Source organism: Helianthus annuus, chromosome 15 (assembly GCF_002127325.2).
Source record: "Helianthus annuus cultivar XRQ/B chromosome 15, HanXRQr2.0-SUNRISE, whole genome shotgun sequence".
NCBI classification, from domain to species: Eukaryota; Viridiplantae; Streptophyta; class Magnoliopsida; order Asterales; family Asteraceae; genus Helianthus; species Helianthus annuus.
The window spans coordinates 9,052,809-9,124,897 of NC_035447.2; the positions used below are offsets into that span (position 1 = coordinate 9,052,809).

At 35.6% G+C, this 72,089-nt stretch overlaps 5 protein-coding genes and 2 long non-coding RNA genes across 10 annotated transcripts; 4 read left to right on the forward strand and 3 right to left on the reverse strand.

The window, feature by feature from the left end:
• Nucleotides 1-4,953: 4,953 nt before the first annotated feature.
• On the reverse strand, nt 4,954-5,789 carry LOC110913228 (protein LATE FLOWERING-like). The gene is made up of 2 exons (XM_022158073.2): nt 5,676-5,789; nt 4,954-5,589 (listed from the first exon to the last, which is right to left on the reverse strand). The coding sequence occupies exons 1-2, from the start codon at nt 5,713-5,715 to the stop codon at nt 5,093-5,095; spliced, it is 537 nt and encodes a 178-aa protein (XP_022013765.2). The 5' UTR covers nt 5,716-5,789; the 3' UTR covers nt 4,954-5,092.
• A 23,817-nt stretch (nt 5,790-29,606) lies between these two features.
• LOC110914747 (protein SULFUR DEFICIENCY-INDUCED 1) lies at nt 29,607-32,116 on the forward strand. Its single transcript, XM_022159494.2, has 3 exons — nt 29,607-29,743; nt 30,443-30,655; nt 31,459-32,116. The coding sequence occupies exons 1-3, from the start codon at nt 29,648-29,650 to the stop codon at nt 32,023-32,025; spliced, it is 876 nt and encodes a 291-aa protein (XP_022015186.1). The 5' UTR covers nt 29,607-29,647; the 3' UTR covers nt 32,026-32,116.
• A 5,019-nt stretch (nt 32,117-37,135) lies between these two features.
• On the forward strand, nt 37,136-38,133 carry LOC110914746. The gene is made up of 3 exons (XR_002578553.2): nt 37,136-37,378; nt 37,552-37,745; nt 37,839-38,133. It is a non-coding gene; the product is annotated as an uncharacterized LOC110914746 (long non-coding RNA).
• A 2,586-nt stretch (nt 38,134-40,719) lies between these two features.
• LOC110910461 (vesicle-associated membrane protein 721) lies at nt 40,720-44,076 on the reverse strand. Of its 3 annotated transcripts, none has more exons than XM_035984148.1 (6): nt 43,942-44,076; nt 43,464-43,738; nt 42,034-42,175; nt 41,819-41,939; nt 41,107-41,169; nt 40,720-41,021 (listed from the first exon to the last, which is right to left on the reverse strand). In XM_035984148.1, exons 2-6 carry the CDS (start codon nt 43,651-43,653, stop codon nt 40,872-40,874), a joined length of 666 nt encoding a protein of 221 aa, XP_035840041.1. In that variant the 5' UTR covers nt 43,654-43,738; nt 43,942-44,076; the 3' UTR covers nt 40,720-40,871. The 3 variants fall into 3 exon arrangements, with proteins under 3 accessions (XP_035840041.1, XP_022010800.1, XP_022010802.1); XM_022155108.2 differs by having other exon boundaries at nt 43,464-43,708; nt 43,927-44,029; XM_022155110.2 differs by lacking the exon at nt 43,942-44,076 and having other exon boundaries at nt 43,464-43,800.
• Nucleotides 44,077-48,081: 4,005 nt separating this feature from the next.
• Nucleotides 48,082-49,454, forward strand: LOC110914745. The gene is made up of 2 exons (XR_002578551.2): nt 48,082-48,418; nt 49,125-49,454. It is a non-coding gene; the product is annotated as an uncharacterized LOC110914745 (long non-coding RNA).
• Nucleotides 49,455-52,190: 2,736 nt separating this feature from the next.
• Nucleotides 52,191-54,497, forward strand: LOC110910459 (probable serine/threonine-protein kinase PBL25). Its single transcript, XM_022155104.2, has 5 exons — nt 52,191-52,930; nt 53,025-53,236; nt 53,322-53,511; nt 53,641-54,032; nt 54,119-54,497. Exons 1-5 carry the CDS (start codon nt 52,336-52,338, stop codon nt 54,320-54,322), a joined length of 1,593 nt encoding a protein of 530 aa, XP_022010796.1. The 5' UTR covers nt 52,191-52,335; the 3' UTR covers nt 54,323-54,497.
• Nucleotides 54,489-58,340, reverse strand: LOC110910460 (desumoylating isopeptidase 1). Of its 2 annotated transcripts, none has more exons than XM_022155105.2 (5): nt 58,227-58,340; nt 56,944-57,043; nt 56,705-56,802; nt 55,795-56,111; nt 54,489-55,022 (listed from the first exon to the last, which is right to left on the reverse strand). In XM_022155105.2, the coding sequence occupies exons 2-5, from the start codon at nt 56,950-56,952 to the stop codon at nt 54,631-54,633; spliced, it is 816 nt and encodes a 271-aa protein (XP_022010797.1). In that variant the 5' UTR covers nt 56,953-57,043; nt 58,227-58,340; the 3' UTR covers nt 54,489-54,630. The 2 variants fall into 2 exon arrangements, with proteins under 2 accessions (XP_022010797.1, XP_022010798.1); XM_022155106.2 differs by lacking the exon at nt 58,227-58,340 and adding an exon at nt 58,087-58,106 and having other exon boundaries at nt 54,506-55,022.
• Between the last annotated feature and the right edge of the window lie 13,749 nt (nt 58,341-72,089).

Consider the following 72,089-nt stretch of genomic DNA (forward strand, 5'->3'; position numbering starts at 1 on the left):
TGGATATGAGCAATGACTTATTGTATTATTTTTTGTATAACTTGGAAACAAAAGATAATGATAATGATAAGAGTGACAGAATGTGAATTATAGAAGTAAGAACAATAATGAGTGGGAATAGGATAGCGTGGGGGCGTAAGAAGAGAAGCCACGTGTCCATGTGCATTTGTTGTTTAAAAAGGGTGAGATATTCCTTAGACACGAGCTTGCCAGCCACCCAATTAACTCACCTTCTATTAATATTGCTTGCCTGTGTTTTTCTACACCAAATTAATAATAATAATAATAATAATAATAATAATAATAATAATAATAATAATAATAATAATAATAATAATAATAATAATAAGACCACCCGTAGTGGGGCGTGATTTTTAAAAAAAATTGCAAAATAACGCCTCAAAACGCCCGGAACCTTACATGGGGCGTTTTAGAGCGTTTTTTTTTTTGAAAAAAATTTGATTAAGCGTTATGTTTAAAACGCCTTGCCCCAATCCTCTTCTCCAATCATCTTCCATCTCATTTATATGTTATCCAATAAGAATTTTTTGAGGTTTTTTTTTTATTTAATTATTTTACATCTCATTTAACATAATACCCCACATCCCCACTACACCCATTTTGTAAAAACGCCCAATAATGCCCCTTGCTGACTGGGTTGCCACATGGCGCAAAACGCCCCATAACGGTGGTATATGTTTCGGTTTCGAAAATGGTAAACCAAACCGGTCGAATGGTACAAAGCGGCTGGCTAAAAGTATAAAACGGTTCAGTTTAAGGTTTAAATGACCTCAACATGGGCGACTCAATTGGTGACCCTAGACGAAGTAAAAATCCATGTTTGTTTTTGGTGCTCGGATTTTCAAACATATAGGCCCATAGACATTGATAACAAGTTCAACCTCAACAAGGTTGTATAAGTGTGAAGTAAGTCACCTTTGCAATATCAACATTATTATTAGGGGTTACCTAAACCCAAACCAAGACAAATTTGCATGCACATCATGAGAGGTAAAATATCTAATGGTTTTAAACATGGCTAAAACTCACCTTTTCTAACTAAAACAATTATATGAGGCTCAATTTGGACTTCTAAATGAATAAATGTTGGTATATACCGACACGAATTGGATTCACTGTCATTAGAGAACAGATTACATCCAAATTCCTAATGGCACATATCTAATCTCTAAAGTTAGCATTTCAAATCTTAAATATACAACGGGATTAGATATGTATACACACACCACGGCTAAAGGGAAAGAGAACGAACTTGTTTGGCAAGAAGTCAACATCCAATATTTCCAGAAGAGAGAAAGGGATCATCGAGGTCGAATCAACGGAGAATTGGAAACTTGTATTGGAGTTTTTGGTGCAATTGCATCTGCTTTTGCAAATTGTTATATAGTATCACTTTTGTTGTGTTTATTTTTTTTTGAACGGCAAATGTTACTCTACCCCTGTTCAATCTTTAAATTACATAAATTTAACCATAATCTACCCCTTGAAGAATTTTGATATTTTTTTTTTATGTTTTAAAAGTTAACTATTTAAACACATACAAATTAAAGTTATACAAATGTTTAAAAAATACACTACTTTAAATTTTTTATTTTCTTTTGAGCTTATAAAACTTATATACTCGTAATAGGAAGGTTTTGTTCGTCACTTGTAGACACCATGCGAGTCTGGTTGCTATCTGATTCGACCATAAATAAGCTTTTGAATAGAAAGAAGTCATATAGGCCCGATACTTTAATGGACTGGTCAAGTGGGCTGAATCTACATTTACCAATAGTCCAATTCTCATTATTTTTGCTCAGGTTTTTTCGAACTTAATGAATAAAACATGTTAATAGGATTAGGATCAAATACAAATACGAAGAATCCTAATTGTAAGGCCATGTGTAGTCATAAAGCCCTTCTGTGGGCGTTATGCGACACGTGTCGTGCCACGTCACACAGGGGCTTTATGGGGCGTTATGTCACTAGAGCCCGTAGACATAAAGCCCCTACCTCATCATAACCAAAGTGTAAAATGCAGGGACCAAAGTGTAAAATGCAGGGACCAAAGTGTTTTAATGTAGGGATCAAAGTGTAAAATGCAGGGACCAAAGTGGAAAATGCAGAAGTCATCACCACCATCTCGCGCCGCTATGCACATCGCGCCTCCCCCATTTTTCCGACTGATGGCGCCCTCCGTGGCGGTGTGCCCGGCGCTATGGTTGGGCATACCGCCCCACTACACATAACCTAAGAAGAGTAAAAATGCTCCTAAAAAAACTCACTACACAAAAAAAAAAAAAAAAAAAAAAAAAAAAAAAACTTAAACATTCACCACCACCAAAAACTTAAACCCCCACCCCCCCCCCCCAAAAAAAAGAATATTTTTTTTTGCCGAGGGGGTGGGGGGTTTTAGGTTTTTGGGTGGTGGTGGTGGTGGTGGGGGTGGGTGTTTAATTTATTATTTTTTTAGGGGGGGGGGTTAGGTTTTTGGTGGGTGGGGGTGGGGAGGTTAGGTTTTTTTGGTGAGGTATAGTTTTTTTTTTCTTTGTCCGCAGGGGATGGGGGGTTAGGTTTTTTGGGGTTTTTTTTTGTGAGGTATAGTTTTTTTTTTTTTTTTGCGGGTGCGGGGGGGGGGGGGGGGGGGAGGGGTTAGGTTTTTGGGTGGTGGTGGGGGTGGGTGTTTAGGTTTTGAGTGGTGATGTAGTGAGTTTAATTTTAGGTTATTGGATACTTGTCACTCTATAAATCTTTCTTACACTTTTTACAATTATGAGTCTTTGTAGAATAACTTGACCCCATGTTAATAACACTCTTTTTCATACAAAGATGCTCTTTACACGAATAATAAAATTCTTAGAACCTTTTGCTATATGGTAATTTTTTTTTTAATTGTTAAAGGTTTACATATTTATTTCACTAAAAAACTTGTCAAGTTATATCAAAACAGAAGGTAGAGGTGCAACAAATTACACCGCCACCCCTTTATGAATTACAAACCCTAACATTTCAAAGACAAACCCCTGGCCCTTGGGGATGAACATTTGTTGTGGATGACCCGTTGGACCCTAGTCAAGAAGTCGATAGCTTCTGGTGCAAGGGAGCCAAAGGTATCAAAAGCAAAAGTGACAAAGACATGTTGGTTCTCTGCGCAAGCTTTAGCGTGTTTATCCACTTTCTTTGATTCTGCATTTCTAGATGCTTGCCCAGCTACAAACCCGTTTTTCCTTAAACCAACCAAAAGGGAAACCCCCGTGAGGTCTACACAAGCATGTTTCCCCCCAGCCCAACCAAAGACGAGCAGATCTGCTGGTCGCAAAGCAGATCTCCCTTCCATAAGGTTCGTGAGGAAATTTACAGGAGCATCTTTCTTAGCAGAAATCTTATCTCTTCTCAGGATGTCCTATAAAACATCCCAATTACAATAAAGTGGTAGGTAAACATCCACAAATTCTTGCCGCAACCCGATTTGAAGTAGGAAAACTAATCCTAGTAAAAACAAAGCTATTGTGTTATGGTTAGTTGTTCGTTTGATAATTATACTCCATAACAACATAAAATATGTGTGTATCTATACATATAATAAAGTAAATCATATGGGGGACACATGTCGCTCTATGAGGTGATCTCAACAATTTTTTCCCGCCTAAATAAATAGATATAGATAATATTTGTTAATAAGATTTAAATAAAAAATATATTATTTTATCCATAAATTTTATCTTTTTATCTTTTACCCTAAACAAATAGATATAGATAATATTTGTTAATAAAATTCAAATAAAGAATATGTTATAAACAAATATATATAGATAGCAGTAAAAAGTGAGTAAAAAAGAATCAAAATAGTTGCATCTTTATTTAGGGAATATTGGATTTCAATAATAACAACTATTCGTAGTTGGCTGCAAACAGTCCCAACTTAAAAAATAACCACTGGCAGTCCCAATTATTAACATATTGGCCTCCAATGGACCCTGACTAACAGAACCCTAACGCCGTTAGTCTCCGGTCGCAGGAAAAGTGTTTTTGGCCAAAAAACTCCTTTTTGGCCTAAAAACTCATTTTTTTGTCCCAAACCTGTTTGTAACCTTATTACTTATTTTAGGAACCTTTTTCTACTAAAAGCACCAATTATGAGGTCGACGTAAATTCTTTCATCGCCGGAAAACTTCTTTTTGTCTTGAAAACTCAAGTTTTTTGCTGGAAAACTCAACATTTTCGTCCCAAACCTTCTTGTAACCTTAGATCAGATCTTTAGGAACCTTTTTCTTGCTAAAAACGTTTTTCTGGCGATCGGAGACTAACAACATTAGGGTTCTGTTAGTCAGGGTCCATTGGAAGCCAATATGTTAATAGTTGGGACACCCAGTGTTATTTTTTGAAATTGAAACTGTTAGCGGCTAACGGTGAATAGTTGGGATTATTAAAATCCAATATTTCTTTCTTTAATTGAAGTTTTTCCAAGTTTTGTTGTTGTGAATTTTGATGACTTCATTTTTTATTTTATAATTTTAGGAGGTTTATCCCATGAAATTCAATGTTATCAGAGGTTTGTCCGATGAAATTCATTGTTATTAATGACAACTTATGAATTTATCATGTATGTTCAATCAAAACTATCAAGAGTAGATTAAAAATAATAAGCATTTACAAATAATAAACTATATCGTTTTCATTAATCAACCCGTGTAACACACGGGGCCAAAACCTAGTATACATATATTCTAAAATGTGTTCGTTGTACAAACATTGTAACTTGATTTAATCAAGCAAATTAGGGGAGCTTAATTGTCACTTCTCTTTTCTTTTCTTTTTTAACAACAATATTTACTCTTAAATATCACCTAAACACCACACGCTTGTAGAACCTAAAATCACACCATACTAGTCAAGGTACACTTGTAAGGATTTGAAATCACACGATAAATTTGTAAGTCCAACATTTAAGTCCCCTACCCATAATTCCATATATATTAATTAAATATATCCTCAAAATCTTACAAGTCTTAGATGTCACACATGTTTGCCCTTTAATCTTCTACAACATAAACCAAACAATCTCTTGTATGAAACTTTTGATCTCTACTCATAAATGGAGTGAAAGATCAAGCTTTTGTGAATCTTTATCCCCATCAAAGTTGCTCTTATGGTTCTTAACATATTGTAATGAACCTTCATACATAAACAAACTATGTTGTTGACCATATCCTTGATTATAAAGATTCTGATTCATGTTGTTGACACTGTAGAAATACTGTTGACTTGTAAATGGACAAGAGTTGACTGCATGAGCATTGATGTAGAAAGATGGATCAAGAATCCCATTTGAAGGTGCAAACAACAATGAAGGTTGTGATAGTAATGAAGCTTTAGATGCTGCCCTTTTAGCCTTTCTTGCTGCGGTTCTTTCTTTTTTGTGAGCATTTTGATGACCACCCAAAGCTTGTGAGCTATGAAACTTTTTTGAACAAAATAAACAGGAAAATGACTTCTTCATGGGTGTAGCTTTTTTTATTATTGTTGTGTCTTGTGCATTGTTTGTAGTATCAGAGACACTATCACCATCATCCATTTGTGTGTTTCCTGCTAAATCAAAAAAAAAAAGAAGGATGAGTTAGTTGCGTTAAACATGAACAAATGAAGAAGAAGAAGAAAGATGAAAGCTATACCAAAGGTGAAAGTTTCTGAACAAGAAGGATGAGAGTTCATGAAGAAGGTAGTTGTGGATGATATAATTATACATGTATACACACACACATGTATATTGTATTATATATAGAGGGAGAGAGAGAGAGAGAGAGAGAGAATGACTGAATAAGGGCCCGGGGAGAGAGAGAGATGTGAATGGGTGAAAGGGGTTGGAAAATGGAAAGTCTATGCTTTCTTTTGGCGTTGCAACTTCTGACAGATTATAGGGTTTCATGGACACTTGAGCTTCTTATTTTTTGCAAGCTGTTTTTTATTATACTTTTGTATCACTTATCTTTTTTTTTTCTTCAACATAAAAGAGAGCCATATTCATAAAAGGGTTATTATTTCTTTTAAGACCATCAGGAGATAGAAGCAGGGTCGACTCTTAACATAACTCAAATAAAACAAGGACTTTAGGGTCCAAAATTTTAAAAGCCTTCAATTTTACGAGACTATCATTGTTCTTTTTCATAACTAATATTCTTTGATGTTGTAGTATATGTTCCTAGAAAGAGAAAGAAGAAAATAATTAACAGGAGAGATGGATTAATTTTGGGAGCTCGATTGTTTTTTAGAAGGTTTTCTTGAAGAGAAAAGAGTCCCTGGAAGGTCGTCTGTTAACCTTCCAACGTGCAGGAGAGATGGGCGTCCTTTGTGTCATACGACAAATTGGTCTAACTTCTGGTCAAGTACATTCGGGTTTTATGAAAATGATTATTTCTAGGTCATTTCCGCTTCTTTATAAATTAAAATTATAAGATGTAACTTAAATCCATAGTTTTGTCTAGAAATTATTAAAGTTATAAGATCCTGACTACGCACAAAATCTAAACTAAATAACTTCTAATGATAAAACCATTCTCATTTGATCTTATATAAATTTACTTATCACACCCTGAAATAAATATAAAAAGCTTCTTCGTTTTAATGACAGAAAACAAATCCATTAGAGTTTCATCTATATACATTAAAACATTTACTAAATACAAGAGAAAAAGAAGGAATCACCCCTTTATAACTGAAGTGGACTTTTTTTAGTTTACGCTTTATAATCGGGTTATTCTTGAAGTACTCCATTTGGTCTAGTGTGTGTTTCGAGAATGCTCAAGGTGAATTCTGTTAGCCGTTAAAAAATATTAATTTGTTAATCTCATATATGCACGAAACCCTAGTATGAAAGAACAAGAATCTTTGTTTGATATGAGCCAGTGACGGAGGGTTGACTTGGGTTAAGTGTAAAAACATCAAATCAAAATTTAGAAGCTAGAAGGAAAAAGATTTGGATATCGAGAATAGCAAGATTTACCTTTTGTGGTGAAACCGATCTTTAGACTTTTAGAGGACATGTACTTTGTCCCATCACCGTCACATTTAATTGCATAACTTTTGTGAAGGGTGATGGTATTTACATATCCCCGAAAATTTTTGTACATCCCTCAATAAGGGGGAGCGGGGCACCCTCGGTGACCCCGTGCGGGAACCCATTTTGCCGATTGGGGCAGTACCGCTATCAAGGCGGTGAGAGATTTCGGGGAACAAAATCGGTAGGGAGCCACCGATGAAAGGAAGGAGAGAGGGAAATGATGGACCAATGAAAATTTTTCTTTTTTTTTAATAAAAAAACAATTCCCCTAAGAGGGATGCACCCCGTACGTTTTTGGACAAGAGGGAAGTTATAGAGGGGAAATGACATGGCAACGTATGATTGGGTTAAAAAAAGTTTTCCCTCACCTAATTAGGGGGGTGCTCCCTTCACCCTAAAAATCATATAGGCCAATACGCTTCCCATAGGGTTTGAAGCATTAAATGCGACACCAATAGGAAGCGTATTGGGCAATACGGTTCCTATTGGTACAATATTCTCTAACGCGAACGCAGTTCAAAACTATAAAGGTCTGAAAAGTGACCCAATAGGAAGCGTATTGCCTAATACGATTCCCATAAGTTTAATAGGAAGCGTATAGGGCAATACACTTCATATTAGTTTTATTTAAAAATTATAAGTTGCATCAAATTTTTAACGTATTATTGTTATCTTATAATGTTTTTTATAAAAACACTTATTAAACAAAACAATATATATATATATATATATATATATATATATATATATATATAGGAAATGTATGGGGCAATATGGTTTTCTTGGACCCAAAGTATAGGAAGCGTATGGGGCAATATGGTTCCCCTAGACCCAAAGTATAGGAAGCGTACGGGGCAATATGGTTCCCCTAGAGCCAATGTATAGGAAGCGTATGGGGCAATATGGTTCCCTAGTCCCCTAATCTGAATCCTTTTTTATAAAAATGTGTCAAAAAAACGTTTATACATTATTGTAATACCCAAAACATATTTATGATAACCATCTGGGGTGGCGGACACTGTTCGACAGGTTATCGGGCATGATAGCCCGTGCGATAGTTTATTTCGAATAGGAGCCGCACCATCTTATTGGCCGTTGATGGTGGAGTTTCTCTCCACATTCCGCTATAAACCTCGACCGGATGACCGGCCGAACTCGGATTTTGATGATCCGAACTTGCCGGCCCCATCACCCGAGATCACATTCTGTCTGTTCGGCGAGGTATTTGAGATGTCGCTTCATCAGTTTGTCGTCGTCACCGGTTTTCACACAGACGAGGAGTTGGTTCAGGACGTGTATACCACGGCTATCGATCGTATGCCCGAGGATGAGTTGATTGCCTGGTGGCCCACCATCGGTGAAGGTCCATACACCAAGGCGGAGGAGGTCCGATCCTCGGAGATTCGCGACCCGTTAGTTCGTTACTTGCATTGTTGCTTTAGCACGGGCATCGCGGCCCGTGGCAAGAGTTGCGAGCACGTAACGAAGGCCGATCTTTTCTATCTCTATTGTTTATTTATTGGTCGTCCGTGCGCCCTCCATCTCTGCCTGATGGATTATTTTGTCACACGTTGGAAAAAGTAGCGTCATGGTAGTATATATGGAGGATCGTTTATCGGCCGGATAGTCCAGAGTGTTAGTCGGTACTTTGGTTAGGTCGAGGATAGGTATCCACCGCCGGCTCCCTGCAAATATTTGGACATGAGGTCGATGACAGGGATGAAATTGGCGGCAAACATTCCTAATGTTGGTTATAGGTTTGCCGGGACGAACCGTCAGGTTTGGGCATGGCAGTCGTTGGTACATCACCCGTGTTTGGAGGCCGAGGAGGTTCAGATGCCTCAGATGGCTGAGCAGGATGGCGGGCATGATGATGTTGAGGTCCCGCCTCAGCATGAACAGGGGGATCATCAGCATCCACAGAGAGCTTATTGTAACATCTGTCAAAATGAGCTCCCAAAATCCGACCCATTTTAATTTTTTTTTATTTTATTACTATAATAATCTTTTCAATCGAAATGGTCGCATACCCATAAAAATACACCTATCATATACCCATATATATGATTTTAAACAACTTATATTAAAACTTTAGTCTTACAATTTTAATTGTCTAAAACTCTTATTATTATTCATTCTTTTTTTTTAATATGCAATCTTTGTACTTAAAAAAAAAAACTAAAATAATTTTTGTTTATTTCTACACAAATATGTATGGAGCTAAATTAATTACTTCGTATATCAAAATTTATTTTTAAAATGTTACTTCTACAGTTTTGTGTAATACATTGTCTAGATTTTAAAATATTTGATTTTGTTTAATACCTATTAGAAGGCATTTTTTTATATATATATAACAAAAGACTATTAAATTTATAAGGATCATGCTAATCACACACGCCAAAATAATTTTCACACCCCTAAGCGCTCCGCTTTGGCCATAGCGCGGCGCTTAGGGCGACAAAAGGTGATACGAGGTTTCGAATGACTGACTGAGTGACAGACTGACAGACATAAAGGGTGACTAGGTTTCAGTCACCCCGTGAACCCTAAGCGCCGCGCTTTGGCCATAGCGCGGCGCTTCGATCCCAAATTCTGGCTTTAAATCACTAGCCAGACAACAGATTCATCACTCGAATAGTTTTCGGGCCTTGTTTTCTGTCGATCTTCTTTGCTCTATTAGTTAATTTTTTTGAAAAAACGATGTCGTGGTTCAGTAACTATCTTTTCGGTGATTATTCTGACGAGTCGGTTGTTCCTGATTCTTACGAGGGGACCGCTATTTCTGACTCGTTTGAGAAACCGGTGTCGTCCAACTTGAGGGAGACAGAGGTTGTATCTGGCATTCGTTATCGTGATAACACGGTGCAGCTGGATTTGAATACCCCTGTGGAGGACCCTTACGCACAACAAGGTTATTCGAATTTCGGTTACGGTGGCGACTATAGCTTTGTACAGCAGGAGTGTTATCCAAACGACAGTTACGGTTGTCATCAAAGTTATTCAAATTTCGGTTACGGTGGCGAGCAAAGCTTTGTACAGCAGGAGTGTTATCCAACCCAGAGTTACGGTTGTGAACAAAGCTTTGAACATCAAGTCTATTCGAATGTCGGTGACGATGGTGAGCCGGAGGATGCGTCTGTTGACGAGGAAGGTTGTTACCCGGTTACATTTTCGTTTGATACAACGCAGACCTTTTCGTCACGTAAAGAGATGGTGCGTTGGGTACAAGACACGGCAAAAGACAATGGTTACCTCATTGTGACAAAGAGGTCGAATAAAAGAGGAGAGAATTACAAGATTTGGTTTCAATGTACTTTTGGCGGGGAGCATAAGAGTGTAGCTACACAGAGGAAAACGGGTAGCAAGAAAATAGGCTGCCCGTTCGAGATGATCGGGTTTTCGGAATCATCCGGAAGTGTTTGGAGGATCGAGGTGACGAAGGCGAAGCATAACCACACTCCCATTGAAAACTTCGAGGGTCACGCGTATGCGAGAAGGCTTTCTTCGGAGGACAAAAAACTGGTTAAGGAGTTGGCAGAGCAAGATATTCGCAACCAAAGTATTTGGCGAACGCTGACAAAAAACAATCCGGCTAGAAAGCTTATTCCGAAAGATATACACAACGCTGTTCAGAAGATCAACGCCGAAAAAAATGTAGGTAACTCTCCGATGCAAAAACTTGAAAACATTCTTATCGAAAAAAATTACACTTATTACATGCGCACGAATGAGATATCGAACGAAGTTGAAGACGTCTTCTTTGTTCACGAAAAATCATTCATTATGTGGTGTGCCTTCCCGCATGTGCTAATGATTGACGCCACATACAAAACGAACATGTACAACCTGCCATTTGTTCAGGTCGTAGGCATGACGTCGACAAACAAATCGTTTACGGCTGCTTGTGCTGTAATTTCCGCCGAGAAGTCAGAGAACTACCTATGGGTGTTGCAGAGGATCAAGTCTATGCTGGCAGGATGTATGGAACCGCGCGTGATTTTAACAGACAGGGATTTTGCGCTAATGAACGCGTGTGAACAAGTTTTTCCAAAAGCGCATAAGTATCTTTGTCGGTTCCATATTCAACAAAATATTAATAAGAACAGCAAGAGGAAATTCTCTGACAAGGAGTGGAAAGAATTCGTACGTACATTTTGGACATTGTGCGAGTCTACGACCGAGGAAATATACATGTATAACTTGGAAAACTTTGAAGCACAGCTGAAAGAAGCTGACCGTGAACGTGAGTATTTCTTACATAATTATGTTCAAATTTTATATAATAACAAAAACTGACTATTTACGTTTTTTAATTTTAGAGGTTTATGATTATATGAAGAAATCCTGGTTGGATCCGTACCGTGAAAAGTTTGTATCTTGCTGGATTAACCAAACTATCAACTTTCGCCAGACTACGACCAACAGGGTTGAGAGCATGCATGCAACATTAAAAAGTCACTTTCCAAGTCATCGCAACACACTGGATAAACTTGTACTGTATGTTGATCATGTTGTTGCTAAACAATACACCGAGATTAGAAATACCTTTGAAACAAGCCTCAGAAAAGTGATGACGCACCACAAGAATCAGCCCATGCTTGCATATATTCTCAGAAAGGTTTCAATATATGCGATTGAGCTTTTGAGTATGGAACTAAAGCGTAAGGAAGACGGGTTGAGAGCCTACGGTGCAAGCTGTGGTTGCCAACTTTTTACCAGCTGTGGTTTGCCATGTGCCTGTCGTTTGGAAAAGTTGGAAAATAAAGGTAATTATTATTTTTGAACTTTCCCGTTATGATTTTGCCACCTAATTTGTTTTCATCCACAGGTCAGGAAATCCGGATCACACACATAGACGTGTTTTGGAAGAAGCTTGACTTCAAGCCTGCAAGGAATAAAATAGAGGATATTGATGTTGATGCGGAATTTGAAAAATTGAAAAAACAGATCGATCCAACACCCCCTCAAGTGAAAAGGAGCTTCTTTGAAAAGTTTCAGCAAATCCTCAATCCAGGGAACAGTAACAAAAAACCTCCTGCTGTTTTGAAGAAAACCCGTGGTCGACCAACATTGAAAATGCAGGAAGAAAGAAAGGCTGAAGCTGCTAGACAAAGCTCCTACATTCCGTCAGAAGAAACTTGGGTCGATGCCTCAGACGATCTTCCCCGTCACAGCTCGTACATATCAGCCGAAGATTCTTGCAGAGGAAAGAATACCAAACCGCTCAACCTACACCCTGATTTCCCGAATATCAAGCTCGGTCCTAAGACGGATATAGCGATCCGCAACTACGCATCTCAGATTCCCAACGTGATCCATCCATACATCGTTAAAATAAAGGATGTGAAACCAGATGGTCATTGTGGATTTAGAGCGGTGGCTGTTGGGTTAGGAGTGAAACAAAATTCATATTTGAAGATCCGGGAACAGCTTTTAAAGGAGTTACGTATGCACGAATCGCTTTGGAGGCAGGTTTTCGATCCGGAAAATGTAGGACATTATGATGAGCTGGTTAAACGGATCGATTTCAAGGGGGTGGGACGAGCAGGTATCGAAAATTACATGACGATGCCTGAGACGGGGTTTCTTATTGCCCAACGATACGGTGTGATTGTTCACACCTTCGACATTCGTGGGAGTGATACAATTTTCCCTATACTGGGCGGCCCAAACGAAGCTGATGAACCTCACCTGGTAGTTGCGGTTGTGTTCGTCGACAAGGGTCATTTCATACATGTAGAGCTTGAAGGCTCTTATCCAATGCCTCCCCCAAACCTACTATGGACAGCGAACAGAACAGAGCGCGCAGCAGCCTGGCATACATTATACAGTGATCAGATCAACACGTACGAAATGCTTACGTATCGTGCCCCCGACCTTAATGCAACCCCATATGTTCACGATGTATCTTAAATGTGTTTAATAATAATCACGTTTGTGTTCATGTATCCTAAATGTGTTTAATAATAACCACGTTTGTGTTTGTTCAATATACGCGTTACATCACGTTAAAAACCGAATGTCACCGACACGACCCAATCGGATTCAATACGCACTTGTACGACCCGAAATGACAACATACATCATAATACTGCAATTAATGAAAAATTAAGTCATGTTCATGTATGGTAGACGGCTGTTACACATAAAACTTCTCACAGGAGTACTTGTGATTTCAAACCTAAATGACACGAGATAACGGAATAAGACATCACACGTAACCGATTTGATCCGAAACTTGCCGTATAGTCCATATATATTAAAAAATGATGTATAAAAGAAAAAACGGCAAATTTAGACCTTTTATTGACCCGTTTGTTAATTAAATACAATTTTAAAAATTAAAAAAAACACCAAAACGCCCCGCTATGGCCAAAACGGAGCGTTTTGGGCCCAAAGCGCCGCGCTTTGGCCATAGCGGGGCGCTTTGGTCCCTCGTTATACCCTGAAGCGGGGCATCTCCCCCCTCACTTCACCCAAACAACATCACACACACAAACAGTGCGATTTCACACACTCGAGCCATTTTCGTTGATTTTCCGAGCTTTTCAGCGGCTAAAAGGTTAGATCTAAAGCCCTTAGTCTTCGTGTATCATTTAGTGTATATTTTAGAGCATGTTTGTGTTGATTTGAGGTTAGATTGCTGCTGTGTTCGCTGCTGTTCTTCAAAATGAAGAACCAAAGCGCCGCGCCGAGGCCATAGCGGGGCGCTTTGGTTCAAGTTTATTTTTTTTTTCTTTATTTAATTATGTATTTAATTATTATTATTTAATTATTATTTGTTTAATATTATTATTAGTTTATTATTATTAATAATTATTTGTTTATTTATAATTAATTGTTTAATAATTATTATTAGTTTATTAATATTAATAATTATTTGTTTATTTATTATGTTTATTAATATTTGTTTAATAATTATTATTTGTTTAATAATTATTATTAGTTTATTATTATTATTTAATTATTATTTGTTTATTTATTATTATTTGTTTAATAATTATTATTTGTTTATTTATTATTATTTGTTTATTTATTATTATTTGTTTAATAATTATTATTTGTTTATTTATTATGTTTATTAATATTTGTTTAATAATTATTATTTGTTTAATAATTATTATTAGTTTATTTATTATTATTTAATTATTATTTGTTTAATATTATTATTAGTTTATTATTATTATTAGTTTATTATTATTAATAATTATTTGTTTATTTATAATTATTAATAATTATTAATATTATTATTAGTTTATTTATTATTATTTAGTTATTATTTGTTTAATAATTATTATTAGTTTAATAATTATTAATATTATTATTAGTTTATTTATTATTATTTAGTTATTATTTGTTTAATAATTATTAATATTTGTTTAATTGATCAACGTGCAGGGATGGATTTATCCGATGAGGAGATTGAGCATATTGATGAGGGATTGGAGGGGGGCGAGGAGGAGCCGGAGTGTCCGTATCTTCAGTTTCCGGTGGGGTCACGAGCGAGGGGGAGATGCGCTAGGTTGCGCACTATACCGATTGGGGAGCACGTTGGGATAGACTGGGAGCTGCTAGCTACTGTGGGGGAGATCGAGCGGGCGCGAGACATAGTTGGGCTAGATACTCCTTGGTCGCGCCTATTTCAGATGGCGATGGAGGACTCGTACCCGGAGCTTACGTACGAGTTTTGCTCTACGTTTACATACGCGCCGCATCCGGCCGATTACGTGGAGGACCCTTTATTTCCGGTACCCGAGGTTACATTCCGGCTGGCCGGTCAGCAGTTTGAGATGAGCGTGCGGGAGTTTGCTGTCCACACAGGTTTGTACACTGAGCCTGAGCTTGATACTGATTTATATACGCAGGCTGTTACGATGTTGGACAGGCAGACTCTTATTAGTTTCTGGAGGGCCATTTCCCGGGTTCCCTTTGGGAAATCCTGGCAAAAGGCCACCACCATCAGAGATCCCTTGTTCCGATACCTGCACCAGGTGATTGCGTCTACTATCGTGCCGCGAGGTTCCAGCAAGGAGAAGGTCAACCTTAGTGACCTTTTCTTTCTTTACTGCCTACTACGCGGCCATCCCTGCGATCTAGCAGCCAGCCTGGCAGATTACTTTGCTACTGCATACCATCGGCAGCTCCGCGGGTTTCTTCACACTGGCTCGTTTATCACCGCCATTGCACGATCGCTAGGGATCGTGCCCGAGCTAGATCCGCTGCTGTCCGATCCGGTCCCGTCATCTAGGTTGGGCCGCGCGTCAGTATCCGCTATGCAGATCACCCGTACCTATGATGTCGGGCTCCGGTTCAGGGGTGCTGACGGGCTGATTTGGCAGCCAGAGGTGTTGCCGGAGGTCATCCCGGTTGTTATCGAGCTGAGGCCTGGGGTGTTAGCCCCTCCTGAGGTTCAGCGGGAGGCTCGACGGGCTCAGCGACAGGCTCTGGGCATCGATGAGCCTGAGGATCAGCCTGAGGGTCAGCCTCAGCCTCAGGCTCAGGCTCAGGCTCAGGCTCAGGCTCAGGCTCAGGCTCAGGATGATCCGGCGCAGGAGGAGCCTGTCGAGGAGGTTCACGTACCACCAGTTCAGCCAGCTCCTGAGCCGCCACAGTACCCGCAGCACGTTTACGCTGACCTACCTCCGGTAGCGCGTGAGGTGGCTCGGGATTTCGACCGGCGCCTCAGACGTCAGGGCGCACGCATTGACTGGATCGTCCAGACGCTCGTTGAGCTACGAGAGCTCGCTGCGTTGCCTCCACTTCCCCTCCCACCGTCCCCACCGCACGAGGATTAGTACATTAGTTTGTTTGTTTAGTGTTTTGTTATGTATTATTATTGACTCAGTTGTACCTTTTTGTTGTGTATTGTATGTACAAACTGATATATATATATATATATTGCAGTTAATCTTTTATTTAAATCACGTTGGTTCTGGATTGTTTACGTTTAATGCTTTCTGTATATTTTATTTAACGTGTTCGCTTTATTTAACGCTCGTTCAACTTATTATATACACCTTCTGTAAAAATAACGACGTAACGACGTAATTATAAAACAACGTTAATTTAATAAAATAACGACATTTTAATTCAAAAAAGGCAACATTCAATCATTCAAAAACAAATTCCCATTCATAACGACAAATATCACATAAAAATTTTTTACTTCAAAAATATCTACCATACTAATTCAACCAAAAATCACTACAAAACTAACCAAAATCAACCCAAATAATCCCCACCCCAAGCCCCAAGCCGTTTGTCTTTTTGCACACTCAAAGCGCCCCGCTATGGCCAAAGCGGGGCGCTTTGGCTTAGGTCAACAGACAAGGACTGACAGAAGTCAGTCCTTGTCTGTTGACCAAAGCCAAAGCGCCCCGCTTTGGCCATAGCGGGGCGCTTTGAGTGTGCAAAAAGACAAACGGCGTGTGCGAATAGACCCAGCCATTTATAATAATTATTCTCAAAAAGAAGAGTAAACTCCTTTCATGGATACCAAATTCCCATGAGCCTGGACAATTTATGAACCCAAAGCCATGCGTTCATTAATCCCACCTTTTTCGAAAATTGGAAACCTCCTAACATACCGAAACCGAGTTTGGAATGATAATATAACAAGTGTTATCACCAACAACTTTCATTCATAAACCATTTCTTTCCCTCATCTTGAAAGCCTGTGACTGCTGCGAATCGCCAGAGCTCACCGAAAAAAAAAACTAGAAGTTCACCGGAAACCTGCAAGTGGCCGGAGTCGAAGTGATCGCCGGAGTAATCGAGACGCCGTCGGAGAATAACAAGTCTTGCCGGAACGTGAAGACGACACCGGAGACTTTCGAAGCTTACGACGGAACTCAACCCGTCATCGTTTCGCCGCCAGAACTCGAAGACGTCACGGAGCACGAGTCGGAAACGTCCACTTCGTCCACTGTTCGGTATACTTCATCCTCCCAAATTCGTTTTCCTTTTACTCGGGTTATATGTAACAGCAAATATAACTTATGGAGATCTTGGGCAGAACATTAAAACAAACATATATATATATACTTTCAGTTGAGGAAGATGATGAATTGTTATATAAAATAATGACACAAACTTTGTTCGGTATTTTTTTTCGTTATCGATTCTTTGCATTTTCAAATATCTTTCTTTTGTGAAGAACACGTTATGAAATCACTGGCTAGTTTACGGACTGTTACCATGTTGTCTCGGGTCAGACATCAAAACCCGTTAAACCTACCCATATTACTTGTATTTTTTTCTTTTAATTTTTAAGTGGTTTACTAATTAAATAATAAAGGAAACAGTTGTTTTACTAATACTACAAAATGAATCTTTTAGATTCTGTCTTCTTAAAAAGCAAATTTCATTTTATTCTTTATTTATAGACTCCAAAACATTTAAGAATATGAATTTGTTATTAAATGAATTTTTTAATTAATAGCATGTTTTAATATATAAGCCAAGTTAAATTTATTGGGTGTACATATCATAATAAGGTCCCTGTTTATTACTATTAATTTTATTATTATTATTATTATTCACTTGTTTTACTTTAACTATACAAACATATTTCTATATTTTAAAATTTAATAAAGCTCAAATGGTAGTACAATACGTACCATGTGAATGAATAAACTCAACTAAATAATAACTTTAAGAAATTGCGCCATGTCTTGTATATTTAGTATTTCGCATTTATTATTTAGTGTAGTTCCTCTTGTGCAGATTTCTCGTTTCATTCGTACGCTTATTCTGAGCAATCACCAAGACGCAAACTGTGAGTATACTCGATCTCCTTTTCCCCTTTACATTTTGGGATGCAACATGTATACCTATTCAAAACAACTCTTATGCTTAAACAAAACATACTCTATCTATGAACGTGACATGAAACTATTGTGAATATTTGCTATGCTTGTATGCTCTATGAACGATTTGGAACGTTATATGCTCATTAACTTTGCTAGCCCACCTTAACAATTATAGCGCTATAGGATTAACGCCCCGCCAGCTATTCTATTGGGTATTGTTAAGTTAAACATTACCACCCCGCTAAACTATTGGGATTAGGCTATTTTATGCGTTGTATTCATGGGTTTGATTATATAGTACGCCAAAATTGCATTGCTAGTAAATTTATTCACTATGTAACATGTTGGATATGAGCTTTTATTCTATTATGCTATGTAGTCAAACTTGTATACTCGCCTTTGTTTTTGCATTGAACTCTATTTTAATACATGTTGCAGGTTAATTATTGAGGTGATATGCAAGACGAAACAAGATTTAGGGTGGACTAGATACACACCTAGATTAATCTATCTTTTATTGTTATGTTATGTTATGAAACAATGTTGTTATTTCTTTTTGAATCTTGTATGACATTTAGTATTGCAATGAAATTTGAATTTAATTAAATATTGTCACATAGTGTTATGACGTCTCTTGCAATCTATACACACTTCGTCTCATCCCGATGTTTCCGCCATCGGTTGGGGTGTGACACTTATCGCGCGGTTAGCCGGTTAGGTTGCCTCGGTCAACCAACCGTCTTCTCGATAGGATTTTGCGTAACCAAGATGAGCAAATGCGACTTCTAACACTGCATGGTCAGGAGATAACATCCCACGGTCGCCAGATGGATCAGATGCATGATGACATAGGGTGGCTGATGACTGACATGGGTGAAATGTATAAGTACATGGGTATATCGGTTCCACCCCGTCCACCACCACGAGTTTATCCGGACCAGGGCCCGTTCTTTACGCAGCAGCCCGACCCGTCCATGCCATCCTTTACCCAGCCCCTCCCGTCCATGCAGGTATATTATCTTATTTTTATTTCATTTATCTACGAGCAATTTAATGTTATGTAATGGGTATTTTGTTTAAATTCTTATAGCCTTACGACCCGTCCTATACTCAGCTCGACCTTTCCTTGCCACATTTTCCTCGGTCCGGCCAGATCATACCGATCTTTCCTCTGTCCGACCTTTCCACGCAGGTATGTTATTTTGTTTTGTTTCATTTTCTACGAACAATGTTAATGTTATATAATGAGTATTTTGTTTGAATTTTTTATAGGTTCCAGGCACGTCCTATACACGGCACAACCCGTCACCCTCTACTAGGCGTGGACCGAACTTTACAGAGGAGGAGCTCGCTGAGTCTGACGAGTATTGATGATGACCGTGGGTGTGTATTGCTTAATACGCTTGGACCCAGAGGAACCGTATTGCCCTATACGCTTCCTATACATTGGCTCTAGGGTAACCATATTGCCCCATACGCTTCCTATACTTTGGGTCTAGGGGAACCATATTGCCTCATACGCTTCATATAGTTTGGGTCCAAGAAAACCATATTGCCCCATACATTTCGTATATATATATATATATATATATATATATATATATATATATTGTTTTGTTTAATAAGTGTTTTTATAAAAACATTATAAGATAACAATAATAAGTTAAAAATTTGATGCAACTTATAATTTTTAAGTAAAACTAATATGAAGTGTATTGTCGTATACGCTTCCTATTAAACTTATGGGAATCGTATTGGGCAATACGCTTCCTTTTAGCTGACCATCTTTTGAAAAGTTTGGTACACATATAGGAAGTGTATTGCTTAATACGCTTGGACCCAGAGGAACCGTATTGCCCTATACGCTTCCTCTGGTCCCCTAATCATTAGTTGGCCATCTTCTGAAAAGTTTGTACTTCAAGTACACATATAGGAAGTGTATTGCTCAATACGCTTGGACCCAGAGGAACCGTATTGCCCTATACGCTTCCTATAGGGTTCAAGGGATGTGCAAACAACCAAGGGGGATGTGTGAATAACCAAGCCCTTTGTGAATCCTTACTCTAAACCCTAAAATTACAAATTTTCTTAGACTCGTAGTGGGCAAGATCCTTTGTGCCCCCCCCAACCACCACCCCAATCACGCCCGAAAAACGCCCTCCCCCCACCCCCTCTGGCGTGATCCGGTGTTTTTTGCAAAAAAAAAAAAAAACCCTACTGGCGTGCTTTGAATCACGCTAAAATGGCAAATTTTTGGCCAATCGGATAAGAGCATGTGGGTTTAAAGAGATAGAGATGGAGATAGCTGGAGTTTTTGCCGGAATGGGACGAATTCGAGTCGGAATGGGTTTTGTGGTTAGCCGGAATTGTTGCCGGAAAAGTTTGTATAAAAAACGAAGAAGAAGATGAAATGCAAAAAAGGTTTTAAAAGTTTTGAGTTTTGACAACTTTAGTCTCTGTGGTTTAGATGTGGTTTTAAATTTAACTTTTGGACTTTTGAATTTTGGTCCTTGTGGTTTAGATATGTAATGTTTTCTCTTTAACTTTTGAAATTTCTTTTAAGAATGTAATGTTTTTTATTTAAATGAAATTTAATTAGTTTTAATTAAAAAATTTAATAATGGTGTAATGATTGACGGAGCATTATTGGGCATTATCCCACTACGCCCTTTTTTTGTAAAAATGCCCAATAATGCCCCTTGCTGACTGGACTGCCACATAGTGGAAAACGCTCAAGAGTATGGGCATTATTCACTAAACCACTACGCATGGTCTTAACGTCTACATATTCACGCATCCAAGGGTTTATTTTCACACCTTCAATACGTCTAGTACAAACCTAGACGGGCGTCTAGGGTTCAAGTCTCCGACCAATTGGTCAACCTCGTACCACATCAAATCAATCACTTTATACGCCAGGTACAGGGCTAGATGCCCCCATCTTTTAGAAAATGACAAGCTACCATTTTAGCCCTGAGACACCCGTCGTCTAGGCCTAACTCAGGTTGAACCTTACACGCATATTGCGGCGTGTTAACTCGAAAAATTTAGAACGAAACGTAAAATGAAAACTTGCGAAAGATTAAAAGTATGGGGGACCAAAGTTAATATAAAAAAGTGTTGAGATTAAATTATAAAATATGAAAAGCTTTGTGTTAAAATTAAAAAAAATCCTAACAAATATGTTAAAATGCAAAAAACATGAAAACCTTTAGGTTAGAACTCAAATTTCAACTTTTTTTTGAAAAACCCCATACATAAGATACAACACCATAAAATCTAAATAATATGGAAATATTAATTTTAAACTAACACCAGGTTTTCTTTTAAATAAGATATATTTAATTTAATAAATTTAAAAAGGTTGCTATATTAAATTTAATTAATGCAAAAGAAAAGTCACACGAGTCTTACCTTTGTGTTTTCTCTTAATACTTACTTTAAACAAGTTGTTATAAAAAATGATAAACTATTTTCTCACTTTTGATGATAAACTAGTTGATTTTTCATCCGCGTGTTGCGGCAGGGACCCAATAACTGCAAAACGTGTGTCAGTAACGGCAAGCAGATGACGAATATCAAAACATAAATAAAAATGTCGTGAAAAGGATAGTCACTTCGTCCTAAAAAAGCGATTTTGAATAACATAATATATAATAATAGGACCCCACACGTTCTACTGTAAGACCCATCTTAGAATAACAGAATTTATAATATTTAACTCGCATTTATTACAAAAGTGCGAGCTTACAAAAACTTTGTTGGGTTTACAATCATACATGGTCAAAATATTTGAGTTATCATTCTAACTAGTTTAAACGTTTAAGTGCAATTCTTGGTATTTACATATTAATTATAACAAATTAAATCAATGCGGAAGCTTGTTCGGTGTGTTCGGTTCTTGAAAGACGCTTGATCTTCATCCGGAATCTTGTGAGCATTCACCTAATGCCAAAACCACATAAACTGTTAGTTTTGACAACTTTTAGATACGTATAATCAAGTTCTAAGGCCCAACAATAGAAATAAAACAAAATTCCTGACATATAAGTCGGTCGCGCCCGCCGACCGTTTATGACTCGTCCTTCGCGGCCCGCGACAAGTGTCGCGTCGCGCGGCCATATTACGTGACGACCTATTTTTCACAGCCAATTCGTTTTCTTGTTGTTGCACTTGCCCAGCTACGACAATTGACATATAATATCTTAAAACCTGCATAACTTTTGTATACAAGTCCATTTTACGAAATTCTTTTTCCTACACGACCGTAATACAATTACGGATCCGTTTGTCATCTCGATTCGCAATAAAAGCTGATTTATAAGTATACGGATTATAAATTTTTTATGCCATTATTTGACCCATTTCATTTTAGCGCCATACTACATAATTATTAACGAATATTATTTCTTGTCATTTTACCAATTCCCGAGCTTGTTAAACGTTAGCGTTTTCGCTCCCATTACATGGTTTGCGTACACGTTTACTTTCGCCGGTTTACTTTGTAACTTCGTAACACTTAAACCAACATTTTACAACCTACTTTATTTTGACCCGTTTAGAAGTTTTCATGCATTTAAGCATCCAACTTTGTAACATAATTAACCAATCTTCCCAAATTTTACCTTTCGGTTGGTCATATTACGCAATTGACCTACTTTTGTGCATACCTATAACTTTAATTCAAATTTAATGATTTCATAATCAAATGCAAGTTACTAAACAACCTTTATGGGTTGTTTGCCTAATTTACCCATCAAGTGCTTTTTGGTCAATTTTAGTCCCTCATTTACGACGAAGGACTTTCGCTAATATTTGATCAAAATATCGCTTTTAAGTATAATTCTAAATATGCGTACCTGACCCGGGTCAATAAATAGACTCGATTTATACCTTGCTTTTATTATCACCATTTATATGGCGACGCAATCATCCGAATTGCTAATCGTTCCTGTCAACATAGGGCTCGACAACCACATTAGTCGATATTGTCAAATGGTGTTACCACCACCATTTGATCCGTTTGGCCTATATGGCCAAACCTTTACATGTATAGCAAAAACATGGTTTTTAATTACCAATTTGCCCATCCGACCCATTTCGGATTTTCTTTTCATTGGATCCCTTTTTCTTAATGTTAGATTACACTACAAGGTAATTTCATAAAAAACTCATAATTTCTTAGTCCTTTCATGACCAAGTTACCTTTTCGCCCTTTTTACCATAACCCATGGTTTTTATTGTTTATATTAGTCCGACCCGCATTGCGTCGGAATTCGATGTTTCCCGTATTATATTTATCGTATTTATACTCATAAAATAAGCAAATATTCTACAAGGGGGTGTAAGTTTCACTTACCTCTCATTCAGTTTACGCTTATCTTCTCGTACTTGATTTATTCGACCGCTTCTTTCCCAAGCCTCCACCTAGCTCGTTTAAGCGTCAAACTATTGTCAATTATTTATAAGGCGGTTAAACTAGTCATTAACAATCACGACTATTCCACCCTACTTATTTTCTATGTCGAAGTTACTATTCGACTTCATGATTACTTAACTTAGTTTATCAAAGTTAACTACTTTCAATCACATGGTTTTACAGCATTAAGTCTAAATCAACATAATATTTAGAACCCTTATCACTTCATATTACGCGTAATTGACATATCATTCAAATACGCGTTTTCATTCTAAATTTCAACACTTTAGTTCTCATTTAGGCATTTTAACAAACACATAATGTGCATAATTTGTATTCTTCTTTTATCAAGTTCATGGTTATTGTTTCAATCAAGTTTTAACATCAATTAGGCAAGTTCATATCACCAAAAAATATGTTGTTTTTAGTGACCTGTTTAACCTGTTTACAAGTCTTCAAAAATTATGATTTTTTTTATGTGACGTAGCTCTCGGAGGGTTAGGCCTTGTGTTAAAATTTCAAAATCTAACTCTTTACCAAAAATTCGTAAAAATTCATTTACTAAGCTGCAATTAGATTCATCACTTCTGACTGTAGCTTACGAAAAATTTCATTTAAAATTCCTCGTTTATCCGATTGACGAAATTCCAATTGGAGGTTTTTGAAATTACTTGAAGTTACCTACAGTAAAAATTTGAGATCATAAATCAATTCTTAAATTGAGTTATGACATTCGTAATGGGCTGCAATTTCTGCCAGAAAACGCAGCTTGAACCTTCGATACGGAAAAATTCATAAAAGCTCAATTTTCATCGAAAAAATGCGATTCCAGTGGGGTTTTAAAGATATTTCCTGGAATTACATTTTGGACTCAAGAAACACATGTTTTTGTCAAGTTTTGTCCACGTTACAGCCAATACAAATCAGCTGTAAATTCTGATAAGAAGATGTTTGAATTCAGCGTTCAGTTAAAACCTGTTTATGACATTATAACACTTATTTTTAGCAATCAAAACCCTAAAAACATCATGTACACGAATTTAGCATCAACAAATCTAAATTTACTTCATGGAACTCAAATTACACTAGAATAACTATCAAAATCCTAGTGTTTAACATGTTTCTACAAAACCCACTTATCACATTCAATGGTGTTTATGGATTTTACTAGAATTAAGCATAATTTCAGCATGTATTTGTCTAGGGTTTACTCCTAAACACTGCAATGTTCCTATTTCATCCATATAATAAGCATGCATCAACAATTTTTGAATTATCTAGGTTTACTCAAAAATTCAACTAGAGATTTCTCATGAATTTTACATACCTTGTGACTCCTTTTTCAGTGGAGATCACTAATTCGTGCTCGGATTTTGATTTAGGACTGATTTGGATCTTCAATTTGAGAGATTTAGCAAGAACTAGAGTTGTGGGGGTTTCTCCTGGTCGCCCTGTGTTTCTGTCGACCAGACACACACACTCTTGTGTGTGTTTGGTTTATTTTACTTTCTTTTCATTAAATCAAGTTTCGAAATTAACGCGTTTAGTCCCTCCACTTTCCTTAGTTCATATTTTGAGTGTTTTAACCCTCTAGCAAGTTATTACAAGACTCTCGACTAACTGGGTTATTATTATTTCTAGTTAACTTATTGGGTTTCGAGAGTTATAACTCGTCTTATTTAAGTCCCGCTAAGTCGGCCTATCATAAGCTTTGTTTTTCTCAAAACTTTTATTCTCTTTTTATTTAATATTAGGTTTAATTATTTAAATCCTAATATTTATCGGTTAAATTTTCACCGCTTACGGTATTTTACCCGTCGTCAATATTAACGTGGTTCGATTACCGAACCCGTTTTTAGGGTGTTACATCTACACGTTGGAAATTCGATTGTTTTCAGTTCAGTTATTACGGTGCTAACACGTTAAAATATGGATGAGCTCGGTACCGGTAACGGCACCGAAAGTGTCGATCCGGAAAATCATCGAAATTAGGTACCGGCACCGAAAATGCTCGGTACAATACAGTATGGTATTTGAAGGTAAAAATTAATAAATACAGGTATGGTGCTAGACCGGTGTCGAACCGAAAGTAACGATTCTGAAAAAGCCAAAAGGTGGGTACCAAATTGGTACCGGAAATGATGTGGTATAGTAAATTTGGTATCGATACGATACCGATTTGATTACAGGATTTGATACGATTTGCTCATCAATAGTCTAAATATCCAAGTTAATTTACATGCTACAATTAATTGATTACAGAAAAAGACAAAAAAAAAGCAAAATAGTTGTTGTGTATATAAAACTCATTCAAACGAAATACAGTTTAGTTATTATGTGTATGAAAAGTAATTTAAACGGTGCAATTACTTGCATTGCTACGTTGCTACAGCATTTGATGAGCGCGGTACCAACCGGTACCGAAATCCCCAAAAGTGGGTACCGGTACCGAATATACCTGGAACGGTACGGCTCGGTACTGGTACGACACCGGTATTTGAGGGTAAAAACCGATGAATATCGGTGCCGAACCGGCACCAAAAATACACTCAGTTTGATAAATTTGATATCGGTACCTAATATTATTTGTTATTTCGTTAATGATCTTACTATTCATTCAATTCTATTTTTATTACTATATATATGTTCATTGAATGAATTCAGTTTTTAATATACAAGGTAAATTAGACAAAAACAATTTGGAAAAATAAAAGATACAAATAAAATTCAAAGAAAGGAATTTGATAGTTTTGGACAGAAGTCATTGAACTTAGAAGAGATGAGGGCCAGGGGCACCTGTGTATGTTACCCTACGGGGATACGTGTTGATTTTTGAAACATGATCACCTCCTGAGTAATCAGTGGCGGAACCAGAACGATTTAGTTAGGGGGTCATCATAAGCTTATATTCTATACTGGTTCAAATTAGGCGATCCATCTCTAAGTTAATTTGTTCTTCAAAAACTCAAAATTTATAATAAAAATTCAAAAAGTTCCGGTGACCGGAGAGTCAACGGACCCTCTTGACCCCCCTCTGGTTCCGCCCCTGCCTGAGTTGTTAATATTATTTATATATGACTATAAAACATGTGATGTACAAACAACTTCAACCTCCAGCTTTGATCTCCGACTCTACCCTATTGGTATTCCTTTAATGTGTTTGTGTCCAAACTTATCTAGTGGAGGAGCACTTAACCTATATAGTAAAAAATCTCTATAAATTAATAACGTTGGAATCGAGATATTTTATTAATTTAGCAAAATACTATTATATTTATTAATTTAAAGAGGTTTTATATATTTAAATTTTCAAGTACAATGTACATTCACAAATTAATTGAATTTGTCAAACTTATTGTTTTTTTAATATAAAAAGTTAGTTTTTGGTACCAAAAAATAAATTATAAAAAACAAGTTTCAATGCACGTATCTTTTCCATGTCTAGTAATCCCAAACTCTTAAGTGCAATGTGGAGATTTAAAGATGAACTCAATATAAATTTGAAACTCAACAAAAAAAAATATATATATAAGTGACTATAGATTCATTTTTTTACTGGACAATCTTAGAGTTTTGAATATTTTAGTAATTATTAATTTATTGTTTCGTTGGTACAAATATATATACACTGAGATTTCAAAAGAATTATTATCTTATTATTTTATCGATTAGAGTCCAATTTTATACTGGTCGCAATTTGGAACTGGACAAATTATTAATTTTATCGAAGTTATAAATTTATCAAGTATTAATTTATAGAGGTTTTACTGTATATGAAGTTCCGTTAATATCGTCACGTCACTTAGACCATCCACTATCTTCTCTTACCCGATTTACGAGTATCACTATCCTAAAACATAAACCCATTATTTTACCTCACTCTCTCCTCATATACACAACTCTCTCTATCTCTCTCATACCCACACACACATACGATCGGCAACTTGTTAACCCATCTCTTACCCCCCCCCTCCAGCCGCAACATCGGCGGCGGTGTGTGGTAGTGAGTAAAGGTTACCCGCTATAAAAAAAGCTCGGTGCCCCGGGTCCCCTAACGACATATTGTTTATATAATTTTTATTTAATATATTAAATTATACTTATATAAGTATTATTATATAAAAACTAATAACAAATAATTAGATAATATATAATATATAATATATTTTGCATAAAGTATATAAATATATAAAAACATATATATAATGTATATAAATAAACAAGTTGGACAAGAAGAACCGTTTAGACACGTTTATAAAATATCCTACGATCTGTTAACTCATTTAATAGACACTTAGTTAAGCGTGTTATGTGTGTAATGAACGAGTTGGACCTGTAGAAACGTTCATACATGTTTTTTTAACGTGTCATTAACATGATGACATGTTTATGACCTTAACCAGTTTACCACGAATGTTAACCAGTTTACCACGAACCTTAACATGTTGAATCTTGTGTCGTGGAGTATTATGATGTTAAGATTCGTGTCAGATGCTCAGCTCCAATATTTACACTAAATCATAACAAGAAAACTAATTAGTAAATATATGTTAAATCACACGAACTCTATCCAATATATCCAGAGCTTGGGACAAAGTGGATGTATGGAGACTTGTTTCTGTTTTTGTTCATTCAATTTAAATAATATGAATATATATATAATTTCTATATTAAAATATTGCTAAATGCAAATAAATACAGATAAACATTTTTTACAGTTAAACCTATAAATTGTATTCTTGCTTGTGCCAGCTCTTTGTGTATGAAATGCCGCCTTTAAAAAGAATTTAATAAATAAATCTAAACTTATAAATTTGTGTGTGGTGTGGTGTCATGAGGGTGTTGGGACATCTTTATTACATCATCTAAACTCTCAAGTGCATGATCATGAGATCATTCCTCACTTAAAAATACGACATATTTATTTTTCATGACAAAAGATATTTCTAAACTATAGGATAATGCTAGGGAAAAAACCCTTCATTTTGAGAAAACCCTAGAAAACCCAACCTTCTGATTTTTTTTTAAAAAAAATAACACATGTAATATACATGTTTTAAAGAGTTTTGAGCCAAAAAAATCAAAAAAGCGCCGAGTGTTTTTTGAAAAAAAAAATATAAACAAGTTTCAGCAACTTTTTCACTAACATGTGTTAGACAAAAAGTTGCTGAAACTTGTTTATTTTTTTAAAAAAAAACCACTCAGCGCTTTTTTGATTTTTTTTGGCTCAAAACTCTTTAAAACATGTATATTACATGTGTTATTTTTTTCAAAAAAAAAGTCGGAAGGTTGAGTTTTCTAGGATTTTCTCAAATTTTTAGGGTTTTCTATCTAACCTTACCCCTAAACCATATATACATCATCATTTATCCTTACAAGTTATCATCATCTTTTATATTTTATGTTATAACACGATCATTTATTTGTTATGATATACTATTTAGTTTCTTACCTTATAAATATATAGAATAAACTACATTATAATAATTCATATATAAAAATAGAAAGTAAAATACAAGTTTATATACACAAACTTACAACCTTATGAATATTAAATAGGTATTGATATATGTTGTGTGATTAATGGTTAATCAAGGTGTGTAAAGCTGAAACTTCAAGCCTCTGAAGAAAAGGTGATCGGAAATGGAGCTTTAGATCGGTGTAAGTTGTCTTGTCTAAGTTTCAAGTCAGCAAGTCGTAATGTTGGGTTTCTAGAATTTTCTAGATAAAACCTTCTTGATTTATATATAGTTGCTTCGAATTGATTTATCATTAGGTTAAAGGCCTTAACTTGGAACAAATCTAAGTCGAAGCACGAGAGTTAGAAAACTACCGCGTGACATTGAGCTTTGGAGACAAAGGCTTTATACCCTAATTTGTGTGGCTGACTGGCTGGGATGTTACAATTTCAACTTTTTTCGAACGTCAAATTTCTCTTAACCGCCGTCGGCTGTGAGACTTGAACCCAAGATCTCTCCCTCTCAAGCCCAGTTTTTAAAAGGTTTGTCTTTGCCAACAGACACCCAAAATGTAAAACGAAATTTTTGTTTGATACATATAAAGTATTTATTTGCTATCTTTATAAAAAATGAATAGATTATTAACAAATGTATACTATCTATTTCTGATAATTTATTTAAATATATATATATATATATATATATATATATATATATATATATATATATAGAAAAATGAAAGCCAAATGGCTAAAAGTTTAGGTGGACATACATATGTCCAGGTTCATTTGTTATTTTCATTGCCTTTACCCTATATATAATTATCCTTATAATTGGAGATAGATATGTACATTGCAGAGAGAGAGAGAGAGAGGGGTTTATATAGAGAGAGAGTATGGAAGTGAGTTCAAGAACGAAAGAAGACCATATTAATATTAGCGTTAGAGTCCCGTCTGGTGATGGTCCTTATGTAAAAGCTAAACATATTCAGGTAACTTCTTTTTTTTGGTTGTGTGTTTATTTTCATAAATTGTATTAAAATAAATAAATGTACACTTTTTTAATTGTTATAATTATAATATCTTGGAATCTTAACTTTTTTACCTGTTCTCTTTATTTAATCTAACAACTACCAATGATGTCGATGACCCATTCTAAAGGCAAAAGCTTTTGCCTTTAGAAACACATAAAACTGGAGGTTTTGGGTTTCAGTCACACAAAAAACAGAATTAAAAGAAATTTGACTTTAAGAAAAAAGAAAAATTTAATCTACCAACTATACTTTAGGGTCAGACTATAAGGTAACAATAACGAATGAATATTGTTACTTATAGAAAGTGGCTCTAGCTAGACGGTCAATGGACCCAACGAACCATTGCATTTCATTCATTTTATTACCACACCCTTCTCACTCTCTATATATCATATAGAGAGAGATTAGGAGGGGGTTGTGAATATTAACACCCTATAAGAATCCAAACCCATATATTGTTATGACCTACAAGTTATATTTTCTAGACTGGCTTTATGAAACATCTTTTTTTTTTTTTCAAAAGCCGGTCTAAAAAACAAACACAAGCTCAGACTCTAAAATCACTCACATAAAACTCAAGATTATTTACACTACCCTTGGGTTCTACTTCTACCATTATAAGAGTTAATTAAAAGAAATGAAGTTGAATTCATGCAGCTTGTTGAAAAGGATCCAGAGGGTGCAATAGTGTGGTTTTGGAAGGCAATAAATGAAGGGGATAGAGTGGAGAGTGCCTTAAAAGACATGGCAGTTGCAATGAGGCAATTGGATAGAAGTGAAGAAGCCATTGAAGCAATCAAGTCATTTAGGAGCCTATGCCCCAAAACTTCACAACAATCCATTGATAATCTTCTCATGGACTTATACAAGGTACAACCTCACATGCAAATAATACCCACATAACCTCATAGTATAGTATGCATGCTAATGTTGCATTCATATACCAATAGTAGTATTAATACAAAAGCAAACCTATAACTATATTGTAGTTAACAGATTTTTATAATCAGCTAGTTTTGATTACAAATGGTTGAATGTTTGGTTATAAGGGAAGTTAGTTTAGGTTAATTCGGTTAACAATCTGTTATCACTTGTATTGTCAATAAATACAAGTGATATATTGTTTGTAACAAACTTTTCTCACTATAATATATTATTTTTTAAAAATACATAATATATAAATAATGGGTTAAAAAGCGTTCACTTCAGTTATTTATATACATAGAGTAAGGTTATTATACAAACAAGTCTTAACATATAAATTGGTTTAACATGAGAAGTGAAGAAGGATTTTTTTTTTTTTGAAATCTTTTTTTCCTATCTTATTAAGCACGTATTTTAGTCTCAAAATCTAAAAAGAATTGTGTATTTATACTAGTATAGTATTTTATGTAATTACTCTGCTAATGTAAAATCAGTAAAATCGCGATTTTTTTTAAAAATTTTGCAATTAAACATCATACTTAAGTAGATGAAAAAAAAACTTCACTTTACATGTAAAGGACGGGAGAAAACTTAGCTATTCGATTAGAAGAAAAAACATTAGCCAAATTACCAGTTTCTCAAAACGTTCTACTAAATCAGTTTGACTTGTACGCTTATGGCTCGATTATTCGGTATTTCATTTCTCACTGTAGAACACAATATTCACGTGTTGGATATTTATTGAACAGAAATGTGGGAAAGTGGATGCTCAAATAGCCTTATTAAGGCATAAGCTTAGACTGATATATAAAGGACAAGTGTTTAACGGTAAACCAACAAAGACCGCTAGATCTCACGGCAAGAAGATTCTTGTTTCGGTTAGGCAAGAAACTTCTAGAATTTTAGGCAACTTGGGTTGGGCCTACATGCAAAAATCCAACTTCATGACAGCAGAGGTGATCTACAAAAAAGCCCAAATGATTGACCCTGATGCAACTAAGGCCAACAATTTGGCCGTTTGCTTGATCAAACAGGCCCGATACACTGAAGCGTGTTTGGTCCTTCAACAAGTCCTCAACGGTGAGATTCCGGGCTCCAACGACATTAGGGCAAGAAACATGGCCCAAGAATTGTTGATGGAGATGGAAACTTTGTTGCCAACATCGGAGTTTTTGCCGGGCCTATCTGGGCTGGACCTAGATGATGACTTTGTTAATGGGCTTGAAACATTGATGAATGTATGGGCCCCCAGTAGATCCAAAAGACTGCCTATATTTGAAGAGATTGAAAACTTTAGAGACCAAATAACTTGTTAATTTTGGTTAGTAGCACTTGTAAGAAAATAAGTTTGGTTAGCAGTCCTTGTAAAAAATTGTAAAGTTGTTAGATTATGCTGTTAAATATCGTTTTTAAGGTATGTTTAATGTTTTGTTAATAGTAAAATAATTGAATGTTAATTATTATTTAAACAAAATTCATTAAATAAAAATCAAACAAATAACAGAAAAGGCCCATCAGGACAAGCAAGCCCAATACAAGCCCACATTTCTTCTCCCAGACCGGGCTTAACAAGGACCACTAACTAGCATACCTAGGCCTGCTGAAATCAGAATGGACTGGGCCCACACTCCTTGTCAGCTCTTCCCACAATCCCACCTACAAACACTTACCGAATCTACGGTGCAAATAAGTTGAGCCGCGTTTAAATGAGCTGAACTATGCTTGATCTAGTCTATAACCTTGAGCTCGGCTTGTGTAACTTAAAAAAGTTTGATGAGCTCAACTTGTTTAGAGCTCTGTTTCTAAAACTTGAACCCGGTCATAAGTAGTTATTTGAAGCTCGTGCTTAACTCGTTAATTAATTATTTAATTATTTATTATTCAACGATTGTATTTATATACATTTGAAGCTCGTGCTTAACTGGTTATAGTTGTACTAGGTTATAACTCCGTGTATTACACGGGTTGAATAAATAAATTTTATCTACTAAATAATAAAACAATATATCTTTAAAAACCTCATTTATTGCACGGGTTGAATAAATATAATTTTATATATTAAATAATAAAAAGTTATATCTATAAGAACCATATTGTACGGGTTGAATAATGTAATTTTATATATCAAATAATAAAAAAATTATATCTTTAAAACCACGTGTATTACATGGGTTGAATAAATGTAATATTGTTTACCAAATAATGAAAAAAAAGTTATATCTCAAAAACCCTCGTGTATTACACGGCTTGAATAAAGATGATTTTATATACCAAAGAATAAGAAAATTATATTTAAAAAACTAATGAGTATCCTGGGTACACGATAGATATGATGATTGTGGAGCTAATTATTGAAAAGAAAATACAATGGTTAAACATATTATTCAAGAAGCAAATAAGCAGATATTTGAGTGATAAAATATAAGTTATATTCAAAAAGCCCGTAATAAATATAATTTTATTAATAAAGTAATATTGAAATTATATACAATTTGTTTAAAAGTAATAAAATATATATGATAAGTTTTTTAATAATGAAAATAAAAATAAATAATATATTAATACAAAGTTTGATTTTAGTGATAAATAATTTAGTTATTTAAAAATATCTTAAACTAATAATTTAAATTTAAGGATAATATTTTATTAGAAAAATAGAAATATTCTATTCGACATTTTAAGTAGAATAAGATTTAATATTAATTTTTGTTTATTTGGTAATCGAAAAGAATAAGAGTATATTTGTATATTACAAGTAAAAAGTATGTGTTTGTCATATGATATAGAAAATCAAATAAATAATAGAGTTAATTACATAGTTAGTCCCTGTGGTTTGCACAAATTAACATACTTAGGTACTAATAGTTTAAAATCAGATTCTAGGGTATTAACTTTTCATTTTGTAACGTTTGGAGGTATTAACGTTATTTGTAGGTTTAAAATCAAATTCTATTAGTACCTAAATATGTTATTTTGTGCAAACCACAGGGACTAACTATGTTAATACCCTAGAAGTTAATATCTCCAAATGTTACAAAATGAAAAGTTAATACTCTAAAAGGTGATTTTAAACTATTAGTACCAAAGTATGTTATTTTGTGCAAACCACAGGGACTAACTATGTAATATTATAAATGATAAGTATAGATTAAATTTAAATTAAATACTAATTAACTATAGTTAAGTAGAAGAGATTAAACAAAATTATATTTAGTAGAAGAGTTATATATAATTATTTAGAAGAGATTAAATTAAATAATAATTATCCATAAGATATTAAACTAAATAATATTTCATAGGAGGGTTATTTATAATTAATAAGAATAGATTAAACTAAAATAATAGTTATCTGTTAGACATTACCTAATATGATGACAAGTGTCCCAAATTTGGTTTATTTTATTATATAGTATAGATTTATCATAACGTAAGACATATGATTTAGTTATATTTATCATTTATCGTATATGTAACAATTATTATGTTGTAAATATGTTAGTATATTAAATAAAATTAGTGCGTGTGTGTATATCTATATCTATATCTATATCTATATATCTATATACTATATATAAGCATTTCCCATGTCTAAAATTGTAATTTCCCTTGCAATTTGTAAGATGGCATATGAAAGGCCAAGTTAAAATGCCTATTTTTTAACCATTTTGTTCCATTTCTACCCCTACTCTCTTCATAACTCAACAACTCAATTTATATAGATAACAATTTTAATAAATATATTACACAACATAAATACACTAAAGAAAATAATTGTAACCGTTGACCATTAATTGAAATGATTAAGCATAAATTGGATTAAATGATTATTTAATAAACTATAAAACATTAAAAAATAATACGAACCGTTGAGCATTAATTGGATCACATGATTATTAACATTCTAAAACCGATAGAGTCCTTTCTTGGATTCTAATTGGAATCGTTGAGCATTAATTGGTTTAGACGATTAACATTCTTAACCCGATGAACATTTGTTGCTCTATATACTATATATAAGCATTTCCCATGTCTAAAATTGTAATTTCCCTTGCAATTTGTAAGATGGCATATGAAAGGCCAAGTTAAAATGACTATTTTTAACCATTTTGTTCCATTTCTACCCCTACTCTCTTCATAACTCAACAACTCAATTTATATAGATAACAGTTTTAATAAATATATTACACAACATAAATACACTAAAGAAAATAATTGTAACCGTTGACCATTAATTGGGATGATTAAGCATAAATTGGATTAAATGATTATTTAATAAACTATAAAACATTAAAAAATAATACGAACCGTTGAGCATTAATTGGATCACATGATTATTAACATTCTAAAACCGATACAGTCCTTTCTTGGATTCTAATTGGAATCGTTGAGCATTAATTGGTTTAGACGATTAACATTCTTAAACCGATGAACATTTGTTGCTCGGATACTATTTAACCGTTCAAGACAGTATGCAAATTTCACATGTACAACACTTATATATGATGCTGAAGCAATCCCACCACGTCACACCTTCGCCGTTGTCACCAACTAACTACCGCCACAAACCAGAACAGCCAACGCCGTGAATCACCATTCGACGCAACTTGGTTAGTAACCACTTACCACCACTGTTCCGCCACGAAACCAGGTAACTATTTTCGTTGACCACTTACAAAATTATTATCATCGTTATGAGTTTAAGGGGTAAAGTTCTTGTACAAATAATCTTAACATACTAAACATACAAATTGAAGGAAAACTCAAAAAGACAAGATGACATTTTTGTAATTATCAATAACTATCAAAGTTACTCTACAAATATACCTAAAAAAACCTAACCACTCCCCCCACCCCCAAAAAAAACCTAAACCCCCAACCCCCCCCCCCCCCACCCCCCAAAAACCTAAAAAAAACCCTACCCCCCACCCCCCAAAAACCTAAACCTAACCCCCCCCCCCCCCCCGCCCCAAAAAAAACCTAAACCTAACCCCCCCCCCCCACCCCCAAAAACCTAAAAAAAACCTAACCCCCCCCACCCAAGCTAAAATGCTAAAAACTAAACCACCCAAAAAACCTAAAAAAATCTAAAAAAATAAAAAAAAAAAACACACAAATTATTTTATTTTTTTAACATTTTTTATTAAAAAATCGCTACTTTTAGTAGCAGCCAAAAAAAAAAAAAATTTTTTTTTTGCTAACGAAATGTAGCGATTTTTTAATAAAAAATGTTAAAAAAAAAAAATTTGTGTTTTTTTAGGTATTTTTGGTTGTAACTTTGATAGTTGGTGGTAATTACAAAAATGTCACCTTGTCTTTTTGGGTTTTCCTTCAATTTGTATGTTTAGTATGTTAAGATTATTTGTATTTGATCTTTTGCCTGAGTTTAAGACGCCTTAATTAGGGCATTTGTGGGATTTGAGAATGGTTCCTCCTTCGTTGCCAAATCCAGAAACCCAACTGCCATGATTGATCTAAAGAACAGATGGCAGGTGGTGGACAAGGGGGCGTAGGCAGTTGTGAGATCTGACCATAAGTTTTCAAAACTCCCAATTAGTTAGTGGTGGCGGTCACGGTTGTTGGAACCACATTTTTTAATTGCGCTTAAATATGCAGGTTTAGGTGATTGTGTTCTATTACAAAATGTAGCAGGTTTAGGCTACAATATGATTACTGTGGAGGGACTTTTCCAACTTCAAAAGGTTTAAAAAGTTGTCGGTTCTTGATTGTTTTAAAATTAATGTGGGACTGTATGTATATTTTGGAACTTTAGGGACTACTGACAAAATGGTTAAGTTTAGTGACAAAACTTTAACTTTCTTGAAGCTCAAATACTTCTTATTATTTATCACACAAAGGGATTGATTTGAAGTTTTGGTAATATCAGAAACTCATAATTTATCATATAACCACATATGCTTTTAGCCCTAACTTGAGGATTATATTGTTGTTAATGTGTAGAGGAGGGGCATTAGTGAAGTTTTAGAAAATGTTAGTGGCTTATTTGGGATTATTTTCAATTAATTGTTTGACTTTATCATATGAATGTCTCGAAATGGTTTATGTACCCAAGAGTATCATTTTACACATGCCTCATGATACCTTCTTTGGTTATTTTCAGGGTTTTTTTTCTAGATTAGCAAATGAGAATCAACGCCACCCAAGTCTATTTCAGTTTTGGAGTTTTAATTTAAAGATGACGACCATACAACAAGCTATTCTCGCATTGCTAAGTTGAACAGACATGGTGATTAATCTACAATTTCTTTCTATTTTTTTTTTAATTTATACATTGTGAGGGATTTCTTGATATTGAAGGTAGTATTTTCCTAATCAAATTTTGGATCTTACAAATTAACACTAATTTTTTGATACATTTAACATCTAAATTTTACCTCTTCAGGGTGTTTGTTTAAACTGCGGAACAGAGAATACTTTCTTCTTTTGAAGAATATTGTCAATTCTCAGTGGGGGTACTCCTAACAACGTCAAATGCGCAAAGTAAGTTAGGATACTTTTAACAACTCAAAATCGTAGAAAGGTCCTTTTTAATTCCCTCGGGAGAATGAGTTGATGGCGCTTCGTTCAAGTCGCGGATTTTGAGCAGCTATTAATCATCTGAAAGCGGTTCAAGATACTCCTGAGCTTCGTTCCGCCATTGAAGAGATTCAGGTATTTCTACATTGCTTTCTGCTTGATTGATTTCACAGTTTCGTAACATAAATGTATTTGTTTGTGTGATTGTAAGAGCATATGGTTGTATGATTGATGGTTCATTTCGTCGTTTACTAGGACATATTAACTTGAAGTTTTGACCTTGTGATCTTATTCGAATATGTGTGCAGCCTGAGAGAATCACATTTGGCCTAAAGGTTGATCAAAGTAAACCAATTTGTAATGCTTTCAAGGTTATGAAGGATTCACCAGACTGGGCAACACTAAGTGATGCTCGTAAACGAATAGTTGAATGTAAGCATCATCAATAGATGGGTTGCCAGCTACCGCTCTTGGATTGGCCGCACAAATAGCCACATCAAAGGTTCCCGAGCACAACTAATTAGTTGTTACCTTTCGTTCCTGATTAGCACAAAGCATTAATCTTTTACTTAGTTTACTCTTTCTACCGATTTAGGGTCATGAAAATGCCACTGCTGAAAATGGCCCATGGGTGATAACATTAAACGGGCCAAGTTTCATGTCTGTTATGCAACATGCTAAGAATCGGGCTTTGGGGGAGGAAATTTACCGTGCTTATGTAACACGTGCTTTAAGTGGAGATTTAGATGATACTCCGGTTATTGAACAAATTTTGAAGCTTAGGTTAGCAAAGGCTAAGCTTCTTGGATATAATAACTACGCAGAGGTTTAAACTTTAAATATTTGTTTTTAACAATTTAGTTGCTATCTAAATAAACTTCAGTTTTGTTTATTTATATTGTTACTTATTATGAAGCTTTAATCATTAGTTAAGCATGGCTACAAAGATGGCCACTGTTGACAAAGCAGAAGAGCTTCTCGAAAAGCTAAGGAATGCTTCTTGTATTTAAATATCTTGTTATTAAGGTTGTATTATATCCGGTGGCGGGTCTAAAAGAAAGATTCAGTGTATCCCAATTTTTTTTTTTTAAATTCGTATAAAGAATGAAACCTCGATAATAACTTTATCCTTTGTTTAGTTTGATTGTTTGCATAGGTGGATAATGAGAACCACACCGAATATATTATAATTTTTTATTGTTTTAAGGTTTGAATTATATACTCGTCTCATATTATCGACTCCGCAGCAACGCGCGGGTTTCCCACTAGTATATATATATGTATATACTAGTATTAAGCCCATGCGTTGCAGCGGTTGTCATAAAACTGTGTTAAGCAGTAGCAATACTATACCATTATCAGCAACCACCAACAACGGAAAAGCTCGTAAAATCAAAATAAATAAAAACGGGAAAAAATAACGCCGAGCGAAAAACAGACGTAAAATCTTTGAATCACGCACGCTCGTTGCTGAGAAATTAAACCAAAACGTAAAACATAGAAAATAAATAACTAAGTTCATCCAGGACCCGCGTGTTGGACGAACTTGTCACACGCAGAAAAATTGATGTGACGTGACGGGCAAGTTAAAAGGGAAAAAAATATACGAAAAAATGTTGATCCCAACACGCACGTTGCGGTGCATTAACTCACAAAATTTAGAACGAAACGAAAAACTTGGGAAAGATGAAAAGTATGATAGACCAAAATTGAAATAAAAAAGAGTTGGGATTAAATTGGAAAATATGAAAAACTTTGGGTTAAAAGTAAAAAAACAAAGGGTCTAAATTGAAGTTATTTATTAATTTTAGATAAAGATAAGGATAAAAATAAGTGATATTTATATTCGTTATTAATTAATATTAATATTAAAAGAAATTTATTAAACAAATATAAATAAAATTTATGAGGTTGAAGGAGAGAATGTCATGTGGCATTATTTGGAGTCTTTTATTATATTTAGATATGATAGTTTAGTCTCGTTGTGATTGGTGGGTGTAGTCAAGCTTGATATGTGAAGCTTCGTCTCGAGCTCTTTTAAGCTTGGCTCGATTTGAGCTTTTAACGAGCCGATCTCAAGTTGCTCCAGATGGCTAAATTCATTTACACCCTAACTAAGGAGTACTCATGACAAAAATGACTTTTTTATCAATTCTAAAAACAAATTTTAGTTATAGCAAGTCTAAGTTCGAGCTCATAAAAAACTCTACCTGCTTCCAAGCTATTCAAGCTTTATGTAATATATAAGTTATTAGAGCTCGAGTCGTTTTAGTTGAATTATAACGAACTGAGTCGAGCTTTCTTAAATGCATGACTTTTTTTTTATCTATTCGAGTTGTAATACACGACCCTTCACATCAACTAATATTATCTACTCGTCAAATAAAAGCCCACGATCTTTTTTGGTTGCTCAAGTGAAAACTTTACAAGACGTGACCCATCGTGGAATTACTCCTTCCCGATATAGGTGAACAAAAAAAAAACCGGGTGTAATACTTTACTCCAAAAAAAAACCTGAAACCGGGTCTCATCCTGGTACCATACCTGACCCTACCCAAGGAATATTTACCGGGTCCATACCCTATGGTTTAAAACCGGGTATTCTTGACCCTAAACGATCAAAACCCAAGAAAAAGTTGGAACCGAAACCAAATAAACCCGATCACTTTCTCTCAAAAACCCCGTTCCATACCAGATCCGGATTTCTCAAAATATTATTGCTATATCAAGTAAAATACTTATTTATAGGTAATTTTAAATATATTTTATCTCATAAAATCGGTTTATAATTCCTAAATGTTCATTACTAATTGTTTAATATTTCAATTATTAAACCTGTATATTTTTGAAACAATTCCTAGATTTTCTAGAAGAAACACATCAATACTTGCATCATGCAGGATTTGAACTCTTAACCTTTTGGTTGTGGAGCACACCACTTAACCATTAGAATGTCCGATCGAGGACTTTTAACCTAGTACATTATAAAAAACAAATAGAAAGCTCCATGATCTTGATTTAAAAGTAACATGTAACATTTGTAGTTATGCTCGAACTCATTTTCCCAGAATAAGAGAATAATAATGTTACCAACTAATTTTTTTAGTGTAAATTGGTTTTGATTGAGATATTAAACCTTTAGTTAATGAACTTTACATAAAAGTCGCTACCTTAACCAACAAAAGGCCTGGAACCATCGTCCAATTGTTTCGGTTTGTGAACTTCAAGTCAACAACGTCGCTAGCAGCCTCCAAAAAATGAAATCACCCAAACAATCAACCTTTCAAAAAGAATCGTTAGTGGTCATTATGAACCTAACGTTTCTCTTGTCCAAGGATGATATGAGATTTGCCTATGGTGTTGTTACACAAATGCTAACCTATTGAATCTAGCCCGAACTTAGGTTAAGGTAGGCCGGATACCTACTAACGACAAGCAACATGAAGCAAAAGCATACAAATATTCATCAGGTAACCTGCCATCAAATATATGCTAATATATTATAGGTGCACTCTATGTCTCTATACATATATGGGCTCAAAATATAAGCTTTTATATGGACCAAAATTAGAAAAAAAAATTAACACAAAGAAGCAAATGAACATAAGTCAGAAACCAAGATGCACATTCACTTGACACATTTAACACCATGACAAGCTGAAAAGAAGATGATGAGAATCAATGCAATGACGATTCCTAAAACTAACAGTTTTATCTTCAGATTCTTCAACCACATTTTTCTTCTCAGTTGTGTACCCTGTGTTCTAAAACCCTGTGCCTGCAACATTACGTCAAATAATAAGCGAAAAATTACACTCCTTCTTATTTATCAATTTTATTATTATTTTGAATCGGCTACTTACCTGAGAGTTGAGGGTCTCGGTTTTATCAACCAGAAGATCAATCTTCTCTCCACGGTCAAGAACCTACAGGGTTGGTTACCAAGATCATATAAGGATTATAAAACTAGAAGTGACAATTTTGATTCGTCTATCTTTTTTTTTTTATATCTATGGGCCAAACTAAATTAAAATTAAAATTAAAATAAAAACACAAACTTAGCTAAAAGGAAAACGGGTCGAAAGTCACCCAAAATGTACTTCTAATGCATACTCTAGACCAGTGTTGTAAGAATCGCTAGGCGCTAGTCGGCGGATGAGGTACCGGCCGACTAGCGATTAATCGGGATTAATCGGATTGGGATTTTTTTTACATAATCTTCAGTTTCATATATATACGCACACATTTTTATGTGTATTTTTTAGCAAGACAAGTTTTAACCTCTCATCGGCACATTTAAGTAGAAATATTAATTACCAAAATTTTCAAGGTTTGACCGGAATTTCACTGGAACAACCAATGTTTGGCCGATTACGACTGCCTAGGGTCGTCGTTGACCGTCTAGCGATTAATTGGCCGATTAAAGGAAACTTACCCGGTGAACCTCCAACTAGTTGGGATTTTTACAACCATGCTAGACAACATTTTATTCATTTTTTAACTATACAATAACTGACATATCAAAAACAATTGAAGGATGATAGTGATTATGGGGTTGTAACCACTATGCCTAACCTTCTCAATGTTCTCCATCATCACGCCTTTGACTTCTGTAACCTGGGCCTTGACTTTTGAAACCTTGCTCATCTCTTCTCGATGGTCCATACAATACTGCATCTGCTCCTTCAGCTTGGGACTGGTGTTAACAAATTTGGGCGATTGCGATTTATAATCGAAGCTATGAATGATGTAAATTAACGAAGGAAATCAAAATTATAAAGTGATATTACCCGAATTCTTTATTCAGACTATTGGCAACAGCTGTTGCAGCCTTCCCTCCGGCGTATTTTTTGGTAAAATCATCCTTGATTCGTTCAAGAAACGCCATCGGAACCTGGCGACCGACGGATTCTATGGCAACCACACAGTATGCTTCATGATTAAATAAGAAATTAATGGTCAGTTGACGTATAATGAAGAAAACAAAGTGAAGCAAATGTGCAGATCATACAAAGATCCACCTCTACTTCTGAATTTTGTCTAGTAACTCAACTGGACTGAAGCTTACATATATATATATATATAGATCATATTCATCAGATATGAGAAAATCACCAAAATGATTATCTTGACCATTGAGTTTGAAAAACTAGTATTGAATTTCTTTTACAAAAATATCATTCGACTTGTTTTTTTAATTAAGAAATTGTTTCAGCTAACCAAAAAGCTTTCACATGACACACCCTTCATGACATGGCGCATCAAATGTAATCTGTTGCGCCAGATTCTCTTGAAGACTGTGGATTTTACTTGAGACTACAACTTGGTGGTTGGTGGGGCCCAAGTGACACGTGTCAAGCATGGGTTGATTGAAAAGTTAAAAAGTCAAGACTACTTTGCGAAACTCATAAGTCAAGATGGCCATCATATAGACATACCGACTTGAGTTTACAAACTAAATTTCCCATCTTCTTCCTGTTTACCGATAACAGATGAATATCAAGCCCCGATCATTATACAAGATAAGTAATCAGAGACCGTAGCATCTCAGAATTCGCATAGATACAAAATGAGTTCAATCAAATCAACAACAAACATAAAAAACTAGCAACGATCATCATAAGCACAATCAGTCAATCACTATTCAAATTAATCATTACAAACCATTAGATACATTCTACTATGATTATGTTCATTCAGGGGCGCAGCTTTGTAGGGGCCGGGGGGCGACCGACCCCCCGAACTTTTCGCTCAGTAATGTCCGGTATGTAGTTTTCGTATAGAAATTTTTAGGTATATACGTTTTCGACCCCCCGGTTTTTATAACTTTATTAGGTATATACGTTTTCGACCCCCGGTCGGAAATCTCAAGCTTCGCCACTGTGTTCATTCAAACCTAAAAATCAACCACACCAACAGTAATCAGAGACCCTAGCATCTCAAAATTCGCATAAATACAAAACAAGTTCAATCAAGTCAGCAACAAAAACACAACAACAGATCATCATAAGCACAATCAGTCAACCAAATTAAGTCAAATCAAATCGAACTCACTAACTCCGTCTTCAACGAGATAATTCAACGTGTTCAACTTCAAATCACATAATTTACGAGCACAAAAACAACATCAAACTCCCTACGAGATAGTAAAACGTGTTCAAATCACATCTTAACACATAATTTAACAACTCGATATGAAATGAAAGGAAATCAAACTCACTAAATCCGTCTTCAACGAGATAGTTAAACGTGTGGCCATCACATGAGTACGTAAACTTATTATTCGTCGCCGGAAGCTTCTGGAGACACTGAGCAGCGATTTTAATGAAATTACCAGAAAAATCCGTGTACTCGGCGAGAATCACCGTTCCTCTGGCAACAAAACTGTAGATCATCGACTGTTGCGCCATGATAACCGTCAAGTTTCCGTCTCCGGCGACCGGAAAACCCTAGGACCGATAACAACTGCGTTTACAGTGAGAGAATACAAATTGAGGGCATGTTTGGGTAAGCTTTTTGAAACAACTTATTGACTTATTGGCTTTTTGAAAAGTCATAAGCTCTAAAATGATGTTTGGCAAAGAGGGTGTATGTGAGGGGGAAAAGCCAATAAGTCAATAAGTCACAAAATTCTAACTTTTCCAAGAAGCCAATAAGTCAATAAGTTATTTCAATAAGCTTACCCAAACATGCCCTGAATGGATGAATTGGTGGAGAAATAGAGAGAATTTGGATTTGCTTCAACTGGAAGTAAAGTTTTGTTAACAAAGTTCTCCATGGAAAATAACGGAAACGTCCAGCTGTGATCTGTTGTTTTGGATTCTTTCTTTGATAACATTTATGTAGTCACATTTTTTACAAGGCTTCTTTTAACACAATGTTAACCTCTTATTTGGTTATTAAAGGTCATCCATTTATACGGTTTGTTTCACAAACAGATGTCTGAATCGGTTGGACATTTTCTTACGAATGGTTAACCATTTATACAAAGTCTGAATGGTTCAGATCTTTTACTCTTACTGGTTCAGCACTTAATAGTTCAGAACTTTTACTGGTTCAACACTTAGGAGTTGTTTGACAACTTCTGAATGGTTTAGTGTTGAACTAGTAAGAGAGATGTCTGAATCATTAAGTGTTGAACTAGTAAGAGGTTTTAACCAGTAAAAGCCAGTATAATGATTAACCGTTCAGAGACAAATGTCTGACCAATTCAGATTAGAGGTTTTAACCATTCAGACTCAATATAGTGCTTAACTATTCAGACAATTACTCGCGAAACAAACAGTCTAAACCATTAAAAGCTAAACAAACAGCTCCTTACTCATTCTGAAATTGCCAAACAACACAAAATTTTGTTTGGTGCTCAACTTCTAAAACTCAAGCTCATATTTCGACTAGTTTAAAGGTCGGGCCTGGCCCATATATTATTTATTAACTATTATAATTTTATAACTAGTTACGTATATATTTGTAGTTTTATGTATAACTAGTATTTGACCCGCCATGCATTGCGGCGGTGTCAAAATTTAAAATAACTCGAATTTGTATCATCAAATATTTGACCCGACTTGTTTTCGTATAAAACTTACATCAAAACGTAGACGAACTAAAAATGGACATAAAATAAGTACGAAAACATTTACATTTCACCTGACTCATTACCGAAGAAAAATTACGTCAAAACGTAAACCAACTTGGATTTATATCGAAACGTACTTAAAAACATGTAAGAAAATAGTATTTTTTTAAGTTAAACATGGTATCGTACGTTGCGGCGGCATTGAAATATAAAGTAACTCGAACTTTTATCGCTTAGCGAAAACACATTATATTTGACACCACTCGTTTTTGAACAAAATTCATGACAAAAAGAAAACCATTTACGTCAAAACGTAAACCAACTTTGATTTATACCAAAACGTACTTAATAAAAAGCGCGTAACTAAATAGTGTTATTTAAGTTAAAGAATGGCACCGCGCGTTGCGGCGGTGTTAAAACGTAAAGTAATTCAAATCTATACCGCCTAGTGAAAACCTATTATATTGACTTAACTCGTTTTCGAAGAAAACTTATGACAAAACATAGACCAACTGAAAAAATTCAAAAAAAAAAAAAATAAGCACAAAAACTTATTATATTTGACGGAAGTACATAAAAATAAGCATGTAAAATTCGAAGGGGTTAAAATGACATTTTTCAAAGTTTTTATAAAACTAAGGGGGTGGAAGTGACAATGGAGAATTTTGAGGGATTTAGATAGAAATACCATAAATAAAAATAAAAGATAAAAACCAAAAAGAAAAAGAAAAACATGATATTACATAAAAATGCATTTTGAAATTGTCTCGAAAACTTATGACAAAACATAGAGCAATCGAAAAAATTCAAAATAATAATAATAATAATAATAATAAGCACGAAAACGTGTTATATTTGACCGAAATACATAAAAATAAGCACGTAAAACTCGAATGGATTAAAATGACATTTTTCAAAGTTTTTATAAAACTAAGAGGGTGTAAATGACAATGGAGAATTTTGAGGGATTGAGATAGAAAAAACATAAATAAAAATAAAAGACAAAAACCAAAAAGAAAAAGAAAAAGAAAAAGAACAAGAAAAACATGATATTACCAATGACATTTTTCAAAGTTTTTATAAAACTAAGGGGTGGAAGTGACAATGGAGAATTTTGAGGGATTTAGATAGAAATACCATAAATAAAAATAAAAGATAAAAACCAAAAAGAAAAAGAAAAACATGATATTACATAAAAATGCATTTTGGAATTGTCTCGAAAACTTATGACAAAACATGGAGCAATAGAAAAAATTCAAAAAAAAAAAAAAGCACGAAAACGTATTATATTTGACCGAAATACATAAAAATAAGCACGTAAAACTCGAATGGATTAAAATGACATTTTTCAAAGTTTTTATAAAACTAAGAGGGTGTAAATGACAATGGAGAATTTTGAGGGATTGAGATAGAAAAAACATAAATAAAAATAAAAGACAAAAACCAAAAAGAAAAAGAAAAAGAAAAACATGATATTACCTACAGTAAAAATGCATTTTGGAATTGTTATATAGTATAGATATATTATTTATTGTTTAATCGTTTTTATTATAACTTATATATAATAATGATTATTATATAAATATAATTTTAATATAACAACTGAAAGTTATATAACTAAAAATCAACTTTAGGACTATGACTTGGCTCGAACTCAATATGTTATTGTTTAATTGTTTTTATCATAATTTACTAATAATATATATATAGGGGAAGGTTCATTTGAGAAGAAAATTTTATTGAGAAGAAAAAGAATAAAAGGGTACAATTGTAAAACATTAAATATTTTTTTTGTCATCTAATTTATTATTATGTTTGACTAATTAATTAGTCATTAAGACTATAATCCTTCATACTAAACATTTTTGCCTACACACATCAAAAGTTATCCTACACATTTCGAAATTTATCCTACACATATTGAAATTTATCCTACACAACTCGTAATTTATCCTACACAACTCGTAATTTATCATACACGCCTCGTATTTATCCTACACTATAAATGAATTTTTATTTTTATTTTTATTTTTTTGTGAAAAATATATATCTTAAAAATAAGTTACAAATTTAATATAATTAGGTATTAAAGATGAAACTACCACTTAATGATGTATGTAAGTTTACTAATATACCCTTATAGTTACATTAAGTACAAATATTAAATGAAGTCTAATGAAGCATTTCTATTGGTTGAAATTTCTTCTTTTTTCTTTTTACAAAGAATTTCTTCTCATTTGAACCCTCCACTATATATATATATATAGGGTGGGAGTTGGCTACAAAGTCCATTTTTCCTACAAAGTGTACAAAGTCATAAAACACCACAATTTCAGCCATAAAACACACTTAAACCTCACAAATAACAAAGTAAAGATTACTAGAATGCTATATTTGTGGGTTTTGTGTTGTGTTTTGGATGATAAGGCTTTGATTTTCGAATGACTAATATTAGTGTGTTATATGATGATCATCATGTTGTGTTTTATATTTATTGTTCTATGATGTTGTGATTGAATTTTTTATGGAATGTTAGGATTTGGATATTGTGTTTTAGTGATCTTCACACTGTTATTTGTGGGTTTTGAGTGTGTTTTATGGTTGTGATTGTGGTTTTTTGTGACTTTATACACTTTGTAGGAAAAACGGACTTTGTAGCCGAACCCCACCCTATATATATATATATATATATATATATATATATATATATATACACATAGGAAAAGGATCATGTGAGAAGTGATAGGCTAGTTGAGAAACTTGAGAAGCATTCTGGACCACACATTTTTCTAAGCCTTTCGTAATATACATATATGTATAGTTTAAAATTGACTATATACATATGTGTATCAATATACATATATGTATATAGTCAATTTTAAACTATACATATGTGTATATTACGAAAGGCTTAGAAAAATGTGTGGTCCAGAATGCTTCTCAAGTTTCTCATATAGGGTGGACTTCTCTTAGGATCCCTACCCTATATACATACATATATATATATATATATATATAGGGTTAGGATCAAGAGTGAACAACATCCTTCTTTGTGAACTGTGTGAACTAATCTAGACCCTTAATTTTTATGATCTTGAGATTTAGATGAGTGGCATGATGGTAATTATTTGATTAATTTTTTCCATATATTTAAATTACATAAAGGTATATGTGTAATTACACAATCAAAAGAATTCAAATAGGAAACCTAAATTCTTCCCATTATTTGAAATCTAATCAAATAAAAAATGTTCATCGGCCAAGACCTTAGCAGTTTCCTCCATTTGTCTCACCATCTCTATTTTATACTCACTCTAGAGAGAGAGACGGACAGACAGACATCAAGAGAGAGAAACCAAGCATCACAAAATTCAAATCTTTTTTCCTTAAAGGTGGGTTCATCTTCTCCATCAGCAACACCATATATCAACGGAGAAATCAAAGGCAGTTGAAAAAGATCACAGACCATTCCTACCAGTTATGATTACTCTTTGAACATTCTCGTTATTGGAGATTTAGGTGTTGGTAAGAGTCTTCTTCTTAGTTTTATCTCCACTTCCCTGAAGACACTCTTCAAGTTATTTCTCCAACAATTGGTAAAGATTTGATTTTTACCTTATTTTTTGTATGTATATTGTATGTATATATTTTTCACTGGGTTGTAGGGTTTCATGGGTTTTTTATTTAGTATTTTATATGGGTTTTTTTAGATATATTTATGTAAGGTATTGTGATTTTAGGGAGTGGACGGTGATTTAAAAGAAGGAGAGTGTTTTTTATGAATTTGTTGTTCATAGATTATATATGCTCTGTTTTTCACACACTTTATAATTTGTTTTTATTGGAAATTTTTGTATTATAGCCATTTGATCTTATAAATTAAGCATTTTCTAAGAATTTGTTTCGATCATGTTGATGTTGAGTTTTTGTGTATGTGCCTACGAGACCGATTGGGGTTAGGGTTTAGTTTCGTGTTTGAGGTCGTGTACACATGTGTACTCTGTTTATGTAAATTGGGTATACACCTGTGTATATTAGTAGTTAAGTGATATTTGAAAAACTTGTGTATGTTGTTTATTTAAATTGAGTGTACACCTCTGTATACAGTGTTTGTACATTTGGTGTATATATGTGTATGCAAATTGTTTGTAGGTATAAACTGTGCATACACCTACGTAAATTGGGTGTACACCTGTGTATACAGTGTTAGTCTTTTTATTTTATTTAAGACATTCATTGACCTGTGTAAATGTATTTGTGTTTTACAGTTGGTAACGTATTGTAATTTGATTCTAAACGCAGAAAGACATTTTCTCCAAATACTTGAAATCAGTGAATCATCCGAAATGTGGGCAATTTGAAGGAATAATACTGGATAAGTTGTTGTGAAAAAGCATGTTGTGAAGATTTTGTGCTCCCATGCTAACACGCTCTGCGATGAAATAATGGCTGAATCGGTAGCATACAACGTGGCGAGTAGGCTTAGTGTTTAAAACGTTTCATGCAAACAATAGTAGTAAAGACTATGTTTTTGTTTTTTCGATATGTAGTTATTTGTTTGTTTGGTTGGGTTATTTTTTTTATGTAAACTGGATGTTTAGTTGGTTTGTAATATGTTTTTTGGATTTGTTTTTGGGATATGTTATGGTTTATGTTGAAGTAGTATGAGTTTACTAATCTAAAAAAAAATTATACACAAATGTATATATGTCAGTACATAGGTGTATTAAATTTAAATACACAGGTGTACTTCGGGATTCATGAATGTATGTACGTAATTGAAATCTGGGTTTTTTTATCAATGAAGAAAAAATACATAATGATGAAGAAATGCTCGATTGAAAAAAATGGCTTTCTTTGAATGGTGATTATGATATACATCTTGTTTAGATTTAAAAGATATTTTAATTAATCACAAAAACAGGAAAGTGTAACTTCCATAGATTAATTAAAATAAATAATTAATACTAACTTAATGTATAATTACCATCATATCCTTTTAAACAAAAAAGATAATCAAGGGCTATGATCAGTTCACACAGTTCACTCTTAGGAGGTTGTTCACTCTAGAACCCTACCATATATATATATATATATATATATATATATATATATATATATATATATAGGGTAATGCTAGACAAAAAACCCTAAAAATTTTAGGAAACTCTGGAAACTCAAAGCTCCCGACTTTTTTTTTTTTTGAAAAAAATAACACATGTAATATACATGTTTTTAAGAGTTTTTGGCCAAAAAAAACAAAAAAGCGCCGAGTACTTTTTTAAAAAAAAAAATAAACAAGTTTCAAAAACTTAGTTGACTAACATGTGTTAGACAAAAAATGCTGAAAGTTGCTGAAATTTGTTTTTTTTTTTTTTTAAAAAAAAACCCTTCGGCGCTTTTTTGATTTTTTTCGCCCAAAACTCTTAAAAACATGTATATTACATGTGTTATTTTTTTCAAAAAAAAAAGTCGGGAGCTTTGAGTTTCCCAAGTTTCCTAAATATTTAGGGTTTTCTATATAGCTCAACCCTATATATATATATATATATATATATATATATATATATATATATATATATCTAATATATTAATTTAAAGTTATATAAACAAAAAGCAAGTTTAGGATTGTAAGCTGGCTCAAGCTCAATTTAGAAGAAAAGTTGAGGGGTGACGTGGGCTAATAAATTTTTATTTAGAGGTAGCCTCTATATAAAACAAAAATAAAATAAAAAAATTACACTAAAAAATGTAATTCACCAAGAAAGTTGAGGGGTAGCGGGGCTACCCCTCGGGGTATGCTAGAACCACCCCTGGCTCAAGTGAAACTCGGGCTTGAGCTCGTTTACTAAATGAGCCTATAAATGCTCAAGCTCACTTAAGCTCAACTTGATTCGAGCTTTTAGCGAGTTGATCTCAAGTAGATCACGAGCGGCTTAGCTCAACACATGAGTATTTAAACGATTGGTAAATTTGCAAGCCCGGTTTTAATAAATCGGGTCAGCTGTATTATTTTCTCCGTTGGTTGCGTTGTTGACCTTGGTCAAACCAACCGACATATTTATTTAATCGTTTGTATTTTATAAAAACAGGTGTTTTTGTTAAACAGCTTCACATCTTTATTAGTGAGTGTTGAGATTTGAAACACTAATAAATGTAAGAACGAAGTATTTAATATTTGTAAAGATTAAAAGATATTTTTTAATTATTTCTTAACTAGTTAATTTGTAAAGATTTTTTTTTTATTTATTTCTTAACTAGTACGTTGTTAACATAAAGACCTCTCACCAATATTTTGGTATATAAAGATAGGGATTTGGAAGTGGATATATGGGGAGAGGGAAAATGAAGTGTATTAACATTTAACAAGGTTGAAAAGAGACTACGAACATAAAAATAAAAATGTGGATTGACCTCTAATTAATAATTTATAAGGGTTTGTTTCGTATGTGTTAATTGTGTTGGGTTTACAGGATAATAGGATAACTGGTTGAATCGACTCGAACATGACTCATATATTTGTATTTTGTCTACCAACCATGACACAACCTCTCAAGCAGGTTGTTGGATTGTAATCAAGTTGTAAATGTGTTAATAATTGATTGGTTGTAATAAACACGTTAACATGTTGGCCTCTATAACTAAATGGCTTAACAAGTATGCCTTGATATCATATATCACCCTCGACAAAGCATCTTTTAGTCCCTTCCTCAATTTCTCGCTCCAATAATTGAATACATCCTTTTGATACATTGGGGCTACGCTATGGTCAAATAAAACCCTTACTAACTATGTATTTTTGGGCTCATGGCAAGTGTTTCGACGGCCAGAACAAACCGGCTTGTTCAACTAGGAACAACTAGTGTCACTGGTTTTAGTTCAACCAAACTATTTTATATAATTGATCGAGCGATTATGCTCAAAATCCAGCTAAACCAGAAGTTACACCATACTGTTATGAACTACTTGGACCAGTTAGAAATGTAGTACGTGACAAGAAAAATTTATAGAGGGGGAGAATTTCTTGTGGGGGGATTTCATAGACGCGTAATAGTTTATATTTATTAGTGATGATTTAGATGATTAAGATTCTTAAACTTGTTTATTGTTATTACAAGCGATTAGTGCCCTTAAATGTGTGGAATAAAATCCACCATCACTTTTCTCTCTTTTCTTTATGCTTCCCTACAAATCCTCTTAACTAATATCAATCAACTTTCTTTAGAGCATTTTGACCCCCCTCCCCATCATTTCTCTCCCATGTGTTTTGTCTCCCAAAATATGGGAGACAAATAACACTTTGCAGATCAACCAAAAGGGTTTTGGAACCCATTAAATATTTAAGACATGGGTTCTTCTGTTTGACAATCATTACAACTATTGGGTCAAAATCTGATTCAAAATCTTGAATTTAAACACATTTAGATTGCAGCCTCAATAGCTTTTTGCATTTTTGGAAAAGGGGTTGATCAAATATATTGAAAGTGTTTTCGGGTTACTTCCGTAGCGAAACATGGGTTGTTTTTCGTGTTTTCCGAGACAAGAAAAGAAAGGGAACATGAACCTTTTTTTGTGTTTTTCAACCGATGGTTCGACAGAAGGAAAGAGGCAAAACATGAACAGTTTTTCAAGTTTTTCGACGGAGGGAAAGAAAGGGAAGATAGATTCATGTTTTACAACACAAGGTTCGCCAGACGGAAAGAAACGAAGCAGGAATTGTTTTTCGTGTTTTCAAAGCCGAGAAGGAAAGACACGAAAGAAGAATTGTTTTGCATGCTTCCAGGCACAAGATTCGACACAAAGGAAGACGAGAACAATGAAATGTTTTTCGTGTGTCCAAACTCAAGATTCTACACAAGGAAAGACACGAAAGATGAATTGTTTTACATGTTTTCAGGTACAATACTCGAAACAAGAAAAGAAACACAAGAGACGAATAAAGAGGCGTAACATCAAGTTATTTCCCAAAAAACGAAAGAAAGATTCTACAACAGAGAAAACCCGAAAAACAAAATCTTCTTCGTGTTTTCCCGTTCAAAGAAAGATAAGATGTAAATGGCTGAGAAGGGGAAAAGGAAAACGACGACACACACCTCTTCTTCCATTTAGTAAGTATCAAATTTCTTTAACCATGGTCGGATTATTAAACCATAACGCTTCACAAATAACAGGATATAAAATGCATGTTGCATCCTTTTTCAGAGAATACGAAAAGGGTATTGCCCGAGGTCACAATCCAAGACGTCGTTTTCCCGTTAGCTAAAAGAAACAAGTATGCTAACAACAATGTAGAAGCCAGAAACTTCACCTTTAAGGAATTAGCTATAGCAACAAAGAACTTCAAAGAAGAATGTGTTCTCGGGGAAGGAGGTTTCGGACGGGTTTACAAGGGAAAACTTGAAAAAACCGGCGAGGTGATCAAATGACACTCATTAAACTTGATTCTGACTTATGCTTATATCGACATGATCACGTGATATCTGGTCTTTTTTGGCTCAGATTGTAGCGGTAAAGCAGTTAAATCGGGAAGGGAAGCAAGGAAATGGGGAATTTCTTGTGGAGGTTATGATGTTAAGCCATCTTAGTCATCAACACTTGGTAAAGCTAGTCGGATATTGTTCGGAAGGAGATCAAAGACTTCTTGTATACGAGTATATGCACGCCGGTTCTCTGGAAAACCATCTACTAGGTATACTACAATCTTTGACCGAGTATGCAAATTTCAACCCCATTCACGGGTCTATATTGTGCGCCGGAACAAACTCATTTTAACTAAAACCTGTTTTGACACGTTACCTAACTCATTTCAAATGTGTAGACCTTTTGCCTGGGAAGCCGCCACTTGATTGGTCAACAAGGATTAAAGTTGCCTTGCACACGGCACAAGGTTTAGAATATTTGCACGAGACTAACAAACCGCCCATTATCTATCGTGACCTAAAGTCATCCAACATACTGCTTGACAAGGATTTTAACGCAAAGTTATCTGATTTCGGGCTAGCCAAGATAGGTCCGGTCGGTGATAAGGCACATGTCACATCAAGGGTGATGGGAACAGTTGGATATTGTGCACCCGAGTATCAAAGGACAGGTAGGTTAACCGTAAAATCAGATATTTACAGCTATGGGGTCGTGTTGTTGGAACTCATTACAGGAAGGAGAGCCGTTGATTTGACAAGGAAAACCGAAGAGCTACATCTCGTCCGTTGGGTAAAGCTCATAGTTTAGTCCTGTTTTGTGTTGTACATCACGAATCATGGGTTGTACCTAACAGACTTAAAACTCTTGTTAAACAGGCGGAAACAAGGATCAAGGACCCAAAGAAATACTCTGAACTGGTTGATCCACTTCTTGATGGACATTACCCACGGGCCAGTTTGAGCCAAGTGTTAGCCATAGCAGCCATGTGTCTCAGTACAGATGCATCGGTCCGCCCATCGATCAGCGATGTGGTTGCCGCCCTTGATTCCCTTGTGCAGGATCCAATACCATCAAAATGACCGTTCTGCCCCTCGGCGCATTGCCTTTGTAGACATTTAAGTAACAAAAATAGGGGTCGTTTAAATGGTCGTCACAACCAACTTTTTGAAAATGGGGAGTTGACAAATTGATTGTACGATATTCCAAACACAAACACAAACACGCAGTTAATAAAGGACAGATATGTTCCGTGTATTCATGTCTTGCATAATTCTGATATTTTTTGGATAAATATATTAATTGTTCATGAAATACAAATTATCATCCTTATATAGGAAGTTCAATCTAATGCGGAATTATCAAGAGAAAAGAGAACAGAAAACCTGTTTCAGCTTTGTGCGGCATTCATGTGCCCGTATTTCTGCATCACTTTCTTGGTTGCCAGCGCTGCAGCCTCGCTGGCACGGAGGGTCCCACTGGCCATGATGGCAGCAAACTCCTTTCCGATCTCTTCTTGCACTTTGTTTCTCGCATCTCCAAGAGGGTCAACTGCAGGTTTCTCTTGTGTTGTTCCAGCCGGCACAACTGCAGGCGGGACTACAGTTTCAGTTTTCGACTTTGCATCACTGCTGTTCGCACTAGCATTTTCCTGGCTTTTTGCTTGCGTGTCGACTTTCTTCGGCACTTGAGGAACTGATTGAACCGCAGATGGCCTAAATTGAGGAGCTTGTGGGACCGCACCTGCCCTTAGTGTCGTCTCCAGATTCTGAATCATAGGCACTGCAATACATAATAGTTTAATACTGATAACAATTATAAATGGCATCTTCGACCCATTAAGTTATGGATGGGTCGATTTGGGTTACGTCTGATCTCTAACAAGTCAAATAGGTATATAAAAAACTTTCATAAAAGAGATTGGACTGCGATAATCACCTAAATTGTATTTAAATGCATACAACTTTCTTTGTTTTTTTTTTTTTTTTTTTGGAAAATAGACAAGTACTGAAATTATATAAATTTTGTATCACATTTGGAAAGGAAGAACCCAACCCATATAAAAAAAGAGTAAAATGCTATTTTCGTCCCTGAGGTTTTGGCCAGTTTTGTGACTTTCGTCCAAACGTTTGTTTCAACCATTTTTCTCGTTTAAGTGAGGGGTATTTCCATCTTTTTTGTTAACTTAAAGGGCAATTTGGTCTTTTTCACTTTATGTACAAGCATTTCGCATAATGTACAAGTATTCGAAAGACCGAATTGCCCTTTTAGTTAACAAAAATAGATGAAAATTACCACAAACATAACAGAGGAAAATGGATGGAGTTAACGAGCCAGATGAAAATGGCAAGATTTCAAACCTTTTGGATCTAGATGCGGATAAACAAACCTATGGACGAAAGTCGCAAAACTGGCCAAACCTCAGGGACGAAAATGGCATTTTACTCTAAAAAAATTATGTGTTTTGAGCAAACCATCTGGCACCTATAGTAAAATCCCACATACGCTTTAACCGATGCATATGAACACAAGGGATCACAAGAAAGAAACTTACTTATGAGTGCACCCATTGGACTACTCATGACTTCATTAGGGAGATTGAGGATGTAATCAGGTATGGAGGTACCCACCAAAAACTGTGCAACTTCATTGCTAAAATTATTACAGTTGTGTGTCATTAAACTGTAGCTTTCTTGTGTGTAGCGCGGGCTTATTTCCTGTAAGTACATTTCAAACACATCTTTTGGGACATGGGTGACACCTAGATCAATCACTTGGAGTGGAGTTCCGTATGGTGCTGTTCCAGCTGGAACTTGTTGGATACCGCCCCCAAAATAGTACTCGGTACCATATACCACCACACCTGTGTGCCTTCGTTAAAAAAAAAACAGATTGTTAATAGGGGAACGGTTGTCAAATGGGCAAATTTACAAAATACAGAAAATAAACTAAATGAAAACTGACTGAACGGGTCAACCGCTCAAGCAGGTCAAACCAGTCAAAAATTTTAGTTTTAAAACGCACAGGCCGATCGGAAAAATACCTAGGGCCCTTGAGGTGGCGCTTCATGTACATGTGGGTCAAAATTGGTCAAATATAGGGTCTGGGGGAGGTGGGCTGATATGTAAAGATGACTGAAAGGATGAAAAGATTACAAATGGTTTACATGATTAAAAAACTAATGCATAAAAGATATTAGAGAAATGCAGCTTTTGGTTGTACATAGAGCAACGCCTTGCGTACGTGAACACGACTCGGCTTTTAGGACTTAACGCCTTACGAGCGTCTCGTGCTTTTCAAAATCAAGGTCGAAATTCACCCAAAGGGAGCATAAAACTTCCTAACTCGTTTTATTTATACGAAAAAGATTATCTTTGTAATAATATAGTTAGTTAATCATATTTCAAACGTTGATCGATTATGCAACTTGCTCAACCCAGAAGAAAAAAGATCACGATTGTTACCATATGGCTTCAATAGCCTTGCCCAGGAAGGACATGGAGAGCTGTCGAGCAAGGCCTCCGCTTAAATCATACGCATGCAAAGTCACCTTGTAACCCTCCTGTTAATAGAATTTAAGTTGATTATTTAATATCCCAAATTGCAAATCCATACATAGACAGACAAAGGTGTGAATAATTCGGGAATGTAATAAGTTACTGAGAAATAAATAACAATTAAGTAAGCAGGTTAGGCAGTGTACCTCAGCCATCGTTCAAATTAATGTAAATGAAGTTGTGGACGCAACTAAAAGTCCGGTATGCGTAAGGTAAGGACTTCAATAAATTTATTTATAGTGAGCTCTGCTCAAACAAAGAGAATCCAGTAAGAACATATGGAGATATAATTATTAATAAACTAATCAGAATTAACATTGAAGAGAGGTACACAAGTACACATGGTATCAACAGAAAAAGAAGTCCTGGAATCAGACTTCCAGAAGTGAAGAGCATATGATATTAATAACGCAAATTAAAGATATAATTAGCAAACTTCAACACCATCGCTAAATGATATGGTAATATGCAAATTAGAACATAATGTCTTAACAGAGTTCGATTATTAGGCTATACGTTACTAAACCATTTCCAGTAATGACCCCTATGGCATCTAAAACACTCTATGAAGCCACTTTCAACATTCATGTGTCACTTCTTTCTCTCTTGCTCCCAAAGAAAGAACATCACTGGAATGTGATATTTTAGATTCGAGTACATGAAGACTCACAAATTCAGGCCTCATTCTTCATTAATGCACACCTAGTATAGATATTGTATTAGCATTAAAAAGCAATGCACTTTAACCCATTTCACTCAAAATCATCCATGTGAGTAAGTGACATCAATTGGAAATCTATGACAATTATGCAAGTAAGAATATAAGAACAGAAGTGAAAGTTGGTAGTGTTATTGCTGTATTCTTTCTTGGCCAACAAGTCATAGTTTGGATCATCAACATCCAATTTGCTAAGAAACTAAAAACAATCTTACAGACGAAGCCTCAACTATTTACACATAAAAACTAAATCAAATTCAATATTTCCACTAAACCTCTTAACTCCAATCAAAACATCATAAACGTCATCATACTGCTGCAGCTAGATCCCCAAATTTAACCATAACCTGACAATAAACCCTAAATAACTGAAACTACATATGCTAAAACTATCATAAAAAGTCACAAATCATTTACAATTGGATCACAGATCACATAGATCGATCAAAAATATAAGATCAAACAAACAATCAATTAGGTCAAAAAAACTTAGAAACTGTAAGATTCCAACTAGAAACCCTAAACAATTGCGAACATCAGTCATGGTGAAACTATACGTAAAACGTCATACATATCAGCAGCAATTGATGCACGAATCACGGAGATTTTATCAAATTGAGATCAAATATACAACAATTGATCGAATGTGTATAAGAAAATAATAATTGAAAAAACAGAGAGAAAGAGACATAATGTGGTGGTAGTTCATACCGGAGGAGATTCTGGAGTCAAAAAAGAGGAGCGTTAACCGATTCAAAAACCCTCATGATTATTGTTGATTTTATACAAGGATGTGGAGTAACTAACCGGTAGTTGGATTTATATAGAACATTCTAGATAAATATAAATTTGCCACGTTTGTGTTTTTTTTTTTTTTTAACTGCAAATTTGGATCATGGACAGACGGACCACCACTAGAGTATCATCGTACCATCAGTGAAACCACCCGATCATACCCAATAAATATGGGAAAACCTCCTTGTGGAATCGAATCAGGACCTAATGGAAAATTGGTGGAAGTAAGTCATAGCTTGTGTTGTGTAAGTCGCTTTTAAGAGGTTATATTGGAAAACTGGTGGAAGTAAGATTCAAATATGAAACTTTTTTTTAAAAGGAATCCGATGATTATAACAAAAGGTGGAGCAGGTAGATGAGTATTTAGGAGTAGGTTAGTTTGTCAGCCAGAAAATAAGAGATTACCACGGAAATGTTAATTGAAGGTTCCCTTGTGAATTTGTGCTTGTGAGGAAAGATAAGAACATGAAAATAACCTACTACCTTGAACTAGCCAACAAAGTTTAGCTAAATTGATTGGGTCTGTTAAAATCATGATTAATATTTCTTTAAGGAACAACTGCTATGTAAGGTTGGTTGGTTTCTAAAAAATCAGTTATTACGCATGACCAATAATATGTGGTATTATCCAGAGTAAAAAGTAGAGATGACTTTAAGTTGTTGGTACTTGCTGAAGATGGTTAAATTACAAACAAAACTACAAATTTCGTGTATAAAAAGTGTTTAGAAATTTATAAATGTAATGTCTATCTTGATTTTACATTGTTTGATTTAATAAGAATAATTCATTTATGTAAATTGGTTTACATATTATAAAATTACATTATTTTTATCTTCAAATCTGTGTAGTACGCGGGTTTATAAACTAGTTCTATTATAAAATAAACATTTCGGAATGGAGTAACATTTAGGCCTTCATAAAGAGCATGTGATCGACAAGAACTCAAGCAGGCATGGCCATACTCGGACCTAACAAACTCGCGTGGTCTTTGCAACTTCAGTATTTGCCTCCATTGTTGCAATGACCATGATAAGCAAGGACAAAAAGGAATGTTGTAAACTGATCCCTCCCACCATTGATAAGTGGCTAACGCGTTAATTTCTTCTACAAATCTATTAAATCCACCCTCATACTCCAGTAACATGTTCATCGCTCACCAACTCTAAAAATAAACAACATAACACACACAAAATAAAGGGAAGATGGTAAGAATGGTTGAGAAGATGCCAAGTTCCCTGAAAGTATTTTGTCTCGTTACATACACCCTGTGCATATGACCTTAAGAGTCCTCCACACCTGCAGCAACACAAATCCAAATGATATTCAATAATTAGTTGTAAAAAAATAAAACAGTTTCCGGAAGCTCCAATAAAGTATAAAACCTCATTGAGAGACTTCAAGAGTGATCGATCTGAGAGCCATGTGTTGGAGCACACCCTGATGACTCATCAAATCCTGCAAACTTCATTATTCCCAACAGAATAAGAAGGTCCAACTACAACAAATAAAATGTTAAAATATCCAATAGAAGATAAGTTAAACCAAGCCCAAGATAAGTTAAACCAGGTTCAAGATTTAGAATAAAACATATTGTTGGTGCATACATCTGTCGACTTCGTCTTGTATCGAGTCTTGTACTAGATTGTTAGATCAGGGCACGTAGTTCGAGATAGGTTGATTTCGCTTGAATGAGTTGATTTCGCTTGAAATGCACATTGTCACTTTCAAGCGGAATCTCAGGTTTTTAAATAGTCTTTCAAGCGAAATCATATGTAACAGTTCTGGATTTTGATACCGAGGTGCTGCCGGTTTGTCCAGTGATTGTAATCAGTGTTATATCAATCAGAAAGTTGTTTAAAGTGATTTGCAAGCTGTTTCGAAGTCTATTTCTCTGTTTCCGCCTTTGAAACAGATAAAAACTCCTCTGATCGACTCGTTTGGGTCAATAAACGATCCTACACATATAATATCATTTAACTCATCCGAACTAAATTTACAATAAATATCATAATCCCCTGGCTGAATTCTACTATAAATACAAGTATGGTAATCCAATGTCAGTCTGTCTCCAACCATCACGGGTACGTAGATTTCACCAAAAAAGTCAGCGGTCAACCACACCTTACCGCATTGACCCCATCTCTTCCCATACAAGTTTTTAACTTCAAAGCTATGGTCTAGAAGGTTTGCTTAATTGTGGGTTGTATACATCCCCGTTATTGGCATAGCATGACCGTCTGGGGCCGACCGACAGAGATTTCTCACTGGTTAAAGAACCCATACGGTAGCAACATGCCAACACCAGGTAATGGGGGCCGTGCGGACCAAAGTCCGTTTTTAACGTCATTACAATTGTGCTAAGCGTTTCAAACTTTTTCTAATTTTGCGAGTGTCCACCCTCTTCTTCTGCCGATGTTGTCGTAGTTAAAATTAGGTGTCTCAAAACGCACACTTTTATTGGGAAAATGCACTTCAATCCCCAGTTGCGTAAGAAGGCTTTCAAGTCTGTAAGGTTCAAGCCGTTTTTTCTTAAACACGAATTTGAGTATCGCATCTGGTGATAGTAGGAAGCTTTTCTTTTTAAGTTTCATTCTAAGAATGATTATCGTCATGGCGATGGCATCTACTCACATGATGACCTTTACCCTAACTCTCCACACAACTCACTTCCCTCCATGTCTGACCTTTACCCTAACCCTAACCCTAACCGTGCATGGTAAACACGAATGAGAAACCATTTTGAAGATGGGAATGACCTCTGCTCATTCTTGGTACTAAATATCATATTCTAAACCATGTATGTTGAACTCATTGAGTTCAACATTATCAAAAACTTTGTAGGGTGCGCAACTATCGTATCCGCAGCTATTACGCTACGAGCAGTACCTTGAGGAGCTTACTACCAAGACACTACCATAAACTCCAACGGGGGTTTGCAACACCGTGCAGGAAAAGCTATTTTCTCCTATACCTCCCCTTACGAGTTCGAGCATTTTTCGGAGGCAGCCTCTGCTTGTTTTTTCAGTGCCATGGCTTCAATATGCTTTGCGATGCAAGTCAATCTAGGGAGAAAGATATGCGCCCTGATATCAATGATTCTCATGTACACAACCATATGCTTATTCATACCTTTGATTAAGTTAGCAGTGGAAATGAGCATAGATGACTCCACACCCGTAGGAAAGCATCACATGCTAAAGCAAAGGGCAATATGGATTGAGTTCTCATTAGGCTTCGAAATTCTCACTGGATTCGGCATTATTTATCAAGTGGTGAGAGATATTTGGGTAGTATACAAGAGGATCCCCACTGCAAAAAGAACATTGTATAAGACCAACTACACCGAATTCAACTTGTGGATGTCTGGTGGTGACGATTTTTTTATAAACCATTTGAGCTTATCGACAATCAGGTTAACACCTGTAATCCTCTTATCATTAAACACCAACATGGACGGCTCTTGACGTTCTGGAAGATCTCTATACAGAACAGACAAATTTTCCTCCAAACCATATGTTTTACAAACCATATGTTCTTTTTGCAGTGAGCAAATTAAAGAAATAATTAGCAAACTTCAACATCATCGCTAAATGATATGGCAATATGCAGATTAGAACATAATGTCTTTAGTAGAGTTCGACTATTAGGCTATACATTAAGAAACCATTTCTAGTGATCCGAATTAAATTTACAATAAATTTACTAATCTCCTAACTATCTTCATTTTACAGCCATTTTTGCAGCCAAACGAGTATCGAAATCGAACGTCAGGTCATCCTCTTTCATCACGGGTATGAAGATTATATCAAAAAAGTTAGCAGTCAACCACACCTTGCCGCCTACACCCCATTTCTTTCCCTACGAGTTTTTTACCTCAAAACTATGGTCTAGAAAATTCGGTTGATTGCGGATTGTATACATTCCCGTTATTAGCATAGCATGGCCGTTTGGGGGCGACCGGCGGAAATTTAACTCGTACGAGTAACTGTCAAGACGACTATTGTACGTTCCAAAGCGATGGGGCTTACTCGTAGACGTTTGAGCGGTTTCCTCGCTAGTTAAAGGTTCCACTTGATAGCAGCATGCCAGCACCAGATACTGGCGCCCGTGCGGACCAAAGTTCTTTTTTAAATCCATTACGATTGTGCTAAGCGTGTCATACTTGTCGAATTTTGCGATTTTCCACAGTCTTCTAGTGTCGGTGCTGTCGTACTTATGATCAGGTGCCGCAACACGCACAATTTCTGAGGGAAAACGCTCTTCAATCCCCAAATCTCTAAGAAAGAATTCGAGTCTATAAGGGTCAAGCCCGTCTACAGGATGCTCGTGTTTGAGTATCGCATCCGGTGATAGCAGCAGGTCTTCCTCCCCGGTTTTTATTCTCAGAACGATTGTCATCATGTGGGTGGCAGCCATTGCCATACAAATACCGGTCTTGTCCTGCTAATCCCAGACCTCCTTAAACGATAATCGCATTAAGCGTAATACCCTCTGTCATCCACATGTGCCCTAAAATAATTGAAAAAAATATATGTATAATATAAACAATGAATACTTGTACAAAAAAAAATGTTGAGCTAAAATTTACTATTTCTTTTTTAATTTTTAGTGGGAGTGAGTTTGCCATGAGTGATGATAAGGACTATTTCTGCGTAAAAAAGTAACGTTAACTGAAAATATAGCAATGGACATACATATTATCCTCAAACACTGCAATCTTTGGAAGCTGAATAACAATGGACATAAATAGCAATGGGCTGGGGATGGGTTCGCACCTGTTTAAAGTATAAACGAACCTAAAGGGTTGAAGGGGTGACTGAATGAGGGAGGGAAAGGGCTGCGTGTAGAGGTTGCAGAGGCTCCGGCAAGCAGCTATGTGACGGCGTGTGTAAGTTTGGTGACTTTTGTGTTATGTGTGTGTTGCGTTTGAGGAATAAATAAACCCTAATTGGCTAATTCATTTTTTAGTTTAAAAAAATAGTTGAATTTATTTCATTTAACTCCCTTCTTTATTTTCTGGTAAGGAAGACCTAACCTGTGTCGTCTCACCTTACTATTTACTTTAGTGTCACACCCCGATTTCCACGTGTCTCACCGGTGGGCCCGGTGGGGGATTACCGTGACGTAGTTGGCAACAATATAGTCAAACCACACAATTATATGAATGCACAGCGGAAGCAAAAGGTATATATATTACAATCCGAATAAAAGTAATATCCAAGTATTACAACGGAAAGTAAGGGATCCACAGGCAGATCTATAAACATTATTCTACAGACTTTAGACAACTAGAACTTGCAAGATTCCTTATTAATGTCCTGAGCAGCTTCCAGCCTATTACGTACTTGTACCTGTCACTTAGACTTTTGAAAATACGTCAGTTTTCACTGGTAAATACACTCAACTGACTCATTTGAAAAGAGTTTAGGAAAATTTATTTAGATGCACCAGGCACAAATTATTTTGACACTTTGATTAAAATGCACAGAGGCAAAATTAATCTTTTATAACTTGAGACAATCATAATTATGATCTTGTATACAGATTTACATGTTCGTTGTACGTTCAGGGCCCGATGTAGAAACCGAGTCATGATTAATAGACACATCACAAGTATAGGCCCACTGAGCGTGAGATACCGTTTCCCTTATGCAACTGCCAGGTGTATGCCTACACCCCGTGCATAAGACGTGACCATTTTATAATACAATGATGTCAAGGATATCCGGGACATGGTCATTAACCCCTAAAGGCTTTTATTTCAAACAATACAGATCAAACCGGGTTACCTCAATAATTTAATCACAATCCGATTAAATAAATATTCAATACCCGACCAAGCGGTATTATTATACCGTATCCCAAGCCCGTATAGGGAAAATAAGTTAAGAGTATTTACCTGAGCTAGCTCCTGTCTTAAAATAGCAAGAATAATAACTCAGCCGTATTCACTTAAGTAAGCGTAGGTACAATTTACCGGAAGGCTCTAGTCTGGAACGATGGTATAAATAACCAATTAGAATGCTAACGGGTCTTTAATTAAGCCTAAGCTTAGACCGGTTAGTCTTAAAGAATTGTTACGGTTTAATCGCGTGAAAGGCGAAAACCGTGAATGGAGTGTGATTTTGACCCAACAAGTTTGAAGACTTGTTTCATATGGGTATAACAATCATACTCTGGATTTTGGGGTTAAAACAATATAGTTTGACCCGTTTCGGCTAAATTATGTAAACTAGTTACATAAGCCGAATCGTGCGCGCAATAGGCGCAACGGGTAACCGTGAGAGTCCTACGCTTGTTTCCTAATTCAATATGCCTTAAAGAGGTTGTGGTATCAGTAGGATACCTTCCGTGATGCCCGAAACGAGTTTAAGTTGGTGATACGCCCCGTAGGGGTTTTTCGGTCATTTTAAAGATTTTTAAAGGGTTTTTCGAGTTCTACAGGAAATCTGAGTTTCCCGAACAGTTTATAAAGTCCAAAATACTTTATTTATTATTTAAAATCAGTAGCAACTGGAATCGGGTCAAAAGACCTTATAGAACTCGATTTATGGCCGAAAAGGGCATATTCGGTATTTACCGAACCGTAGCCATAACCGCAGGTTATGAGCAAGGTAAAAATAATTAAAAATCTTTAAAAATCCCAAAATATTATTTTACATCAGCGAGTAAAAGTTTTGGTGTCGAAATCCGGGTTTAGATAGGCGTTATGCTAATTGCGCTATTTAATTACTAAAGTTTCGCAATTTGCGCTAATTGGCATAACTCTTATTCTAGACCTCGGATTGACATGAAATTTTAGGGACATGTTTAGAATTCAGTAACCAAGGTCATGATCCGTTCACATGTCCGAAAATCTCGTTTAAATTTATAAAGGGCGTTACGGTCAACTTTTAAGTAATTAGCGGAAATGCGTAAAAGACTCGGACAAACCACGAACCGGTCACAGAGGTTTATACCATCATGTAACCTGGTCCTAAGAGAGTCCTAAGGCATGTCTAAATCGATCTTTAACGGGTCAGAACTGAAGTCAATGCAAAAGTCAAACTTTTGCGACATTCGGCTCCGAACCGGTTCAATATAGCAAATGGCCGATTCAAACAAGCGTAAACAAGTTTATATACTTAATATCATGTTTTATGAGTGTCTAAACAGGTTCCATAGCATATATATTACAGATTATGTACAAAATCGCAAAATGGCTTTCTGTTGACTTTTTAGGCGCACGTTTGACTCGAAATTCGAACTAGTTAGAGTGGTGATCAGTGGGAACCCTTTTAGAGGTTTATTACCCACATAATTACCAACACATAACCATTTTTGATTCGACATAGGACTGAACTATTAAGGATTTATCTTGAAGTCAAACCGTAGTTACGACGGTTTGATTTTTAGCTATATTACTAAGTAAAACTAAACCACAAAAGGGTTAGGCAACTTACCGAAGCTTATGCACGACTTAGGAAGTTAGAAGAACAGCTTGAGAGCTCCAAGAATGATCAGAAGTAGTGTTGTGAGGTGTGTTCTAAGTTGTGAACTATGTATGCCTATTTATAGTAAAGTTTCACCACAACTTTTGACACACAAGTCCCCCAACTAACCACAACCTTCCAACATGTGTTCCTGATGCTTAGGGGTTGTTTAGGGGTCAATTGGAAAGATTTAAATGCATCTCATGGCTTTAGAAGGCTGAACAGCCAATTTAAGCATGTTTCTGCATCTGGGCGCCTGACGCGGCCCGCATGGAAGATCCATGCACTTTGTACGCGGGTCGCCTGAGTTCAACATCAGACGCGTACAATTTAGGAGGCTCGCGGCCCGCCTCAACTTAACCCAAAACGCAACGCGGCCCGCGAGAGGGTTATTTTTCAAAGATTTTAAATCTTTTGTAATGATGACTAAATCTTTGTAATAAATAACAAAATCTTTAGTAATTATTAATGAAATCTTTAGTAATCATTAACTTGACCTTTCGGGTTTTGAAGGGGTAACAAAATCTTTAGTAATTAATAATGAAATCTTTAGTAATCATTAACTTGACCTTTCGGGTTTTGAAGGGGTAACTTTGCGATTTGGCCCTTGATTATTTACAACTAAGGGCCTCGTGTTATTTACTCGCTTAGTTAAGTCCCTGGTTAGTTTATTTAATTATTCTGAAAGCCTTAACTTTCATTATTGACGCTTTTAACCCTTCTCATACGAATTCGATCGTAATTTCTCGTTTTAAAGCGGAACTTCGCAGAATTTATACAATATATTCTAGTGAGTGTATAATACTGTTACAAAGCCTCGGGAGCGTTAAAGGGCCACTCAGAGGTATAATTAAACATGTTGACACGGTTAACCCCTGTAGCTTGTAATCTCTCACTTTCTTCCGCGTTTCGCTTCCGTACGATCCATGATTTATTCGTTTGAAGGTACGAGCATCGTTTAGGGTTACTATACCGTATATTTACCCTTCGTTGACATTTATAACCCTCGAATTTACATACTTTCAAGGTTTGTCAACTTTAGTCCTTTATTTAATATTTAATGCCACGTGTAAACTTATGACACGTGTTAACACATTATTGGACCCAAAATTTCGAGGTGTTACATTTAGGTTTTTTGTTTGCGAATCGCCTGAACTTTTAGAGTTTCAAGCAGGAACTTTCCGAAAGGAATCTTGGAAAATTAGCCTAAGAAAAGAAGACGAGGTGAAGGAAAGCATAATGGTTTGAGTGTTCCGGGGAGATCGAATATTAACTGGCTAACTCGATGGAACATCGAAGCTAGCCAGCTTTGAAGTAATAGGAATTAGATAAAAAGCAAGGACCGATTTGACAGCGAAAGTTAAGCGACAAAGAGCAGGAATTAAAAATAAGTAAGAGGGGGAGAGATAGTTTATGATCGAATACCACAAACTTTAGGAATGGGGTTAGTGTAAAGCAGAAGATGAATTCAATGGTGGAATGATAAGGTCAAATCGTGAAAGCAAAGTGAGTCTAAGTCTACGCAACTAATGGCAGCTCCACCATTTCATGCACTTCTCTTAATGATTTCAGGTTCGTTTATACTTTAAACAGGGGCGAACCCATCCCCAGCCCATTGCTATATATGTCCATTGTTATTGAGTTTTCAAAGATTGCAGTGTTTGATGATAATATGTATGTCCATTGCTATATTTTCAGTTAACGTTACTTTTTTACATAGAAATTGTCCTCATCATCACTCATAGCAAACCCACTCCCACTAAAAATTAAAAAAGAAATAGTAAATTTTAGCTCAACATTTTTTTTTGTACAAGTATTCATTGTTTATATATATATATATATATATATATATTCCAATTATTTTAAGGCACATGTGGATGAAAGAGGATTTTACGCATCATGCGATTATCATTTTAAAGAGGTCTGTGATCAGCAGGACAAGACTGGTATTTGTATGGCAATGGCTGCCACCCACATGATGACAATCGTTCTGAGAATGAAAACCGAGGAGAATGACTTGCTGCTATCACCGGATGCGATACTTAAACACGTGCGTCCGGTAGACAGGCTTGACCCTTATAGAGTCGAATTTTTTCTTAGAGATTTAGGGATTGAAGAGCGTTTTCCCTCAGAAATTGTGCGTGTTGCAGCACCTAATCATCAGTACGACAGCACCGGCACTAGAAGACTGTAGAAAATCGCAAAATTCGACAAGTATAACATGCTTAGCACAATCGTAATGGCTTTAAAAAAGAACTTTGGTCTGCACGAACACTAGTATCCGTTGTTGGCATGTTGCTATCAAATGAAACCTTTAACTAGCGAGGAAGCCGCTCAAACGTCTATGAGTGAGCCCTGTCGCTTTGGAACGTACAATAGTCGTCTTGACAGTTACACGGACGAGTTAAATTTCCGTCGGTCGCCCCCAAATGGCCATGCTATGCTAATAACGGGAATGTATACAATTCGCGATCAACCGAATCTTCTACACCATAGTTTTGAGGTAAAAAACTCGTATGGAAAGAAATGGGGTGTAGGCGGCAAGGTGTGGTTGACTGCCGACTTTTTTGATATAATCTACATACCCGTGATGAAAGGGGACGACCTGGCGTTCGATTTCGATACTCGTTTAGCTGCAAAAATGGTTGCAAAATGAAGATAGTTAGGAGATTAGTATATTTATTGTAAATTTAGTTCGGATCACTGAAAATGGTTTCTGAATGTATAGCCTAATAGTCGAACTCTACTAAAGACATTATGCTCTAATCTGCATATTGCCATATCATTTAGCGATGGTGTTGAAGTTTGCTAATTATTTCTTTAATTTGCTCACTGCAAAAAGAACGTATGGTTTGTAAAACATATGGTTTGGATGGAAATTTGTCTGTTCTGTATAGAGATCTTTCGGAACGTCAAGAGCCGTCCATGTTAGTGTTTAATGATAAGAGGATTACAGGTGTTAACCTGATTGTCGATAAGCTCAAATGGTTTGTAAAAAATCGTCACCACCAGACATCCACGAGTTGAATTCGGTGTAGTTTGTCTTATACAATGTTCTTTTTGCAGTGGGGATCCTTTTGTATACTACCCAAATATCTCTCACCACTTGATAAACAATGCCGAATCCAGTGACAATTTCGAAGCCTAACGAGAACTCAACCCCTATTGCCCTTTGCTTTAGTATGTGATGCTTTCCTACGGGTGTGGAGTCATCTATGCTCATTTCCACCGTTAACTTAATCATAGGTATGAATAAGCATATGGTTGTGTACATGAGAATCATTGATATCCGGGCGCATATCTTTCTCCCTAAATTGACTTGCATCGCAAAGCATATTGAAGCCATGGCACTGAAAAAACAAGCAGAGGCTGCCTCCGAAAAATGCTCGAACTCGTAAGGAGAAAATAGCTTTTCCTGCACGGTGTTGCAAACCCCCGTTGGAGTTTACGGCAGTGTCTTGGTAGTAAGCTCCTGGAGGTACTGCTCGTAGCGTAATAGCTGCGGATACGATAGTTGCGCACCCTACAAAGTTTTTGATAATGTTGAAATTGAGTTCAACACACATGGTTTGGAATATGATATTCAGTACCAAGAATGAGCAGAGGTTATTCCCATCTTCAAAATGGTTTCTCAATCGTGTTAACCACGTACGGTTAGGGTTAGGGTAAAGGTCAGACATGCAGGGAAATGAGTTGTGTGGAGGGTTGGGGTAAAGGTCATCATGTGAGTAGATGCCATCGCCATGACGACAATAATCCGAACTGGTCAATTGTTTTTGTAAAATAGCCCGGCGTTAAAATAGTTTAACGGAGTTAAGTTTTTTTCCGAATTACAATCCTATGTTTTAAGGCTTTTGAACACAATCGACTCGTATCCTCGTTCTGAGTTACAAATCATTAAAAACCCGCATTTCATCTCCAATCCCACAAATATCCTTACCTTCATTAATTTCCACCTCATCACACTTACACACAATAATTAAAGAAAACCTATTTATCTTTTACTTTGGGCCCACTCGTTTAAAATCCAAGAAAAATGTTTTTTTTGCCACAGACGTGAAATATTCATCCCAGCCTTTTTTAGTTTTTCAAATTACGAAACCCTATTATAAAAGATGCTTCTTTTTCATATTAGGAAACCCTATTATTTAAAAGATGCCCACTGTTTATAGTAAAACTCATAATTGCCTTTGTTTTACTCAGTCTTCTTCCTCCATTTTCTTCTTAAAGATTGTTTACATATCCTTCTTTCTTTCTTCTATATAATATTCGACTTCCCTAACCCTCCACACAACTCACTTCCCACACAACTAACTTTCCACAAAACTCACTTTCCACCATGTCGTCTAACCCTAACTCTAACCGTCACCTTACATGGTTAACTCGAATGAGAAACCATTTGGAAGACAGGAACAACTTATGCTCATTCTTAATACTGAATACCATAATCCAAACCTTGTATGTTGAACTCATTGAGTTCAACATTATCAAAAACTTTGTAGGGTACTCAATAACCGTCGTAGCCACAGCTATGACGTACCGAGTAGTACCTTTAGGAGCTTCCATGGGCGTAGCTTTAAAGGGGCCGGGAGGGGCGCCCGACCCCCCGAACTTTTCGCTCAGTAGTGTTATGTATGTACATTTTGTATAGAATTTTTTAGATATATACGTTTTCGACCCCCCGATTTTATAATTTTTAAGGTATAATTTTAGGTCCGGTGACTTCCGACCCCCCGATCGGAAATCTCAAGCTTCGCCACTGCTTCATATCAAGACACCACCGAAAATCTTGTTATCGGCTCGGTTAAAAGCTCGAACGAGCCGAGCTTTAACGAGCCCGAGCCTGAATTAGAGCCCGTTTAACTGTCGTATAACTGTCATAGCCCTATGACGTACCGAGTAGTACCTCCAGCAGCTTCGTATCAAGACACCACCGAAAATCTTGTGAGTTCTTCAGGTAGGTCCAGTCGATACGCTACCTTGTTTTGGTTAGTGTTAGTGGAATTCTCTTAAATTTCACTAACAATCTTGTGAAGTTATTAATAAATATCTAGTAACTAGGGGTGTAAACAAGTCGAGCCGAACCCGAGCTCAACTGGGCTCGTCATGTTTTTATGAAGCTCGAGCTCGAGCTTGGTTCGGTTTGAGCATACTTATTTGAGCTCAAGCTCAACTCGCAAGTAAAGCCCAAAACTCGAGCTTGGCTCGACTCGGCTCCGGCTATTTTGAGAACAACCTCAAACAAGCTAAAAGCTTGGCTCGAGCGTGCTTCAATATCGCTTGAACGAGCCAAAGCTCGGCTCGAGCACGGCTCGTCAATGTTATCATCATTATTAATATATATTATATAAAAAATAAATAAATTTTTTGTTTGGGCTCGTTTAGGCTTGCGAGCCTAAACGAGATTTGTGTTCAAAGCTCGAGCTCGGTTCCGGTCATCGGATCTGGTTGGTTCAGACGATTATTGTTGGTTTAAAAAAGTAAAGTGAAAGCAGGTTTGTGTTTTAACTTTAACCACGTGAGAACGAAGCAGGAGATATAGACAACCGTGGTTGCTTAACTCCATTATTATTATTATTATCGAGTTGGACTCACAAGCAGCAGCAACAGGAGAGAATGTTAATGTTGATGTAAATTGAAAAGTCAAGGAGAGAAGTGTTTAAAGGGGACAGACACTATGGGAAACAGGAGGGACTTAACGGAAGCTTTTTGGTGTCGCCACGGGGTTAGACTAGAAGGTATGGTTCGGTTCATCCCCACGGGGATGAGCCTTCACGTAGGCGCCATGTAGGCGGCTCGTGGGGGATGAGCCTACATGATATTTGAGGGGATGGAGGATGGGGCCCCACATCATTATTTTATAATTTCCTAAGTTTTAATTTAATAACCTAAGTTAATAAAAAATTTATAAAAATTAAAAAATACAACATAAAACAACATAAATAATTTCATTTCATAACATAAAAAAAATTATATTTCCTAAAAAAAAAATTACCGAAAAATAAAAATAAAAAATTACATTTCATAAAAATAAAAAAAAAAACCTACGACGTCCATTTTTTTTCACCTCTTCCTTCATCCTCCGATAAACCTCGCGTTCATCCTCCGGAACCGAGTCGAGATCCAACCTCATAATCCTAAAATCTTCCACTCGAGCATAGTCGGCCGACACGGTTTTCTTGTGAGTATATTTTTCGGCCGCGAACTCTTTGAACGAACGGAATTCGTTTATTAAGTCGTCCATTTTTGACGATGCCTTCTCGCCCCTACCTCCACTCGAGCCGCCACCTCCACTCGAGTCGGCCC

Excerpts from the sequence above, each read along its gene's own strand:
- LOC110913228 (XM_022158073.2), bottom strand. The coding sequence starts at position 5,715 with ATGAACTCTCATCCTTCTTGTTCAGAAACTTTCACCTTTG. Across the intron at positions 5,590-5,675 it reads TTCAGAAACTTTCACCTTTG|GAAACACACAAATGGATGAT; the intron begins GTATAGCTTTCA and ends TTGATTTAGCAG.
- LOC110914747 (XM_022159494.2), top strand. The coding sequence starts at position 29,648 with ATGGAAGTGAGTTCAAGAACGAAAGAAGACCATATTAATATTAGCGTT. Across the intron at positions 29,744-30,442 it reads TAAAAGCTAAACATATTCAG|CTTGTTGAAAAGGATCCAGA; the intron begins GTAACTTCTTTT and ends GAATTCATGCAG. Across the intron at positions 30,656-31,458 it reads TTCTCATGGACTTATACAAG|AAATGTGGGAAAGTGGATGC; the intron begins GTACAACCTCAC and ends TTTATTGAACAG.
- LOC110910461 (XM_035984148.1), bottom strand. The coding sequence starts at position 43,653 with ATGGCGCAACAGTCGATGATCTACAGTTTTGTTGCCAGAGGAACGGTG. Across the intron at positions 42,176-43,463 it reads TCTCGTTGAAGACGGATTTA|CATACTGTGTGGTTGCCATA; the intron begins GTGAGTTTGATT and ends TTAATCATGAAG. Across the intron at positions 41,170-41,818 it reads TGATGGAGAACATTGAGAAG|GTTCTTGACCGTGGAGAGAA; the intron begins GTTAGGCATAGT and ends CCAACCCTGTAG.
- LOC110910459 (XM_022155104.2), top strand. The coding sequence starts at position 52,336 with ATGGGTTGTTTTTCGTGTTTTCCGAGACAAGAAAAGAAAGGGAACATG. Across the intron at positions 52,931-53,024 it reads CACACCTCTTCTTCCATTTA|AGAATACGAAAAGGGTATTG; the intron begins GTAAGTATCAAA and ends ATCCTTTTTCAG. Across the intron at positions 53,237-53,321 it reads AACTTGAAAAAACCGGCGAG|ATTGTAGCGGTAAAGCAGTT; the intron begins GTGATCAAATGA and ends TTTTTGGCTCAG.
- LOC110910460 (XM_022155105.2), bottom strand. Across the intron at positions 56,112-56,704 it reads AAGGCTATTGAAGCCATATG|GCACACAGGTGTGGTGGTAT; the intron begins GTAACAATCGTG and ends TTTTTAACGAAG. Across the intron at positions 55,023-55,794 it reads TCCAATGGGTGCACTCATAA|TGCCTATGATTCAGAATCTG; the intron begins GTAAGTTTCTTT and ends TATGTATTGCAG.